The 72,089-nt window shown below is 46.9% G+C and overlaps 1 protein-coding gene across 4 annotated transcripts; it reads left to right on the top strand.

Moving 5' to 3' along the window:
* Window positions 1-26,698: 26,698 nt before the first annotated feature.
* On the top strand, window positions 26,699-53,235 carry hnrnpa3 (heterogeneous nuclear ribonucleoprotein A3). 4 transcript variants are annotated; one of them, XR_005459757.1, is made up of 12 exons: window positions 27,344-27,435; window positions 37,824-37,946; window positions 39,439-39,585; window positions 39,665-39,875; window positions 43,083-43,175; window positions 43,250-43,363; window positions 43,593-43,667; window positions 44,717-44,887; window positions 44,967-45,095; window positions 45,384-45,470; window positions 47,558-47,627; window positions 52,594-53,235. XR_005459757.1 is itself a non-coding variant. In XM_038789324.1 (11 exons), the coding sequence occupies exons 1-10, from the start codon at window positions 26,799-26,801 to the stop codon at window positions 45,452-45,454; spliced, it is 1,137 nt and encodes a 378-aa protein (XP_038645252.1). In that variant the 5' UTR covers window positions 26,699-26,798; the 3' UTR covers window positions 45,455-45,470; window positions 45,556-45,928. The 4 variants fall into 4 exon arrangements, 3 of the variants coding, with proteins under 3 accessions (XP_038645252.1, XP_038645250.1, XP_038645251.1); XM_038789324.1 differs by lacking the exons at window positions 27,344-27,435; window positions 47,558-47,627; window positions 52,594-53,235 and adding exons at window positions 26,699-26,801; window positions 45,556-45,928; XM_038789322.1 differs by lacking the exons at window positions 47,558-47,627; window positions 52,594-53,235 and adding an exon at window positions 45,556-45,928.
* Window positions 53,236-72,089: the final 18,854 nt, after the last annotated feature.

Here is a 72,089-nt window from a genome sequence, read left to right as displayed (position 1 = left end):
GGTCCACCCATATCAACGCTACCAGCAAGAAAGCACAACAGTGCCTATATTTCCTCAGGAAACTAAGGAAATTCGGCATGCCCACATTAACTCTGACCAACTTTTACAGATGCACCATAGAAAGCATCCTATCTGGCTGCATCACAGCCCAGTATGGCAACCGCTCGGCCCAAGACTGCAAGAAACTTCAGAGAGTCATGAACACAGTCCAGTCCATCACACAAACCTGCCTCCCACCCATTGACTCCATCTATACCTCCCGCTGCCTGGAGAAAGCGGGCACACCCACCTTACTCACTCTTCCAACTTCAATCATCGGGCAGGAGATACAAAAGTCTGAGAACACGCACGAACAGACTCAAAAACAGCTTCTTCCCCGCTGTCACCAGACTCCTAAATGACCCTCTTATGTAGTGTTTTTCAAACTTTTTCTCCGGGGACCCATTTTTACCAACCGGCCAACCTTCGGGACCCAACCCAGCAGACCTCGCTACCCATGCCGGCCAAACTTCGCGACCCGCGCCAGCCAGCCTTCGCCATGCACTCCAGCCGAACTTTGCGGCCTAAACCGGCTGACCTGCAAGACCAACCAGTTTCTCTTACTTTGTTTGCTGCTGACAAAAATGGAGGAAATGGTTTTGGGTCCTTTTGGCCCCCGTACACGCTCCTCCAACGGAACCTGTTGGATAGAACATAGAACATAGAACGATACAGCGCAGTACAGGCCCTTGGGCCCACGATGTTGCACCGACATGGGAAGTCAAAAACTAAAGGCCATCTAACCTACACTATGCCATTATCATCCATATGCTTATCCAATAAACTTTTAAATGCCCTCAATGTTGGCGAGTTCACTACTGTTGCAGGTAGGGCATTCCACGGCCTCACCACTCTTTGCGTAAAAAACCTACCTCTGACCTCTGTCCTATATCTATTACCCCTCAATTTAAGCCTATGTCTCCTCGTGCTAGCCACCTCCATCTGCGGGAGAAGGCTCTCACTGTCCACCCTATCTAACCCTCTGATCATTTTGTATGCCTCTATTAAGTCACCTCTTAACCTTCTTCTCTCTAACGAAAACAACCTCAAGTCCATCAGCCTTTCCTCATAAGATTTTCCCTCCATACCAGGCAACATCCTGGTAAATCTCCTCTGCACCCGTTCCAAAGCTTCCACGTCCTTCCTATAATGAGGCGACCAGAACTGTACGCAATACTCCAAATGCGGCCGTACCAGAGTTTTGTACAGCTGCAACATGACCTCATGGCTCCGGTACTCAATCCCTCTACCAATAAAGGTCAACACACCATAGGCCTTCTTCACAACCCTATCAACCTGGGTGGCAACTTTCAGGGATCTATGTACATGGACACCGAGATCCCTCTGCTCATCCACACTGCCAAGAATTTTACTATTAGCCAAATATTCCGCATTCCTGTTTTTCTTTCCAAAGTGAATCACCTCACACTTCTCTACATTAAACTCCATTTGCCACCTCTCAGCCCAGCTCTGCAGCTTATCTATGTCCCTCTGTAACCTGCAACATCCTTCCACACTGTCTACAACTCCACCGACTTTAGTGTTGTCTGCAAATTTACTCACCCAACCTTCTGTGCCCTCCTCTAGGTCATTTATAAAAATGACAAACAGCAACGGCCCCAGAACAGATTCTTGTGGTACGCCACTCGAAACTGAACTCCATTCTGAACATTTGCCATCAACCACCACCCTCTGTCTTCTTTCAACTAGCCAATTTCTGATCCACATCTCTAAATCACCCTCAATCCCCAGCCTCCGTATTTTCTGCAATAGCCGACCGTGGGGAACCTTATCAAACGCTTTACTGAAATCCATATACACCACATCAACTGCTCTACCCTCGTCTACCTGTTCAGTCACCTTCTCAAAGAACTCGATAAGGTTTGTGAGGCATGACTTACCCTTCACAAAACCATGCTGACTATCCCTAATCATATTATTCCGATCTAGATGATTATAAATCGTATCTCTTATAATCCTCTCCAAGACTTTTACCCACAACAGACGTGAGGCTCACCGGCCTATAGTTACCGGGGTTATCTCTACTCCCCTTCTTGAAAAAAGGGACCACATTTGCTACCCTCCAGTCCTCTGGCACTATTCCTGTAGCCAATGATGACATAAAAATCAAAGCCAAAGGCTCAGCAATCTCTTCCCTGGCTTCCCAGAGAATCCTAGGATAAATCCCATCAGGCCCCGGGGACTTATCTATTTTCACCTTGTCCAGAATTGCCAACACTTCTTCCCTACGCACCTCAATGCCATCTATTCTAATAGCCTGGGTCTCAGCATTCTCCTCCACAACATTATCTTTTTCCTGAGTGAATACTGACGAAAAGTATTCATTTATTATCTCGTTTATCTCCTCAGCCTCCACACACAACTTCCCACCACTGTTCTTGACTGGCCCTACTCTTACCCTAGTCATTCTTTTATTCCTGACATACCTATAGAAGGCTTTTGGGTTTTCCTTGATCCTACCTGCCAAAGACTTCTCATGTCCCCTCCTTGCTCGTCTTAGCTCTCTCTTTAGACCTTTCCTCGCTTCCTTGTAACTATCAAGCGCCCCAACTGAAACTTCACGCCTCATCTTCACATAGGCCTCCTTCTTCCTCTTAACAAGAGATTCCACTTCTTTGGTAAACCACGGTTCCCTCGCTCGACCCCTTCCTCCCTTCCTGACTGGTACGTACTTATCAAGAACACGCAATATCTGTTCCTTGAACAAGCTCCACATATCCAGTGTGCCCAACCCTTGCAGCCTACTTCTCCAACCTACACATCCTAAGTCATGTCTAATGGCATCATAATTGCCCTTCCCCCAGCTATAACTCTTGCCCTGCGGGGTATACTTATCCCTTTCCATCACTAACGTAAAGGTCACCGAATTGTGGTCACTGTTTCCAAAGTGCTCACCTACCTCCAGATCTAACACCTGGCCTGGTTCATTACCCAAAACCAAATCCAATGTGGCCTCGCCTCTTGTTGGCCTGTCAACATATTGTGTCAGGTAACCCTCCTGCACACATTGTACAAAGAACGACCCATCTAATGTACTTGAACTATATCTTTTCCAGTCAATATTTGGAAAGTTAAAGTCTCCCATAACAACTACCCTGTTACTTTCGCTCTTTTCCAGAATCATCTTCGCCATCCTTTCCTCTACATCCCTAGAACTATTAGGTGGCCTATAGAAAACTCCCAACAGGGTGACCTCTCCTTTCCTGTTTCTAACCTCAGCCCATACTACCTCGGAAGAAGAGTCTCCATCTAGCATCCTTTCCACCACCGTAATACTGTCCTTGACTAGCAGCGCCACACCTCCCCCTCTTTTGCCCCCTTCTCTGAGCTTACTAAAACACCTAAACCCCGGAACCTGCAACAACCATTCCTGTCCCTGCTCTATCCATGTCTCTGAAATGGCCACAACATCGAAGTCCCCAGGTACCAACCCATGCTGCCAGTTCCCCTACCTTATTTCGTATACTCCTGGCATTGAAGTAGACACAGTTCAAACCACCTACCTGAACACTGGCACCCTCCTGCGAAGTCAAATCTGTGCTCTTGACCTCTATACTCTCAATCTCCCATACCCCAAAACTACAATCCAGGTTCCCATGCCCCTGCTGAATTAGTTTAAACCCCCACAAAGAGCACTAACAAATCTCCCCCCCAGGATATTGGTGCCCCTCAGGTTCCGATGTAGACCATCTTGTCTATAGAGGTCCCACCTTCCCCAGAACGAGCCCCAGTTATCCAGAAATCTGAATCCCTCCCGCCTGCACCATCCCCGTAGCCACGATGAAGGTGAAGCCTTCCAGTGTCGGAAAGTATGGAGTCTCCAACTGTCCAAAGTTCTGCATTTTTTTCCTGTAAAATTTTATCAAATAAAACCCCACCCGAACTTGTATAAAAAATAAAGATAGAATGAAATAAATTAATAAAATGAAGAAACCCCCCCCCCCGAACTTGTAAAACAACAAAACTGCGACCGTTTTTTAAAAAAGTGGCCGCACTGCGCATGTCTGCCCAAGTTTGACAATGTCTGCTCTTATGGACTGACCTGATTAACACTACACTCCTGTATGCTTCACCCGATGCCGGTGTTTATGTAGTTACATTGTGTACGTTGTGTTGCCCTATTATGTATTTTTTTATATTTCCTTTTCTTTCATGTACTTAATGATCTCAAATGAAAACCGCTTATTGTCACAAGTAGGCTTCAAATGAAGTTACTGTGAAAAGCCCCTAGTCGCCACATTCAGGTGCCTGTTCGGGGGGGAGGGTGGCTGGTAATTGATCACATCTCAAGTACAGAAGCACACAGAGCAGCGTACTGCTCCGCTAACTTCTCAATCCCCAGTGTGAGTCCGTCCGTCAGCCCACTTCACTCTCCCTGCATCCATCTCATCTTCTCACCCACCCTGCCCTGACCTGCCACTCTCTCCAACCCTCTTCATTCAGTCTTCCTCTTCCACCCTCACACTCTCCCCCTGACTCCCACCCCTGTCCCCTCCACCCTGTTGATTTCTCTGCCACACCCTCTCCATTGCATTCTTCATTTCCCCAACCCTGCTTCCTACACCCATTCCGCCCAAATCCATCCCCTCCCCCAACACCACCTCCTACACCCCCTCCGCCCAACTCCATCCCCTCCCCCCAATACCGCCTCCTAAACCCCCTCCCCCAACTCCATCCCCTCCCCCCCAACACAGCCTCCTACACCCTCTCCCCCAACTCCATCCTCTCCCCCATCACCCCGCCTCCTACACCCCCTACCCCAACCCCATCCCCTACCCCAACCCCATCCCCATCCCCTCCCCTCCCCCCAACACCACCTCCTACACCCCCTCCGCCCAACTCCATCCCCTCCCCCAACACCACCTCCTACATCCCCTCTGCCCAACTCCATCCCCTCCCCCCAACACCGCCTCCTACACCCCCTCCCCAACTCCATCCCCTCCCCCCAACACCGCCTCCTACACCCCCTCCCCCAACTCCATCCCCTCCCCAACACCGCCTCCTACACCCCCTCCCCAACTACATCCCCTCCCGCCAACACCGCCTCTTACACCCCTCCCCCAACTCCATCCCCTCCCCATCACCGCCTCCTACACCCCCTACCCCAACTCCATCCCCTCCCCCAACACCGCCTCCTACACCCCCTCCCCAACTCCATCCCCTCCCCCATCACCGCCTCCTACACCCCCTACCCCAACCCCATCCCCTCCCCTCACTCCATCCCCTCCCCCAACACTGCCTCCTACAGCCCCTCCCCCAACTCCATCCCCTCCCCCAACACCACCACCTCCTACACCCCCTCCCCAACTCCATCCCCTCCCCCAACTCCATCCCCTCCCCCAACACCGCCTCCTACACCCCCTCCGCCAACTCCATCCCCTCCCCCATCACCGCCTCCTACACCCCCTACCCCAACCCCATCCCCTCCCCTCCCCCAACTCCATCCCCTCCCCCACCACCACCACCTCCTACACCCCCTCCCCAACTCCATCCCCTCCCCCAACTCCATCCCCTCCCCCAACACCGCCTCCTACACCCCCTCCGCCAACTCCATCCCCTCCCCCATCACCGCCTCCTACATCCCCTACCCCAACCCCATCCCCTCCCCTCCCCTCCCCTCCCCTCCCCTCCCCAACTCCATCCCCTCCCCCAACTCCATCCCCTCCCCCCAACACCACCACCACCACCTCCTATACCCCCTCCCCCCAACTCCATCCCCTCCCCCAACACCACCACCACCTCCACCCCCTACACCCCCTCCCCCAACACCACCACCACCTCCACCTCCTACACCCCTCCCCCAACTCCATCCCCTCCCACCAACACCGCCTCTTACACCCCCTCCCCAACTCCATCCCCTCCCCCATCACCTCCTCCTACACCCCCTACCCCAACCCCATCCCCTCCCCCAACACCACCACCTCCTGTACCCCCTCCCCCCCAACTCCATCCCCTCCCCCAACACCACCACCTCCTACACCCCCTCCCCCAACTCCATCCCCTCCCCCAACTCCATCCCCTCCCCCAACACCGCCTCCTACACCCCCTCTGCTAACTCCCTTGCTGGCAGAAAAATACTTTTAATTGTACCTCGGTACGTGTGACAATAAACAAAATCCAAAATCCAAGTGGACCACTTTGTCCTGGATAGTGTTGAATTTCTTGAGTGTTGTTGGAGCTGCACTCATCCAGGCAAGTGGAGAATATTCCATTACACTCCTGACCTAAGCCTTGTAAATGGTGGACAGGCTTTGGGGTGTCAGGAGGTGAGTTATCGGCACAGGATTCCTAGCCTTTGACCTGCCCTGATAGCCACAGTATGCATATTGCTAGTCTAGTTCAGGTTCTGATCAATGGTAACCCCCAGCATGTTGTGGGGGATTCAGCAATGGCTTTACCATTGAATGTCAAGGGGCAATGGTTAGATCCTCTCTTGTAGGAGATGTTCATTATCTGGCACTTGTGCAGAGTGAATGTAACTTGTTATCCCAAGCCTCGATATTGTCCAGGTCTTGCTGCATTTGGACATGGACTGCTTCATTATATGTGGAGTCGCGAATGGTGCTGATCATTATGCAATCATCTGCAAACATCCCCACTTCTGACCTTATAATGGAAGAAAGGTTATTGATGAGCAGCTGAAGATGGTTGAGCCCAGGACATTATCCTGAGGAATGTTCTGGAGCCGAGATGATTGACCTCCAACCACCACAACCATCTTCCTTTGTGCCATGTATGACTCCGACCAACGGAGAGTTTTCCCCGATTCCCATTGATTCCAGTTTAGCTCGGGCTCCTTAATAGGATCATATAATCATAGAATTTACAATGCAGAAGGAGGCCATTCAGCCCATTGGGTCTACACACAACCCTCCCGAAGAGCACACTTAAGCTCACGCATCCACTCAATCCCTGTAACCCAGTAACTCCACCTAACCTTTTGGACAATAAGGGGCAATTTATCATGGCCAATCTACCTAACCTGCACATCTTTGGACTGTGGGAGGAAACCAGACCCCCGGAGGAAACCTGCGCAGGCACGGGGAGAAAGTGCAAACTCTGCACAGACAGTCACCCGAGGCCGGAATTGAACCCGGGTCCCTGGAGCTGTGAGGCAGCAATGTAACTACTGTACCACTGTACCATACTCGGTCAAATGCTGCCCTGATGTCAAGGGCAGTCGCTCTCACCTCACCTCTGCCATTCCTTGCCAACATTTATCTCAAAATATAACCAAAATGTGTATTTTATTGTTTTTTGTGGGGCTTTGCAGTGCCTGAATGGCTTGCCATTTTGTCTAAATTTTAATAGTAAATACATTTGAACAAATTGTTGGCTGGTAAAACTTTGGGATAATGCTATGTAAGTTACCTCAAATTAACACCACAGAAACAGATCACTCAGCCTAATACTGTATATCTATGCTGGTATTTATGTTCCACATGAACCGCCGTCCACCTTATGTCACCCTCTCAACATCGCCCCCAGGTACTTAATTAGATTCTCCTTAAATGCATTTATATGGCACCTTTAACATGGGAAGACATCCCAACGTACTCCACAGCACCATTATGAAACAAGATGTACCACCAAATCATATAAGGAGGCATTCTAATATTTGACCAATAGCTTGATCAAAGAGGTAAATTCTAAGAATTGTCTTAAAGCAAGAGTGGTACAGAGATTTAGGGAGGGAATTCAGGAGCTATGTCGCTGTAGGCGCGAACCCAGATCAAACATAACTTGAGTTAGCTAGAATGCAGTTAAATGAAGCAGCTTCAAACGGAAAGAGAAATGGAAAAGCTCAAACTAGGAAGAGAGGGAGAATGAAGAACATTGCACTCGATAGAAAAAAAAGGGAAAGGGAACTTTTGTGAGGGCCACAAAGAATCCAGCACGAGTTGTAGAATAGAAAGAAATAACAAGTATTTACAATAACATATACACACGCACGCAGGCAGGCACGCACGTGCAGCAGCAGCAGCAGCAGCAACTCCCTTGCTGCTCACTCCTCTCTAGCTGGTTCCATACTGGTCAGCTATACTTATTCAGGGAATCTGCTAATACTTTCTCGGCCCCCCTCATTGGGGAAGCTCATGCTCCCTAAGGATTGTGGGATTGCCATTAGTCCCAAGCCAGTGGTAAGCAGGCAGGTTATAACATCCCTCCCCCAAAGTCCAAGGAATCCACCGAAGACCCTGGCGAAGGAGGGCATCGGATTCATTTTGTTGCAGGCCATTTGCACGACGCGCTGGATCGGGCGGCGTGTAACGAGGCGGAGAACGGAGCTTCCGTGATGAACGGCGTAACGGCCCATGGGCCTGAGGACGTCCCCTCCGATGCGTCCTGTGTCTCCATCTCAGAGTCGGAGTCCACTGCCTCCGTCATCTCGGCGTCCCTATCGCCACACGGTTCTACAACAACCTGCGCAGGCTTTTGAGTGAGGCACCAAAGGAAGATTGTGAGGAATACTTTCCATTGTGTCTCGTCTCTGTGGCTGTAGAAGTGACCTCCTGGGGCGGGGAATCTTTGGAAGAAATGGTCTTCTGGACTGAACGTGGTCTACATGCTTGCACTGGAGATGACCCTGGGCTTGCACCTTGTAAGAGATAGGGCCCGTTCAGCGAAAGATAATGCCAGGGACCCACTGGGCACCACCAGCAAAATTTCGAACGAACACTGGGTCACCGGGCGTAAACTGCCGAATTGGCCGATGCCGAGAAAGGCCACGTCCCTGCCATTCTTAAGTTCAGCGTACTTTTGCGCCAATGTCCGGGAAAACCATGCTAAGGCGGGTGTGAAGTCTCCGGCCCATTAGGAGTTCTGCAGGAGCTACCCCAGTCACTGCATGGGGGGTGGTCCGATATGAAAACAAAAAATGAGCCAGTCTCGTGTCCATAGACCAGGAAGACTACTTCTTTAGGCCCCGTTTGAATGTCTGCACTGCGCGCTCTGCCAACCCAATGGAAGCCGGGTAGTATGGAGCTGTGCGGACATGGAACATGCCGTTCATCTTCATGAACCTCGCAAATGCCTCACTTGTGAATGGAGTGCCGTTGTCTGTGACCAGCACCTCGGGGAGGCCATGCGTGCTGAAAGACAAACGCATCTTCTCGATTGTTGCGCAGGACGTTATGCCTACCATCTTATGCACCTCTAGTCATTTAGACTGGGTATTGATTAATAGAAGGAACACGGATCCTTGAAAAGGGCTGGCGAAATCCGCATGCAAGTGCGTCCAAGGCCGCACTGGCCATTCCCAATGATGTAGGGGCACGGCCAGTGGAGGCTTCTGATGTTCCTGGCAAATGGAGCAGTTTTGGGTCACCTTCTCAATGTCGGTGTCGAGGCATGGCCACCAGACATAACTCCCCGCCAACATTTTCATTTTGGTCACACCCGAATGCCCATTGTGCAAGTCCCAGCTCCTGTCAGCTCCTGTCCTTTTTCCGGGACAATCACACGCGTGCCCCACAAGAGGATACCGCCTTCAGCGCTGAATTCGGATAGCTTGGAGGAAAATGCCTGCAACTCGCCTGAGAGCTGTCTATGCTGCCCACCATACAGGACTACGTGTCGAACCTTTGACAGGACTGGCTCCGTCTGGGTCCACTCATGGATCTGTGATGCGATGACAGGCAAGGAGTCCATAAAATTTAGGGTTACAACCACCTCACCGGCCGTGGGGGTCCACATGGGGCCGGTCAACAAAGGCAATCGGCTCAGTGCATCAGCACTCGCTATCTGGGTCCCTGGTTTGTGCTCCAGAGAATACTCGTAGGCAGCGATCCGTGCGGTCAAAATGGGCGGTATTGGCTAATCCTCTCGGAAAATTCCTAGCAGAGGCTTATGATCAGTCACGATAGCAAAGTGGCGGCCATACACATACTGGTGGAAGCGTTTCACCACAAAGACCACCGCCAGGCCCTCCTTCTCGATCTGCGCGTACTTCTTTTCCGCTGCAGTCAATGTGCGGGAGGCGAAAGCAATTGGCCGCTCGGCCCCGTTCTCCATCTTCTGGGACAGGACGGCCCCAATACGGGCAGTCCGGTAGCATTGTGGATAGCACAATCGCTTCACAGCTCCAGGGTCCCAGGTTCGATTCCGGCTTGGGTCACTGTCTGTGCGGAGTCTGCACATCCTCCCAGTGTGTGCGTGGGTTTCTTCCGGGTGCTCCGGTTTCCTTCCACAGTTCAAAGATGTGCAGGTTAGGTGGATTGGCTATGCTAAATTGCCCTTAGTGTCCAAAATTGCCCTTAGTATTGGGTGGGGTTACGGGGATAGGGTGGAGGTGTTGACCTTGGGTAGGATGCTCTTTCCAAGAGCTGGTGTAGACTCGATGGGCCGAATGGCCTCCTTCTGCACTGTAAATTCTATGTTAAAAAAAAACCATACGGGGATGCATCATACGTGATGAGCAAAGGCATTCCAGGATCAGAGTGGGTTAGTGACCCAGATGATGACAATTGTTGTTTTACACGCCGGAAAGCGGTTTCTTGCGGCTGACCCCAAACCCAGGTGTGATTCTACTTTAGCAGAACGTGAAACGGGGCCAGTGTAGTTGCCAGATTAGGGAGTTACTTCCCGTAATAGTTTACGAGGCCGAGAAAAGAATGAAGATGCAAAGTGTCAGTCGGGGCGGGGGCCCGTTGAATCGCGCGCACCTTCTCTGCAACGGGGTGCAAATCTTCACAATCCACCCGATAACCCAGGTAGACTACTTCCTTCACCTGAAAGACATACTTTGTACAACGTTAACAGACTTCAGCCTCTGAAAAGCGTCTAAGGACAGCCTCCAAATTTTCCTGATCCAACGTCCCCGTAATCGACACGTTGTCGAAGTAGACAGTGACACGCGGTAAACCTCTCAAGATGCCCTCCATGACACGTTCAAAGATAGCGCAGGCAGAGGATACCCCGGGCAGAGGATACCCCAAAGGGCAACCGTGTATATTCATACAGGCCCCGGTGTGTATTAATAGTTACATATGGCCGGGAGGCAGGGTCCAGCTCCAACTGTAGGTAGGTGTGACTTATATCTAATTTTGTGAACGAGAGTCTGCCTCCAAGCTTCACGTAGAGATCTTCCTTGTGAGGCATTGGATATCGGTCGAGCCAGGAAGCCATATTCACTCTAAGTTTATAGTCGCCGCACAAGCGAACTGTGGCATCTGGCTTCAGTACAGGTACAATTGGTACTGCCCAGTCAGCTAAATGGACGGGCCTGATAATACCCAAGGACTCCAAAGAAGTGAGCTCCTCTTCTACCTTCGCGAGCAAGGCGTAAGGCACCGGGCGCGCCCAGAAATAGCGCGGCGTGGCTCCTGGTTTGACTTGGATACGGGCTACGGCCCCTTTTATTTTCCCCAACCCGGCTAGAATACATCTGTCCTGGCACCTCCATCAACCCTCCAGAACCTGTTTGGAGGATGTGCTGCCACTGCAGCCGCAAATGGCACAATCACTCCGGACCCAACAGGCTGGGCCCGTGGCCGTGCACCACGATAAGTAGGAAACGCCCCTCCTGGCGTCCAGAAACAACAGGGGTCATCATAGTTCCTGCAATGTCCTATGGTTCCCCCGTGTAGGTGCCAAACCTGGTCTGTGTGTCAGATAATGTAAGGGTCTATATACCCTGCTTGATGTCGAATGTCCTCTGGGCGATCACTGAGACTGCTGCACCAGTGTCCAACTCCATCTCAAGTGGGTGACCATTGACACGTACCATCACCTTAATGGGAGCCACACGGGGAGCTGCCACACAATGCAGCTGCATACAGTCGTCCTCAGTCTGCACGCCCTCGGGAGTAGTAGCCGCAGGTTCATCCAAATGGAAGGTACGGTCCCTGGGCTTCCCCCAGTTTCTGTTGGAACGACAGCGCCTCTGGCGCCCCCAGGACCAGCGTCTGCGACACGGCCCAAAACTCCAACACTGACATGGCTCCTCATCCATCGGTTCTGGAGAAGGGTCCCTTCGAGGAGGAACGTCCGGCAGCCACTGGCGTCAATCCGGACACCACCCTGCAGAAGGGGTTGCGCCCCAAGGCGTACACCTCCATTCCCTGTAGCTCCTGCATTCTCCGTTCTGCGCTCTCTCGGGACAATACTATTTAAATGGCCTGTTGAAAAGTCAATGTTGGCTCAGCTAACAACTTTCTCTGGGTGGCCGCATTGTTAATACCACAAACCAAACGGCAGCAGCAGCGGCAGTAATTCCCTTGCTGCTCACTCCTCTCTAGCTGGTTCCATACTGGCCAGCTTTATTTATGCAGGAAGAGAAAATGCTGGAAAATCTCAGCAGGTGTGGCAGCATCTGTAGGGAGAGAAAAGAGCTAACGTTTCGAGTATAATGACTATTTATGCAGGGAATCTGCTAATGATTTCTCCACCCCCTCATTGTGGAAGCTCATACTCCCTAAGGATTGTGGGATTGCCATTAGTCCCCAGCCAGTGGTAAGCAGGCAGGTTATAATAGGAACTAAATGGTAATTCAGCAGCTTGAATTTGAATTCCAAATAGCAACATTAGAAAGGAAGGTGAAGAAAAGAGATAAAGAGCTTCAAAGGGAGTAAGAAACAGGGGCCGGGATTCTCTAAAAATGCAGAGTGTTTCACACAGGCGTCAACAGGCCTCTTGGCCCAGCGATTCTGTAGCCCACAGGGAGCCAGCACAGCGCTGGAGTGCTCCGTGTTGCTGCAGTTGCTCAGCACGGGCCCGTGGTGCCTGGGTGCAGGTCCGCGCATGCGCGCAGCGGCAGACATGGCAGAGCCACACAGCGCGCCAGCGCGGAAGAAGGTACGCCCCCCCCCCCCCCCCCAGATCGCGCACGCCCGCCAATCGGTGGCTCCCGATCGCATGCCTGGCCGTCGTGGAGGCCGCCCCCCCCCCCCCGGAGACTGATCCCCTTCGCCTCCCACCAGGACGGCCACTGCAGCTGCACCCGCCGAGTGGAACCATACGTGAACCACAGCGGCAGGAACTCAGCCGGTTGACCGCGGAGAATCATCTCGGGGGCCTCTTTCAACGGGACTGACTGGCGCCGCATCGACCATGCACTTGCGACTGGCACCGATTCTCCGGTCGCCGGAGAATAACTGACAGATTGGACAATAATTTAAGTTCATCGCTGGGTTATGATTTAGCGAGGAACATTCATCTAGTACCTAAATTCAGTGAGGGAGGGATTGAAAGGTAATTTATCTTCTTTGAGAATATTTCTGCTCAAATAGCTTGGCCACAAGAGAAGTGGACTCTTCTTTTACAGGGTGTTTTAGAAGGAAAGATATTGTATGTCTATTCAAGCCTTTCAGACAAACCGTCGTCAGATTATGAAACCACGAGTATTTTGGTGCTGTGATGACCGGTTACTGTACCCTTACCATCATGTAAGACCGGCTTGGAACCCTGGGGGACTCCAGCTCCGCCCCCAGGGAGTCATATATAAGGGGCAGCCCTGTAGGCGGCACCCAGTAACCACTCGTCTTGGCAACAGGCTAGTTCTCTGCTTATTAAAGCCTTATTTTACCGTTCTACTCTTTTGTGTCGTTATTGAGGGTACTACAATTTAATAAGCAGAACTACGTTAGGATGGATGCAGGTCTCAAGCCAGAGAAGCTCAACCTGGAAGCACGGACACCGGAGGCAAAATAAATTTTTAAGTACTGGCTCCGCTGCTTCGAGGCCTACCTGGAATCCTCGGAAACTCCCATCCTAGGGCCTCGCAAGCTGCGCCTACTCCACGCCTGGGTGAGCCATAAAATCACCGCCATGATCGAGAAGACGACTACTTACGATGAGGCAGTCGAGATCCTACGCAAGCATTTCGTCAAACCCATAAACAAGGTACATAAGAACATAAGAACATAAGAACTAGGAGCAGGAGTAGGCCATCTGGCCCCTCGAGCCTGCTCCGCCATTCAATGAGATCATGGCTGATCTTTTGTGGACTCAGCTCCACTTTCCGGCCCGAACACCATAACCCTTAATCCCTTTATTCTTCAAAAAACTATCTATCTTTACCTTAAAAACATGTAATGAAGGAGCCTCAACTGCTTCACTGGGCAAGGAATTCCATAGATTCACAACCCTTTGGGTGAAGAAGTTCCTCCTAAACTCAGTTCTAAATCTACTTCCCCTTATTTTGAGGCTATGCCCCCTAGTTCTGCTGTCACCCGCCAGTGGAAACAACCTGCCCGCATCTATCCTATCTATTCCCTTCATAATTTTAAATGTTTCTATAAGATCCCCCCTCATCCTTCTAAATTCCAACGAGTACAGTCCCAGTCTACTCAACCTCTCCTCATAATCCAACCCCTTCAGCTCTGGGATTAACCTAGTGAATCTCCTCTGCACACCCTCCAGCGCCAGTACGTCCTTTCTCAAGTAAGGAGACCAAAACTGAACACAATACTCCAGGTGTGGCCGCACTAACACCTTATACAATTGCAACATAACCTCCCTAGTCTTAAACTCCATCCCTCTAGCACTGAAGGACAAAATTCCATTTGCCTTCTTAATCACATGTTGCACTTGTAAACCAACCTTCTGTGACTCATGCACTAGCACACCCAAGTCTCTCTGAACAGCGGCATGCTTTAATATTTTATCGTTTAAATAATAATCCCGTTTGCTGTTATTCCTACCAAAATGGATAACCTCACATTTGTCAACATTGTATTCCATCTGCCAGACCCGAGCCCATTCACTTAACCTATCCAAATCCCTCTGCAGACTTCCAGTATCCTCTGCACTTTTCGCTTTACCACTCATCTTAGTGTCATCTGCAAACTTGGACACATTGCCCTTGGTCCCCAACTCCAAATCATCAATGTAAATTGTGAACAATTGTGGGCCCAACACGGATCCCTGAGGGACACCACTAGCTACTGATTGCCAACCAGAGAAACACCCATTTATCCCAACTCTTTGCTTTCTATTAATTAACCAATCCTCTATCCATGCTACTACTTTACCCTTAATGCCATGCATCTTTATCTTATGCAGCAACCTTTTGTGTGGCACCTTGTCAAAGGCTTTCTGGAAATCCAGATATACCACATCCATCGGCTCCCCGTTATCTACTGCACTGGTAATGTCCTCAAAAAATTCCACTAAATTAGTTAGGCACGACCTGCCTTTTACGAACCCATGCTGCGTCTGCCCAATGGGACAATTTCTATCCAGATGCCTCGCAATTTCTTCCTTGATGATAGATTCTAGCATCTTCCCTATTACCGAAGTTAAACTCACTGGCCTATAATTTCCTGCTTTCTGCCTACCTCCTTTTTTAAACAGTGGCGTCACGTTTGCTAATTTCCAATCCACCGGGACCACCCCAGAGTCTAGTGAATTTCGGTAAATTATCACTAGTGCATCTGCAATTTCCCTAGCCATCTCTTTTAGCACTCTGGGATGCATTCCGTCAGGGCCAGGAGACTTGTCTACCTTTAGCCCCATTAGCTTGCCCATCACTCCCTCCTTAGTGATAACAATCGTCTCAAGGTCCTCACCTGTCATAGCCTCATTTCTATCAGTCACTGGCATGTTATTTGTGTCTTCCACTGTGAAGACCGACCCAAAAAACCTGTTCAGTTCCTCAGCCATTTCCTCATTTCCCATTATTAAAACTCCCTTCTCATCCTCTAAAGGACCAATATTTACCTTAGCCACTCTTTTTTGTCTTATATATTTGTAAAAACTTTTACTGTCTGTTTTTATATTCTGAGCAAGTTTACTCTCATACTCTATCTTACTCTTCTTTATAGCTTTTTTAGTAGCTTTCTGTTGCCCCCTAAAGATTTCCCAGTCCTCTAATCTCCCAGCAATCTTTGCCACTTTATATGCTTTTTCCTTCAATTTGATACTCTCCCTTATTTCCTTAGATATCCACGGTCGATTTTCCCTCTTTCTTCCGTCCTTCCTTTTTGTTGGTATAAACCTTTGCTGAGCACTGTGAAAAATCGCTTGGAAGATTCTCCACTGTTCCTCAACTGTTCCACCATAAAGTCTTAGCTCCCAGTCTACCTTAGCTAGTTCTTCTCTCATCCCCTTGTAATCTCCTTTGTTTAAACACAAAACACTAGTATTTGATTTTACTTTCTCACCCTCCATCTGTATTTTAAATTCCACCATATTGTGATCGCTCCTTCCGAGAGGATCCCTAACTATGAGATCATGAATCAATCCTGTCTCATTACACAGGACAAGATCTAGGACCGCTTGTTCCCTCGTAGGTTCCATTACATACTGTTCTAGGAAACTATCGCGGATACATTCTATAAACTCCTCCTCACGGTTGCCTTGACCGACCTGGTTAAACCAATCGACATGTAGATTAAAATCCCCCATGATAACTGCTGTACCATTTCTACATGCATCAGTTATTTCTTTGTTTATTGCCTGCCCCACCATCTCGTTACTATTTGGTGGCCGATAGACTACTCCTATCAGTGACTTTTTCGCCTTACTATTCCTGATTTCCACCCAAATGGATTCAACCTTATCCTCCATAGCACCGATGTCATCCCTTACTATTGCCCGGATGTCATCCTTAAATAACAGAGCAACACCACCTCCCTTACCATCCACTCTGTCCTTCCGAATAGTTTGATACCCTCAGATATTTAACTCCCAGTCGTGACCATCCTTTAACCATGTTTCAGTAATGGCCACTAAATCATAGTCCTTCACGATGATTTGTGCCACCAACTCATTTACTTTATTCCGAATACTACGAGCATTCAGGTAAAGTACACTTATGTTGGTTTTTTTTACCTCTGTTTTTGAATCTTAACATCTCCAGTTTTATTCCTTTGTTATTACTGGGCCTATTCACTGTGCTCCCCTCAGTCACTGTACCTTGTACTGTCGCCCTTATGGATTTCTGACTATGTCTTCTCTGCCTTGCACTTTTCCCCTTACTTCCTTTTGTTTCTGTCCCTGTTTTACTACCTTCCAACTTCCAGCATTGGTTCCCATCCCCCTGCCACATTAGTTTAAACCCTCCCCAACAGGGAGATGCCTGGCATCTGCTCTCTACCTGCCGGCAGCGCTCAGGGGAAACGCTAGACGAGTTCGTGGAAAAGCTCACCGTGCTCGCCAGGAACTGCAATCATCAGGATGTGACGGCGGAAGCCCACATGAACCAGCACATCCAAGACGCATTCGTGTCCAGCATCCGTTCCACTTATATCAGGCAGCAACTCCTCGAAAATGGAGCTAAAGACCTCCAGGACACAGTAACGCTCGCCACCTCGCTGGAAGTGGCCCACCACAACCTAGGCACATACCCCACGGACCCTGCGAGCCCCCCTCGAACTTCCCCAGACTCGGCCACGCTACGGGCCTGCGCTGCGCGGTGACCCGCCCAGACCGGGGGCAAACGGTGCTATTTCTGTCAGCAGGGCCAGCACCCACATCCACGCTGCCCAGCCCGCTCCACCATCTGCAGCGACTGCTGGAAGAAGGGGCATTTCGCGAGGGTCTGCCTGGCCAGGCCCAGGGCCCAGAAACAAAAAGATCACCAGGCCCGGAAATCAGGCTCACAGGCCTCGCAACGCGGCTGCGCACCAACCGGACACGCCCCTTTCTTACGCGTCATCGGCCTTGTGCGAGTCATGGGTTCGAACATCTTCTAGACCCGACATGTGCGACCGACGACGGCGGCCATTTTGTGAATCTGATTCGGCTGAGGACTCGGACTATCTGCAACGGGGAGCGATCACCCTCGACCAAACGCGGCTACAGCACCTGCAGAATTCCATGATGTAGGTCCAGATCAACGGGCGCGACACTCCCTGCCTCTCGGGAGCACGGAGAACTTCATCCACCCAGAAACGGTAAGGCGCTGCTCCTTGCGAACCTATCCCGCGTCCTAAACCATAGCCCTCGCCTCCAGGTCCCACTCGGTCCAAATCAAGGGGTATTGTATTGTGGATCTCTCGATCCAGGGCGCCGAATATGCTCGTTCCAAACTCGATATCGTCCCTCACCTCTGCGCCCCCCTGCTTCTCGGTCTGGATTTCCAATGCAGCCACCGAAGCCTAACACTGAAGTTCGGCGGATCCTTGCCCCCCCTCACGGTATGCAGCCTTGCGACACTGAAAGTCACACCCCCCTCTCTATTCGTGAACCTCACCCCCGACTGCAAGCCCATCGCCACCAGGAGCCGGCGGTACAGTGCCCAAGATATGACTTTTATCAAGTTAGAGGTCCAGCGTTTACTGGGAGAGGGGGTCATCGAGGCTAGCAACAGCCCCTGGAGAGCACAAATTGTGGTAGTACGGTCCGGGGAAAAGAAACGGATGGTCGTGGACTATAGCCAGACCATAAACCGCTTCACGCAGCTCGATGCGTACCCCCTTAGCTGCATAGCAGAGATGGTCAATTAAATCGCTCAATATCATGTATTCTCCACTGTTGACCTCAAATCCGCCTACCACCAGCTCCCTATCTGACTGAAAGACCGCCCCGATACTGCTTTCAAAGGAGCCGACCGGCTCTTCCACTTCCTCAGGGTCCCCTTCAGCATCACACATGGGGTCTCCATCTTCCAGAGGGCGATGGACCAAATGGTGGACCAGTACGGCTTGTGGGCTACATACATACCCGTACTTGGACAAAGTCACCATCTGCGGCCATGATCAGCAGGACCTTCACGCGAACCTCAAAGTTCCTCCAGACCGCCCGGGCCCTCAACCTGACCTACAACAAGGAAAATGCGTTTTCCACACAACCCAAATAGCCATCCTCGGCTACGTGATGGAAAACGAGGTCCTAGGTCCAGACCCCGACCGCATGCGCCCCCTTAAGGAGTTTCCCCTCCCCTGTAGCCTCAAAGCCCTCAAACGGTGCGTGAGGCTTTTCTCCTATTACGCCCAGTGGGTCCCCAAATATGCGGACAAAGCCCGACCACTCATAAAGACCACAACATTTCCCCTGACGGCTGAGGCCCAGTCAGCCTTCAGTCACATCAAGGCTGACATCATCAAGGCCACTATACACAGGGTGAACGAAACCATCCCTTTCCAGGTAGAGAGCGATGTATCAGACATCGCCCTGGCTGCTGCCCTCAACCAGGCAGGCAGGCCAGTAGCATTATTCTCCCGGACCCTCACCGCCTCCGAGATTCGGCACTCTGCAGACGAAAAGGAGGCCATAGTGGAGGCCATGTGGCACTGGAGGCACTACCTAGCCGGTAGGAGGTTCACCCTCGTTACCGACCAACGGTCAGTAGCCTTCATGTTTGATAATGCACAACGGGGCAAAATTAAAAATGATAAAATCTTGAGGTGGAGGATCGAACTCTCCACCTACACGTACGATATCAAATATCGTCCAGGGGAGCTCAACGAGCCCCCAGATACCCTGTCCCGCAGCACGTGCGCCAACGCGTAGGAGGATCGCCTGCGGGCTATCCACAATGACCTCTGTCACCCGGGGGTTACCAGGCTCGCCCACTTTATCAAGTCCCGCGACCTACCTTACTCCACCAAGGAGGTCAAGGCTATGACTAGGGCCTGCCAGATCTGTGCGGGGTGCAAACTGCACTTCTACCAGCCAGACAAGGCTCGCCTTGTAAAGGCCTCGGGGCCCTTTGAGCGACTAAGTGTGGACTTCAAAGGGCCCCTCCCATCCACCAACCGCAATATCTACTTCCTAACCGTCATCAACGAGTTCTCCCGCTTCCCATTCGCCGTCCCCTGTCCCGACATGACCTCAGCCACCGTGATAAAGACACTGCTCAGCAAGGGCATCGCCTCGAGCAGAACGACGAGCTATAACCCGCGGGGAAACGGGCAGGTGGAGAGGGAGAACACAACAGTTTGGAAGGCCGTCCTTCTGGCTCTACGGTCGAGAAGTCTCCCAACCACCTACTGGCAGGAGGTCCTACCCCATGCCCTCCACTCCATTAGGTCGCTCCTCTGCACGGCCACAAATGGGACCCCTCACAACCGCTTATTTGTCTTCCCCAGGAAGTCCACCTCCGAGGTCTCGCTTCCACCTTGGCTGACGACTCCGGGACGTGTTCTTCTCCGGAGGCACGCGAGGAGCCATAAAACGGACCCCCTGGTCGAGAGGGTCCGACTACTACATGCGAACCCCCAATACACCTACGTCGAGCACCCCGACGGCAGGCAAGACAAGGTTTCCCTCCGGGATCTGGCACCCGCTGGTTCCCCCACTACAGACGCCCCCCCCCCCCCTCACGGTTTCCCTGCGAGACCTGGCACCCACTGATGCCCCCCCGATCCCCCTCTCTGTCGGTAGACACCGACTGCGCCCCCTCACTAGCACCCCCCCTCCACACTCCACGCCAGCGCCGGCACCGCTACCCCCAGCCCCAGATATCCCCCCTGCGCCCCGACCCCCTACCCTGACCTGGACCAAAGCTCCGACCACCATGCTCCCGGATGTACCCTCACCAAAGACGTCTGTGTCCGCCGCACCACCGCCCGAGCTGAGGAGGTCGACGAGGACAATCAGGCCGCCGAAAAGACTAGACATGTGATTCCACTTCACCCCCGATGGACTTTGCGTTTTTTTAAACAGTGGGTTAATGTGATGACCGGTTACTGTACCCTTATCATCATGTAGGTGATGCCCCTTTAAGACCGGGCTTGGAACCCTGGGGGACTCCACCTCCTGCTCCGACCACCAGGGAGTGGTATATAAGGGGCAGCACAGTAGGCGGCACTCAGTAAGCATCTGTCTCGGCAACAGGCTAGTTCTCTGTATATTAAAGCCTTCTTTTACCGTTCTACTCTTTTGTGGCTGTATTGAGAGTACGACAGGTGCTTAATGTGTATGAGCTGACTCCAGAAACCCAGAAGACTATAAAAAAGTAACAGGAGCAGGCCATTCGGTCCTTTGAGCCTACTCCACTATTTAATAAGATTATGGCTGATCTGACAGTCACTAAGTCCACTTTCCTGCCTTGTCTTCATAGCCCTCAATTCCCCAACTGATCAAAAACCTATCGATCTGGGCAGCACGGTGGCGCAATGATTAGCACTGTTGCCTCACGGCACCGAGGATCCAGGTTCGATCCCGGCCCCGGGCCATCGACCGTGTGAAGTTTGCACTTTCTCCCCTTGTCTGCTTGGGTCTCACCCGCACAACCCAAAAAGATGTGCAGGGTAGTTGAATTGGCCATGCTAAATTGCCCCTTAATTGGAAAAAAAGAATTAGGTACTCAAAATTTGTAAAAGAAACCTAGCGATCTCAGCCTTGAAAAATATTCAACCACTCGGCCTCCGCAGTTCCCTGAGGTAAAGAATTTCAAAGATTCATCCATCTTTGAGTGAAGAAATTCTTCCTCAAATCCGGCTTTAAGTCAGGTTTGAGACTTTGCCAGAAAGGAGATTGTGATGAATGTATTCACCACCATGCATGCATGATACCATAACCTGTGACCTATGACCTGGAAGTGGTGATATGAACTGCTTCCAGGTACTGTACTGTGACCCCGGTATGGCTCCGCCTCTGGCTCCGCCCACACCAGAGCCATATATAGGCCGGCCTCTTGTGGGCGGCATTCATCTGTACTACAGCCTCTGGCTAGGCAGGTTCATGACTAATAAAGCCTGCTGTTCACTCGCTCTCTCTGCCTCACTGTGAATTGAAGGTATATCAATTTATTAGTCACAGACAGCACCATGGAAACCGTTCTAAAGCCCGACAGGCTCGAACTCGACGCCCGCCCGTCCGACCGAAGCCAAGGGAATATTCGAACATTGGCTCGGATGCTTCGTGACCTACCTCGACTCCTCCACAACGCCTCCCAAAGAGACTCTCAAGCTGCGATTCCTCCACGCCCAGGTGAGCCATTGAATCTCTGTAATGATCAAGAAAGCGGCCACGTATGAGGCGGCTCAAGGCATACTTCGTGAAGCCCGTAAATGAGGTGTTCGCCAGACACCTCCTCACTACTCGCCATCAACGCGCTGGAGAATCGCTGGACAAATATCTCAAAACCCAGAATCTACTCGCAAGAAACTGCAGCTATCGAGATGTGACGGCAGAGGAACATATGAACTCACAGATCCGGGACACCTATGTGGCGGGGGTCCGCTCGAACTACATCAGGCAGCACCTGCTGGAAAACGGGACCTCCGACCTGCAGGAAACGGTAAAGCTAGCGACCTCACTAGAGGTGGCCTTCCAGAACCTCAGCGCGTTCCCCACGGGCCTGCTGAACCCCTCGTGGACACCCTCGTCGCGGCCCCCGTCGGACCCAACTACGTCGCAGGCCTGTGCCGCACGTCTGCCAGCCCAGCCCGGGGAACCACAGTGCTACTTCTGTGGCCAGGGCCAACACCCCCAGCAGCACTGCCCAGCCCGCACAGCGATGTGTAGCGATTGTGGGGGAAAAACGGGCACTCGCTAGAGTCTGTCTGGGCCCCACAGACCCCGAAATGCAGCTGCGTGCCTGCCCGGAACGCCCCGTCAGATGTGTAATCGGCATTGTGCGACTCGTGGGGGCCGCCATCTTGGTTGCCGGCCCCAACACTGACCAACACGTGCGACTCATTGGGGCCGCCATCTTGGCCACTGGCCCCAGCACCGACCGACACGTGCGACCGATGGGGGCGGCCATCTTCGCCCCAGCCCGACACGTGCGACTCATGGGGACCACCATCCTGTGACTCCACCGACCACACAGACTACCCGCAGCTGGGCGCAGTCACCCTCGACCAGTCGCAGCCAAAACAGCTGAAGAACTCCATGATGGTCGTCAAGGTCAACGGGCACGATAGCCCCTGTCTTTTCGACTCTGGGAGCACAGAGAGCTTTGTCCACCCCGACTCGGTAAGGCGCTGCTCCCTCCACACCTACCCCGCCTCCCAAACAATCTCCCTTGCCTCCGGGTCCCATTCGGTTCAGATCCGGGGGTACTGTATCGCCAATCACGCGATGCAGGGTGCAGAGTACGCTCATTTTAAGCTCTACCTCTTCCCCACCTCTGTGCCCCCCTACTGCTCGGATTGGACTTTCAATGTAACTACCGAAGCCTGACCCTACAGTTCGGCAGACCCTTGCCCCCCTCACGGTGTACAGCCTCTTGACCCTCAACGTCTCCCCCCCCCCGCTTCACTCTTTGCGAACCTCACTCCTAACTGTAAGCCCATCGCCACCAGGAGCAGACGGCACAGTTCGCTGGACATGACGTTTATCGAGTCGGAGGTCCAGCAACTGTTAAGTGAAGGGATCATCGAGGCCAGCAACAGCCCCTGGAGAGCGCAAGTGGTGGTCTTCCAGACCGGGGAAAAGAATCGGATGGTTGTAGACTACAGCCAGACAATTAACCGATTCACGCAACTCGATGCGTACCCCCTCCCCCGCATAGCGGAGATAGTCAACCAGATCGCGCAGTATTGTGTGTTCCCCATGGTCGATCTGAAGTCGGCCTACCACCAGCTCCCAATCCGCCCAGAAGAGCGCCAGTACACTGCCTTTGAAGCAACCGGCCGACTCTTCCACTTCCTCAGAGTCCCCTTTGGCGTCACGAAGGGAGTCTCGGTCTTTCAGAGAATGATGGACCGAATGGTGGACCAGTACAGTTTGCGGGCTACATACCCGTACTTGGACAATGTGACCATCTGCGGCCATGATCAGCTGGACCATGACGCCAACCTCCAGATGTTCCTCCAGGCCGCCCAATCCCTCAATCTCACATACAACAAAGATAAAATGCATCTTCTGTACTACCCGACTAGCCATCCTCGGCTATGTCGTAGAGAACGGAGTCCTAGGGCCCGACCCCGACCGTTTGCGGCCCCTCACGGAATTCCCCCCTCCCCACAGCCTCAAGGCCCTGAAACAATGTCTGGGGCTGTTCTCCTACTATGCCCAGTGGGTCCCCAACTATGCGGACAAAGCCCGCCCACTTATTCAAACAACCACTTTCCCCCTGACGGATGAGGCCCGCGCGGCCTTCAGCCGCATCAAGGCCGATATCACCAAGGCCGCAATGCACGTGGTAGACTAGTCCATCCCCTTTCAGGTAGAGAGCGATGCGTCAGAAGTCGCACTGGCCGCCACACTCAACCAGGCGGGCAGGCCAGTAGCATTCTTTTCTAGGACCCTCCACGGTTCCGAAATTCGACACCCCTCGGTCGAGAAGGAAGCACAAGCCATAGTGCAAGCCGTGTGGCACTGGAGGCACTACGTGCCGGTAGGAGGTTCACCCTCGTCACCAACCAACGGTCAGTCGACTTCATGTTTGACAACGCACAACGGGGCAAAATAAAAAATAGGGCAGCACAGTGGCACAGTGGTTAGCATTGCTGCCTACGGCGCTGAGGACCTGGGTTCGAATCCCGGCCCTGGGTCACTGTCTGTGTGGAGTTTGCACATTCTCCCCGTGCCTGCGTGGGTTTCACGCCCACAACCCAAAAGATGTGCAGGTTAGGTGGATTGACCACGCTAAATTTGCCCCTTAATTGGAAAAAATAATTGGGTACCCTAAATTTATTTTTAAAAATAATAAAGTGAGGTGGAGGATCGAACTCTCCACCTACAACTACGATATCGAGTATCGTCCTAGGAAGCTCAACGAGCTCCCAGATGCCCTGTCCTAGGCACATGCGCCAGCGCGCAAGATGGAGAGGGAGAAGGCGACGGTATGGCAGGCCGTTCTTCTGGTCCTTAGGTCTAGAAGTCTCCCACTCCCCCACTGGCAGGAGGTCCTCCATGATGCCCTCCACTCCATCTGATCACTCCTCTGCACGGCCAAGAACGAGACCCCTCACGATCGTTTGTTTATCTTCCCCAGGAAGTCAATCTCCGGGGTCTCGCTCTTCCATCTTGGCTGGAAATTCCAGGACCAGTCCTTCCCCGGAGGCACATGAGGAGCCATAAGACCGACCCCCTGGCCGAAAGGGTCCAGCAGCTCCATGCTAACCCCCAGTACACTTACATCGCGCACCAGGACGGACTGCACTAGCGGCCAGGACCTGGCGCCAGCTGGTTCCCCCACCAACGCGCCCCCCCGCCACATACAACGTCTCCTGTATTGTCCTGCGCCAACACTGCCGCCACCCACCCCCCCCCCCAACTGTCTCCGACATCCCGGACTGAGGCTGAAACTCCAGACACAACGCCCCTGGAGTCACCACCTGCAACAACTGTGCCCGCCGCACCACCAGAGCTGCGGAGGTCGAAGAGAACGATCCGGCCTCCACATAGACTGAATATGTAATGACACCACGTCACCCCCGCTGGACTTGATTTTTTGAACAGGGGGTGGATATATTCACCATAATGCATGCATGATACCATAACCTGTGACCTATGACCTGGAAGTGGCGATATGAACTGCTTCCAGGTACTGTACTGTAACCCCGGTAGGGCTCTGCCTCTGCCCACACCGGGACCATATATAGGCCAGCCTCTTGTGGGCAGCATCCATCCATCTGCACTACTGACTCTGGCTAGGCAGGTTCATGACTAATAAAGCCTACTGTTCACTTGCTCTCTCTGCCAATTGAAGGTTTATCATAGAACAGTACAGCACAGCATAGCACAGCACAGGCCCTTCGGCCCTCGATGTTGTTGGTAACCAAGCAACGATCACCCTACTTAAACCCACGTAACCCGTATCCCAACAATCCCCCCATTAACCTTACACTACGGGCAATTTAGCATGGCCAATCCACCTAACCCGCACATCTTTGGACTGTGGGAGGAAACCGGAGCACCCGGAGGAAACCCACGCACACACAGGGAGGACGTGCAGACTCCACACAGACAGTGACCCAGCTGGGAATCGAACCTGGGACCCTGGAGCTGTGAAGCATTGATGCTAACCACCATGCTACCGTGAGTCCCCAGAGATACAGAGTTTCCCGGTAGAGCCTGTCATGAAACGCACTCATGCACATAATGAGATGCAAACAGGCAGTGACAGACACCCAGTGCAGCCAATCAAAACACAGGACAGAACACAACCAATCACCAGGCAGAACACAAGAAGGAGATCTCGCACTATAAAACACAACACTCTGCCTCTTTCCACTGGTGACAGTCAGGGTGTATATATCAGTTAGCACATTCTACACGTGGCTCAGAGCTAGTCTGGTCTAGTTAGTTATAGTAAGCACGCTTAGATTAGTAGAGTGTCAAACCCACAGCGAACCGTGTGCACTGCTTAACAAGTTCAATAAAGCTATTGAACTAACATCAAAGTTTGGAGTCTAGAGAATATGTTAATGGAAGATCAAAGGTAACCACTGTGTCAAAGCACCACTAAGAATAGGGAAAAGATGACCCAGTGGATTGGGGGAGGGCAAACTACTATAAAGAAAAACCAAGATGTCAAGTGAGATTAAAGGGGATAACATGGCGTGATTGACGTAGCAAGGGGTAGGGGCAATGTGATTGACACGGTAGGGGGCGGGTTCACTGATTGAAGCTGGAAGAGCGGGATGAGTGTGATTGACATGGTATGAAACCAGTTAGTGTGATTGACACGGTAAACGGTCAGGTCAGCGCGATTGACTCGCTAGGGGGCGGGGTCAGTGTGATTGACAGTAAGGGGCGGGGCTACTGTGATTGACACGAAATGGGGCGGAATGTGTAGTGACGAGAGTGGGAGGCGGAGCCAGATTGACGACATGTCTCGTGCAGTCAATGTGATTAACGGGCGCGTTGGGAGCAGGGCCAGTGTGACGCGTGTAGGGCGGGGTCTGTGATTGGAGCGTTGGGATCCAGTGAACGACGTAACGTAACGGGGGTAAATGGTGAGTGACGCGATGTACAGGCGGAGTATATGTAATTGACGTTTGGTGGTGTCGAGTCTGGGGCGGAGTTAATGAGATTGCCTAAAGGGGGCGGCGACAGTGTGATTAATGCAGAGGGGGGGAGGGAGCCAATGTGATTGACGTGGCCTTGTGCTCGGCGACAATGAGTGATACGAATGGTGGTGAATCCAGAGTGGTTGATATGGACGAATGGTGGTGCCAATGTGATATACGTAGTGTCGGGTGGGTGGGGCCGCAGTGATTGACGCAGCGTGGTGTGGCGCCTGGGGTGATTGACTCGGCGTCGGTTGGAGCCTGGGTGATTGAAGCAGCGTGGGGTGGAGCCTGGGTCATTGATTCGGCATGGGGTGGGGCCTGGGTGATTGACGTGTTTGGGGTGCAGCCTGGGTGATTGACTCGGCATGGGGTGGAGCCTGGGTGTTTGACGGAGCGTGGGGTGGAGCCTGGGTAATTAACTCATCGCGGTGGAGCCTGGGTGTTTGACGTAGCGTGGGGTGGAGGCCTGGGTGATTGACGGTGTGGGGTGGAGCCTAGGAGAATGACGCAACATGGGTGGAGCCTGCATGAGTGACGTATTTCGCGTGCAGCTTGGATAATGGACGCAGTGTGGGAGGTCAGTATGATTAATGCGAGTGAGGACAGTGTTTTTGGGGCCGAATCTATGTGATTGTGGCCTGGGGTGGAGGCCAATGTGATAGACACCTATGGACTCGAAATGTTAACTCTTTCTCCCGCACTAGATGCTGGCAGACCTACTAAATTCTTCCATTGTCCTCTGTCCCTGTACTAGACGACGTCTTGGGGCGGATGTGGTATAAATGAAGCTGTGTGAGGGCGGGGCCAGTGTGATTGACGAGTGTGTGGCGGGAATGTGGGCCAAGCCAGTGAATGACTAGTTGTCGGGCGGGTTTCGGTTGATGAAGGCGGGATCAGTGAGGGCGGGGTTTCTGAGTGACGCATTACTGAAGGCAGAGGGATGGATGAGTGACGCAGTGAGGGACAGTGTTTCTGAGGGACGCAGTGCTCTAGGCGGGGGGGTTACTGACGCATGAGGGGTGGCGTTCTGAGTGAGGGGTGGGGTGTTTCAGTGGTGCATGATGGGAGGCGGGGTCTGAGGGACGGGGTTTCGACTGATGCAGTGTTGGAGGCGGAGTTCTGAGGTTCCTGTCTCAGAGGCGGGGATTTGAGTGAGGCAGTATGAAAGGCGGGACCAGTGGGGGCTGGGGTTCGAGGGACGCAGGACAGGCGGGGTCGGTGAGGGACGGGGTTTCTGAGTGACGCCTATGGGAGGCGGGGGTCAGAGGGGCGGGCTTTTTGAGTGACGTCTATGGGAGGCGGGGGTCAGAGGGGCGGGCTTTTTGAGTGACGTCTATGGGAGGCGGGGGTCAGAGGGGCGGGCTTTTTGAGTGACGCCTATGGGAGGCGGGGTCAGTCGGGCGAGGTGCCTGAGTGACGCAGTACGGGAGGCGGGGTCTGAGGGGGGCGGCGTTTCGCTGCCGCAGTGTCTGCCGGGTTGTGATAAAAGATTTCGGTCGCGCTCTCGTTCCACCCGCTTCCCATTAAATTATGGAGGTAAGATCGAGCCTTCTCTCTAGCCTCGCTGTCATTCCACCCTTTTCCTTCCCGCTCGGGTCTTCTCGTTTTCTTTATTGATGTATTTATTTGTTTGGCGGGCCTGAGTTTCATCCTGCCGATGGTACTGAGGTGAGGCGGCTGCTTGTTAATGGCGGCCCTGGGCCCTATATCCTGGGTTGTGCCTCTGGTTTCGACCTTTTTGTAGCAGCTCGAGAACATGGATTCTGCACCAATTTTAAAATGGCGGTGCCGCTGCTGGTTAATTATTAATAGACGGGTTGTGTTTGTCAATGAGTCTCAAGCTGACGTTCGGGATCCGGTTGTGACTCCGGACTGAAAACAAGGTGAGTTGCCGTTGGCGGGAGGCTGGCTGCTGGGTGGCTGGTGTAGTGCCCTTGCTGGGTGACACCAGTTCAATTCCTTCTGGAAGTAGTCTGGCTGCTGCAGGATGGCCGGCCTCCTTTCACTTGTTCGGAAATGCGAGGCCGCTTTCGCTGTTATTTTCTCCAGAACTTGGGGGGCGGAGGGCACTGTCGTCTGAAAGTCAGGAGTTTGTAGCGTGAACCAAACAGAATCTGCTGATTTTGTTTGAGCTTTTGCCGTTCTCCAGGCTTCCGTAAATCCTAACTCTGGTGATCCTGGACTTCTTCCATGAGAGTTCCGTCAGTTGTTGATCATCTTGCTCTTCCGCCCACTTTTGTGTACACTATATTTGTTTCAGCTTGATTCTACTGTCAGCTGTTTCAGCCACAATTGAAATTGCTGCAATTCTACACGTGCTGAAAAAAAGTCAGATCTGATATCTGTGAAGAGAAAAACGATTAACGTTTCGATTCAAGTATGGGCCTGTACTTCTTTGGAATGCAATAGTGCATCTCTTGCATTTGCCCAAGTGGTTATTGGGGCAGCACCTCCGACAGCGCAGCATTCCCTCCACTGCACTGTCAGCATTGATTATTTTTGTGCTCAAATCTTGTAATGCGACTTGAGCCTTGAACCTTATGACTTGGGTGAGAGGACTACCAACTGTGCCACAGCTGACACTAGAACTTAGAATTATAGATGCAGACAGAATGCTACTTAGCCCTCTATTGATGATTAGTCTTAAGTCACTTAGACTTGCATAGGAAAAATTGAACATGTTAGATCATATTGCAACAAGAGAAAGACACAGTGCTTCTTTCTGGGTTCTGGGTCTTGACTTGAGATTAAATTTCAAAAGTCTATTCTTGAAGTCACTTCAATACATGATCCTTCTGGGTGCGAAACAATTCAAATTTTGCAGCCGAGTTGTGTTGTGTGGTTTAAAACTATGCCTGTATTAAGAGCTTGTTGCTGAAGTTTTACGGTTCTATAAATTACTTTTTTTGAGTTTTTGACCAGGGACAAATGTTGGCTGACGGTAGGTTTGGTGTAACAGATCAAGAGGTTTATTGCATATTAGTGGAATATTGGAACAACCTGGTGATGGCTTGCAAGTCTCAAAACCTTTTGCTTAATAATATAATCTTTATTAGTGTCACCAATAGTCATTAACACTAATGAAGTTAGTGAGAAAATCCCCTACCCGTCACACCTCTGGCGCCTATTTGGGTACACTGAGGGAGAGTTCAGAATGTCCAATTCACCGAACAAGAACGTCTTTAAGGACCTGTGGGAGGAAACCGGAGCACCTGGAGGAGCCCACATAGACACGGGGATAAAGTATGCGGTCCGCACAGACAGTGACCCAAGCCGGGAATTGAACCTGGGAGCCTGGCGCTGTAAGCTTTCTAGACTGGTAATTTCTAGAGCAGCTCAGGCACTGGTTGAAGCTAGTTTTGGCCTGGTGTGTCTTTTTGCTGTTTGGTTTCCTCCTGTGAACCTACCCACTTGAGTGCTGCTATCCAGGGTTGCCAATCACAACTTCCACCTATCCTCCCTTTTTTCACCATTTCTTATGAACCATTCCCTCTGCAACACTCTAGACTACTCCTCAGTCAACCCAACACCTGCTCCCTTCCTTACAGCAACTTTCCATGCAAGCTTAGGAAATGAAATACCTGTCCTTTCACCTCCTTCTCACCATCCAAAATCTCAATCACTCCTTCCAAATTAAACAGCGATTTACATGTATTTTCAATTTCGTATACTATTTGTGGTCATCTTTATATTGGGGAGACTACATGCAAACAAGATGACTGTTTTGGGATCACCTCCATTCAGTCCACAGGCATGGCCCGGAGCTTCCATTGCTTGTAATTTTCTCTACTTTGCTCCTATGCCTTTGTAAAGATAGTTTTGAGAAATGTTTCAATATTAGGGGGCAGCACGGTAGCAGGGTAGCATGGTGGTTAGCATAAATGCTTCACAGCTCCAGGGTCCCAGGTTCGGTTCCCGGCTGGGTCACTGTCTGTGTGGAGTCTGCACGTCCTCCCCGTGTGTGCGTGGGTTTCCTCCGGGTGCTCCGGTTTCCTCCCACAGTCCAAAGATGTGCGGGTTAGGTGGATTGGCCATGCTAAATTGCCCGTAGTGTTCTAAAAAGTAAGGTTAAGGGGGAGTTGTTGGGTTACGGGTATAGGGTGGATACGTGAGTTTGAGTAGGGTGATCATTGCTCGGCACAACATCGAGGGCCGAAGGGCCTGTTCTGTGCTGTACTGTTCTAAATCTAAATAACACGGTAAAATCACACTTAAAAAAAACAACCAAAACCAGACACCCACCCCCGCCTTCACCTAATGTCTGACTGCAACCAACACCCTGAAATAGGTTCTACTCAGCCTATCTTATGAACCCCTCACAATAGATACACTTGACCTTTTCTAAGTGCAAAAACTCCATGAGGTTGTGGAGTTTATTGTCACCCAGGTGCAGTGAAAAGTATTTTTCTGCGAGCAGATCACTAAGTACATGAAAAGAAAAGGAAATAAAAGAAAACAAAAGTGCACGATGTGACTACATAACACCAGCATCGGGTGAAGCATACAGGGTGTAGTGTTAATGAGGTCAGTCCATAAGAGGGTCGTTTAAGGAGTCTGGTAACGTCGGGGGAGAAGCTGTTTTTGAATCTGTGCGTGTTCTTGGATTTTTGTATCTTTTGCCTGATGGAAGAAGTTGGGACAGTGAGTAAGCCGGGTGGGAGGGGTCTTGGATTATGCTGCCCGTTTTCCCCAGACAGCAGGAGGTGTAGATGGATTCAATGAATGGGAGGCAGGTTCGTGTGATGTACTGGGCTGTGTTCATGACTCTGAAGTTTCTTGCGGTCTTATGCTGAGCAGTTGCCATACCAGGCTGTGATGTAGCCAGATAGGATGCTTTCTATGGTGTATCTGTAAAAGGAAGAATGTTCTTGCTGTGAGGGAGTGCAGCGAAGGTTTACTAGGCTGATTCCTGGAATGGCTGGACTGTCATATGAGGAAAAACTAAATAGGTTATGATTATATTAATTGGAGTTTAGAAGAGTGAGATGGGATCTCATAGAAACGTACATAATTCTAACATGATTAGACAGGGGAGGGATGGCACAGTGGTTAGCGCTGCTACCTCATGGCAGAGCGAACCTGGGTTTGATCCTGACCCCAGGTCATTATCCGTGAAGTTTGCGCATTCTCCTGTGTCTGGGTCTCACCCCCACAACACAAAAAGATGTGCAGGCAGGTGGATTGGCCACACCAAATCATCCCTTAATTGGGTGCTCAAAATTTTTTATTTTTTTTAAAAAATGGATTAGACAGGGTAGATTAGGATGTTGGGGGAGTCCAGGACTAGAGGTTCATAATTTGAGGATAAGTGGTAAACCTTTTAGGACTGAGGTGAGGAGAAACTTTTTTTGCCCAGACAGTGGTGAATCAGTGGAATTCACTACCACAGAAAGTAGTTGAGACCAAAATGTTGTGTAATTTCAAGAAGAAGAAATAATAATAATATTTATTGTCGCAGGAAGGTTTACACACCCCCATCCCCGTAACCCCACCTAACCTTTTCTTGGACACAAAGGGAAATTTAGCATGGCCAATCCACCTAACCTGCACATCTTTGGACTTTGGGAAGAAACTGGAGCACCCTGAGGAAACCCGCACAGGGTGGAGGTGTGGGCTTTGGTGGGGTGCTCTTTCTAAGGACCGGTGTAGACCCGATGGGCCGAATGGCCTCCTTCTGCACTGTAAATTCTATGATCTATTAACACTGCAATGAAGATCCCCCTGTGAAAAGCCCCCTTGTCACCACATTCCTGGGTCTGGCCTGTTTGGGTACACAGGGAGAATTCAGAATGTCCAATTCACCTAACAGCACGTCTTTCGGGACTTGTGGGAGGAAACCGGAGCACCCGGAGGAAACCCACACAGACATAGGGAAAACGTGCAGACTCCACCCAGAAAGTGACCCAAGCCGGGAATCGAACCTGAAGCAACGGGGCTAACCACTGTGCTACCGTGCCACCCTAGATATAGCTCTTGGGTCTAAAGGGATATGGGGGTACGGTGGGATCAGGTATTGAACTTGATGATCAGTCATGATCAGAATGAATGACGGAGAAGGCTCGAACAGCCTCCTAATGCTTCTAATTTTCTATGTAACAGCCCAAAGGAGAGTTCTGTTTGGATGAAAGATTCCGGTTCTACCCAGTATGACAATAAATAAAAATTCAATCCTCTGATAAGGACACTAAAACTGCACATAGTACGCCAGGTGTGGCCTATACAATTGCAGTAAAACATCTCTCTTCCTATACTCAAATCCTCTCACTATGAAGGCAAACATACCATTTGCCTGCTTTACTGCTTGCTTTCACCAATTAATGCACAAGGACACCAAGGTCTCACTGAGTATCCACCTCTCTCAATTACACCCATTCAAATAATCTGCCTTCCTATTTTTGCTACTGAAGCGGGTGGCCTCATTTATCCACATTATACTGCGTCTTCTATGCATATGCCTACTCAGCCTGCCCAAATCATGCTGAAGCATCTCTGCATCCTCCTCACAGCTGGGAGATCATGCATTTAATTCCCTCGTCTAAATCATTAATATATAATGAGAAAAGTTTGGGGTCCTAGCACAGGTTCCTGCGGTACCCCACTAGTCACTGCCTCCCAATCAGAAAAAGGCCAGTTCATTCCAACTTTTTGCTTCCTGTTGCTAACCAGCTTTTTATCCATCTCAAGACACTGCCTGTAATCCTGCTTTAACTTTACATATCAGGGGCTGGTTTAGCACAGGGCTAAAGAGCTGGCTTTTAAAGCAGACCAAGGGAGGCCAGCAGCATGGTTCAATTCCCGTACCAGCCTCCCCGAACAGGTGCTGGAATGTGGCGACTAGGGGCTTTTCGCAGTGACTTCATTTGAAGTCTACTTGTGACAAAAGAGATTTTTCATTTCATATTAATCTGCTATGCGAGACCCTCAAAGTCTAAATAAACCACATCCATCAGTTCTCCCTGGTCAACTGCTAGTTACATTTTCAAAGTAGATTTGTCGCATGCTGACTTTGTCTGATTACACCACTGCTTTCCAAATGCTATGCAATGAAATCCTTGATAATGGATTTACATTAACACTGCAATGAAGTTACTGTGAAAAGCTCCTAGTCGCCACATTCTGGCACCTGTTTGGGTACACGGGGAGAATTCAGAATATCCAATTCGCCTAACAGTGCGTCTTTCGGGACTTGTGGGATGAAACCCGAGTACCTGGAGGAAACCCATGCAGACTCCAAATAGACAATGACCCATGCTGGGAATTAAACCTAGAACCCTGGAGCTGTGAAGCAACAGTGCTACCCACTGTGCCACCCACCTTCAGTCTCATTACTCCACAAAACCATTTCTTTACTAAGACTAATTTCCTTCAGCTCCTCACTAAAACTTGTGCTTTTCAGATCTTCTGGTACATTATTCAGATTGCCACCTAATCCTTTCTCATTGCACAACGCCCAGTCTAAAATGGCCTGTTCCCTTGTTGGTTACTCAACATACTGGTCCAGAAATTCCTCCTCTATTGCAGTGTGATTACTTTGAGTCACCCAATCTATATGCAGATTAAAGTCATCCATAATCACGATGTTCCTTTATCACCTGCATCTCTGATTTTCTGTCTCTTGCTATTCCCAACATTACCACTGCAGTTTGGTGGGGTGTATACCACCCTTACTGTTTCTTAACTACCCAGACAGATTCCACATCTGTACTAATATCTTTCCTCAATATTGTATCAATATCTTCTTTAATCAACAATGCAACTCCACCACCTTTTCCTTTCTCTCTGTCCTCCTTAAAGATTGAATAGGTCTCAAGTTTAGTTCCCATCATTGGTCACCTTGGAGCCATGTCTACGTAATCTCAACTATATCATATCCCTTTACATCTCTCTGCAACTAATTCATCCATTTTATTTTGAATGCGCTGCGCGTTCAGCTGCAAAACCTTAAGGCTAATCTTTTCCTATTATTTTTACAAAAAGGGTACATTAAAATGACTAGCCTTAAGGATTTATCTGATGCGCGCCCTTGATTCATCTGTCTATCACTTTTCTTATTCTCCTTTCTGTCCTTTTCTTTTGTTCTTGATTCTCCCAGCTCTGAATCCTTACATTGATTCCCATCCCACTGCCATACTTTTTTAATCCCTCCTCAACCACTCCAGTAAGTCCCGGTCCTGCTCAAATGTACCCATCCAATTTGTACTTGTCCCAGCTCCCCCAGAACCGGTCCCAATGCCCCAGGAATCTGAAGCCCTCCCACTGACAACATCCCTTCAACCACGTATTCATCCGATATATCCTACTATTTCTACTCTGCCTCGCACGTGGCACTGGTAGTAATCCTGAGATCACTACCTTTTGATGTCCGACTCCCTAACTTTCTTCCTAGCTCTCGTGCTCTTTCAGGATCTCGTCCCTTTTTTTTGGCCTATGTCGGTACCGATGTGCACTATGACCATTGGCTGTTCACCCTCCCCCTCCAGAATGTCCAAGACATCCTTGACCCTCACACCAGGGCGGCAACATACCATCCTGGAGTCTCATTTGTGGCCACAGAACACCTATCTATTCCCTTTGCAATTGAATTCTCTATAACTGTTGCATTCCCATGCTTTATACTCCTCCCCACTGCAGCCGAACCAAATGTGGTGCAACAAATTTTTAACAGGTATGGTTCCTGCTCTGCCCAAGACCGCAGGAAACTACAAACGGTCGTGAATGTAGCCCGGTGAACATTACAGCACAGTACAGGCCCTTCGGCCCTCGATGTTGCGCCATCCTGTGAAACCCCTCTAAAGTCCCTCTACACTGTTCCCTTATCGAATGTAGCCCAGTCCATCACGCAAACCAGCCTCCCTTCCATTGACTCTTGTCTATAATTCCCTCTGCCTCAGAAAGGGAACCAGCATAATTAAGGACCCCATGCTCCCCGGACATACTCTCTCAACCTTCTTCCGTCAGGAAAAAGATACAAACAATTGATGTCACTCAAGAACAGCTTCTTTCCTGCTGCCATCAGACTTTTGAATGGACCTACCTCGTATTAAGTTGATCTTTTCTCTACACCCTAGCTGTGACTAACATTATATTCTGCAGTCTCTCCTTCCTCCCCTATGTACGTTATGCGTTGTGTGTATAGCATGCAAGAAACAATACTTTTCACTGTATACTAATGCATGTGACTAAGAAATCAAATCAAATTTGGTTGTTGCTGCTTTCCCCCAAGAGGTCATTTCCCTCAACAGTATCCAAAACGGTATATCTGTTTTGCCAGAGAATGGCCAGAGGAGATCCTTGCAGTGCCTGCCTTGCTCTCTTGCACTGCCTGATGGTCAACCATTCCCTTCCTGCCTGTGGCATCTGAACCTGCAGTGTGACCACCGTTAGCAAGGTGAAGACAAGAGCGTACGCCTTTGCTTTGTCTCAAAGACAGTCCCCAACAGATAAGGATCCAACTTAATCCCAAGAATTCCTGACGTGCTGAAGAAAACCCAAAAGCTCCATTTTAGGACAGGACCAGGGCATATGAGTATGATTTGCCAGACCCTGTGCACAACAGCACTTATCCTCTACTTCTGGAAAAAACGCACTCATCCATGCTCTGGTCAGATGTGCCCTATGCACCACCTTGAACTGAGTCAAGCTGAGCCTCGCACATGAGGAGCTGGAGTTGACCCTGTGTAGAGCCTCACTCTACACGTCTCCATCAAAAACCTGACCCAGCTCCCTTTCCTACTATCCTTTTTAACCTCATCCAATGAGCTTGCTCCACTTTGATCAACACAAGCAGATGATAAATATCCAATATCTTCCCCTCCCCTAGCTCAACCGCTGAAAGAACCCTGCCCATCAAAGAGGGTGCCAAGGAGAAAGGAGGAATCTCCTTGCGTAAAAGGTTATGCACCTGAACAGATTAGTTCTTAGAAGCTGGAATTTACCCAACAACCATCCCCCTGGTCCCCATACTCCAAACGATGAGTCGAAAACAAGAGGCACTCCTCTCCGTTCATACCCTATAGACTCTTGCGCTGCAGGAGCATCAAAGCTCCCGGGTCCGACAATTCCTTATTTTTCTGCTACCTAGTTTTTTATTTATTGGGCATTCCTTTGAATTGGGATTCTTAACCCATCAAACTGACCAAATTCCACTCCAAATCTCCGAAAACAGGGTGAAAAGGGCTTAAATCGGACGGTCTCTGGCGGGCACCACCTCATGTGCAACTGCTCTCTCTTTCTCCCCATGTCTGCAGGGTTTGCTCGGGTGCTCCGGTTTCCTCCCACATTCCAAAGATGTGCAGATTAGGTTGATTGACCATGCTAAATTGTTCCTTTGTGTGCAACCGTTAGGTGGGGTTATGGGATTGCAGGGAGGTGTGCCTGTTTCAGAGGGTTGTTGCAGACTTGATAGGCCGCATGGTCTCCTGCACTGTAGGGGTTCTGGATTCTATGATTCTACCATATTTTGTAGAAGGAATTGACTTTCATTATTCATAATACAAAGATCATGCTGACTTTGCACCCTGGATCTTTAGTAATGCAGACAGACACAACCATCCTGCCTGTTACTTTTTAGACTATTCATTCTGCAGACAGGCCCAATATGTTCAAGTAAGCCTAAATCATCATGGAATTCCTGCTGTCAGAAGAAGCCATTTGGCCCATCAAGTCTGCACCGGCCCTCCAAAAGAGAACTCTACCTAGGCCATTCTGTGCATGTTGCATCTCAATATTATTATGCTTTAGTCATGTGATGCAATTTTAGATTCTAATCCCTATTATTTTTCACTTGCACTAGCCCCATCTTGACAAAACAGGAATTTATTTTGTATGTCTTTTGAAAATCTTATCCAGCTGAAAATTGATTTGCATACATGGGAATCGGGCAATTTTGAGATCCTTCTACTTCATTCACAAGTTGTTATTACTAGCTGTTTGCATTTTAAAAGCCATATGTTTGTTGTTTTACAGGGTCAAGAACCTAAAGAACCAGAGCAGTTACGCAAGCTGTTCATTGGTGGATTGAGTTTTGAAACTAATGAAGAGAGTTTAAAGGAGCACTTTGAACAATGGGGACTGTTAACAGATTGTGTGGTGAGATTGATTATTTTTGCTGTTTTAAGGTTTATTAAAATTCCCAAGTGTGTCAAGACATGGTATCCATCCTTCATCAATTAAACAAATTATCATATTTTGCTGCTCTTGTGAAGCCATGAGTCAATTTATTTAATTCTTACAATGTAGGTTACCCAGGCAAAGATATATTTGTGGCATGTCCTTGGCTGTTTTGAGAAGTTGTCACTTTGCCTTCTTAAAACTTTGAGTTCCTGCCAATTCTGCTCCCAGAGTAGTATGGAATTGAGGTCCTGATTCCATTAAGCGGTGATTCTTGATGTCTCAAGTCATGACTTTTTTTGGACATGTTGCATTTGGTGATCTTCTCGTATCTTATTATGACTGTCAAAGTAATATTGGAAGTTTGCGCTTCCACCTTGGTGAACAGACAAAAATAGAGCAAGCGCATGTTTAGCTCGATGGTTGGAGTACTGGTCAGCAAACTAGTCTACCATGAATGATACCTGGTAGCTTGAGTTATGGCTGGGCTGCATGGCAAGGAGAAAGTATGCTATCATACTCCTGGCTTTAGCCTTCCAGATTGTGGAGGAGCTTTGAGTATCAGCAGCCGAGGCACTGTCCTGCTCTTGTAGCCATGGTGTTGATATGATTGGTTTGCTCAACTTCTGTTAGTGGTGATTACACTACCTTGCCTATCAACACACCACAAGATGTTAATGATGGGTGAAGAACAGTGACCATGTTGTTAGTGATTGGAGGTGGCAGCCATTTCTCTCATTTGAGATGGTTATTGACTGGTTTTGTTGAGTATGACTCAAGCTATTGGGAGGGTTTTTCCATCCACCCAACCAGTTTTGACATGGCTCATTCATGCAATACCTTGCCAGTTGCTGCCTTGTTTTTGAGAATATCTGCTGTTGCATCTCCCTGGTATTTTAGTTGTATAGAACATGCATGAGTGTTTTTCCATATTTGCATTGAGTCAAACTAAAATGGTTGGCCATTAATTTTCACATGTTTTTTCTCACCACTTTTAGGCTTTTTTTCTGTATTCGTTGGACTGTGGGCACTCATTTGAGTGACTTGCTGGACCATTTCAGAGGACAGTTAAGAGTAACTCGCATTGCCTTGGGTTTGGAGTTGCATGTAGGTCAGACTGGATGGCAGATTTTCTTCCCTAAGGGCATTAGTGAACCTGATGCATTTTTTTTACATGAATGGGTAGTTTTCACGGTCACCTTTACTGAACTAGCTTTATACTCCAGATTTGATTTAATCGAACTTGTATTCCATCAGCTGCCGTAATAAAATTTTATCCATGTTCCCAGAGCTTTAGCCTGAACCTCTGGATTATTAGTCTAGTTACAGCACCACCTTTCCCCAAGTTGTATTCACTATATCTCCATCTTGAAAGGAAAGAAAACGAGTAATGAAAGATCATATAAAACACCTGATTTCTAAAGAAATATGTAGGCACATTGTTCTAAGTTGTTTAACCTTTTGCTTTTAGGTGATGAGGGAACCACAAACAAAACGTTCAAGAGGATTTGGATTTGTGACTTATTCTTGTGTATTGGAGGTGGATGCAGCTATGTCTGCACGGCCACACAAAGTTGATGGTCGTGTTGTAGAACCGAAAAGAGCAGTGTCAAGAGAGGTATGTTGTCATTTATGCAAGTATATATGGTGTTTAAAAATAGCAAGCGGCCCTTGACTTGACTTGTTCTTTTATACAGGAATCTACAAAACCTGGTGCCCATTTAACAGTGAAAAAAATATTTGTTGGCGGTATCAAAGAAGATACTGAGGAGTATCACCTGAGAGATTATTTTGAAAAGTATGGCAAGATTGAAAATATTGAAGTCATGACTGATCGTGGAAGTGGGAAAAAACGAGGATTTGCCTTTGTCACATTTGATGATCATGACTCCGTTGACAAAATTGTTGGTGTGTGGCTTTTATATAAATGGGTTTTGTCTGAATTAGTTTTTAGAGGTGGGTTGTTGCTAAAGTGTGGAATAGTAAATAGATGTGTATAAACGTAAATTATAACCTAGTTCCATTTTACTGGATACTGGCAAACTTAAGCAAGAGTGAAACAACGTAAAACTGAGGAGTGATTTGATGTCCGAAACTTGAACCCTTGAACTGCCGTGTCAACTTCTTTTGTCCAAAGACTTTTAGTGCTCTGCTTTGTAATGCAATTATGCATAGCCAATGGCCGTAAAAATGCTTTGGTTGTGATCCTAGATATGCGTGTTTAGTAATGAACCTGCTCAGGGTTCAGAGATCTGTGGAAGGGAAACATGCATTCATGGTTTCCCACTTCACTGAATGGTAACTTCAAGCGACCATCACTAGGCACTTCTCTCATTTTTGGAGAGATTCCCAAATTCATTATCAGTAGTAAAGCTGGCTGCACACACACGCCCCCCCCCCCCCCCCCAAAAAGGTAGCTGTCAAAGAATCTGCAGCAAGGGCAGCACAGTGGCTAGCATTGCTGCCTACGGCGCTGAGGACCCGGGTTCAAATCCCGGCCCTGGGTCACTGTCCGTGAGGAGTTTGCACATTCTCCCCATGTCTGCGTGGGTTTCACCCCCACAACCCAAAGATGTGTAGGATAGGTGGATTGGCCACGCTAAATTGCCCCTTAATTGGAAAGAATAATTGGGTATTCTAAATTTAAAAAAAAAAAAAAAAAATCTGCAGCCACTGTACACATCCATTGGTGTTTTTTTTCCCCCTTTTTCCTTCTGCCTCAAAAGCTTGGAGTCAGCAAATAGGGTGGTAGAGTTGGGAACATTTTAAGAAGCATTTAGATGAGCACTTGAAATGCCATAGCATACAAGATTACGGACCAAGTGCTGGAAAATGGATTTAGAATAGATAGTTGATTTATGGCCAGTGCAGACATGATGGGCTGAAGAGTAAAGCTCTATGATTCTAAGTCTATTTCCTATTCATACTACTATTTACTGCCTTTCTTGTTCCTAAGTATTCACACCTTGCTCAGCCAGTTCTTTGACGTAGCAGATTTGTTGTTGGACAGAATTTGAAAAGTCGCATTTTAACCAAAGCCTAGAAATTCAGTCCTGTCCAAAGATTAATCTTATCAATCTCATTTGTATTTCTTAAAAAAATATATTTGATTTCAAACAATACAAATAATTCTATAATCATATAAAACACACAGACAAAACAGTTTGCCATTTGTTATCTTTGTAAACTCACTAAGTATAACCCCCAAACCCCCCCCCCCCCCCCCCCCCATAATTCTTGAGCAGCCTCCACCTCGATGAACCCATCCTCCAACCCCCTAAGGGCATACTTAATTTTTTTTTCAAGTTGCAGGAACTCTACCGCATCCCCCAACCACGCCGAAGCCCTGGTTGCCACCGTTGGCCTCCATCCAAGTAGGACAGGCAATGAAGGCCAAGACATCAGCACCTTCCCCTCTAGCAGCTCTGGCAACTTATGCCAAAAATTGCCACTATTGGACACTGCTCCTGCCTCACCCCCATGATCACTGACATAGTCTCAAGCACCAATGCTTGTCTGAAACCCCAATGCCCAGAACCCACTCGTACGCGCTCTAGTCATATGAGCCTTGTGAACCTGGCACAAGAGGAAGTAGAAGTTCGCCAGATACAAGTCCCTTCCCCCCAGTGCCGTTCCCAGCTTCTCCCACTTCCCCTTTATCGCTGCTAATGGTGCCTTCCCTGCCTCTTGCAACCACACACATATTGGAGATATTCCCTTCCCAGCTCATAGCATGATAAACTATCCATCAATGTATGAGTCAGCAACTGATAAACAAATGAAATTCTTTGCAAACCAAGTCACAGGCCCTCTCTCATCCCTGCCGGTGCTTCTTAAGTTCACCAGCAATAAACTTCATTAACTGCTCTGTTGGCAGTGGGGTGGGGCCATTGTCTCTTGTATGTTAACCACCAGGACTTGGCTGCAGCTTCAGTTCATAATTTGCAGATAATACCAAATTTAGCAGGAGGCAGTTACGAGGGTAGTACAGTAGTCCCCCGTTATACCGCGCTCCGCAATACCGCGGTTCGCGATATACTGCGGGGGGGCTTATGGACCCCAACTGTCAGTTGTGTCAATTTCAGCGGCCAGCTCACTTTTTGATCCGGAGAGGGAAGCTGGTCTCTCACTGAAACAATCAGCCGGCCGCTGAAATTGACACTGCCGGCTGCTCTCTCCCTCCAATCCAACTTTTAAGTTTTAATGTTTCTGATTGGAGGGAGTGAGCAGCCGGCAGTGTTAATTTCAGCGGCCGGCTGATAGTTTCAGTGAGAGACCAGCTTCCCACTCCGGATCAAAGTGAGCCGGCCGCTGAAATTGACACTGTTTTAATTAGATCCATGATGGGGGTTTTAAATTTATTTTAAAATCTATCCTAGCGCTTCCCATTGTGAGTCTACGGGGGTCTGACCTCTCCCCCCGCCCCCCGTAGACTCTCAATGGGAAGCGCTAGCATAGATTTTTAAATAAATTTAAAACCCCCATCGTGGATATCCGCGGCTCGGATGCAACGCAGGTGGCTGTCTTGGACCCCAACACCCGCGTTATAAAGGGGGACTACTGTAGCAAAGTTCAGGAGTTCATAGACATGGGCATGTATAATTTGATGCAGAAGTGAACGATGATTCCATTTTGGTGGGAGGAACAATGTGGGTCGTTAGTATAATCACTCATCTCTTTTTTTTTTAAACCTGCCACCTCTTATCCTAAAACTATTGTCCCAACGAAGGATGTCCAGTCCTTGGAAAGTGGTTTACTAGGGATGTGGGTCTTCAGTTACGTGAAAGTATTGAAAAAGCTGAAGTTTCTGAATGAGAGGTTTTTATTATGGAGCAAGTAGGCAGAAACTATTTCCTCTAACAAAGTGATTGGCAACCAGGGGTCACAGCTTTAAAACAATGGTTAAAAGGAAACAATTTTTATTAAATCTGAAATGCATTGGGATTTAGTGGAAGCAGATTCCAAAGAAGCTTTTGAAAGGCAACTATTTGAATTCTAAGCAGAGGGCACGTTGGATCTGCTGTGCTGTATGTAATTTGCACCAGGTAGTGTCACTTTTTGCTTTTGACTATTGTGACATTTTGGAAAATAACTTTTTTTTACTATTTTTTGTAGTTCAAAAATACCACACTGTAAATGGACACAACTGTGAAGTGAGAAAAGCACTTTCACGACAGGAGATGCAGGGGCTTGGATCTGGCCAAAGAGGTAATTGGAGTGGATAAAAGGGAGGGAGGGAGGGAAGATATAATTGACTATTTACATTCTGTCTCGTTTCCAAGGACGTAATGGCTCTGGAGGTGGAAATAGCCCTAGCCATTACATGAGCCGTGGTGGTGGAAATTTTGGAAATGGAGGAGGAAATTTTAACCGAGGAGGAAATTTCAGTGGCAGAGGTATGCCAATTTAATTCCATTTTCAAAGTCTTCAATTAGTGATGACACTTTAAACACTAAATGTCAGGCTTATCAGAAAAGCTCAATCCAGTGGTGTTGTATATCTTTCTTTCTTTTGTGTTCCATTATGATAGCTCCAATTTTGAGAGAGCCTGGATGGAGATGAAAATTCAACTTGTGAATGCAATGTGTTTAGCTTGGTTCTTTTTTTTCCCTACCAACCCCACAGGAATGGGCAACTTTGGAGGCGGACGTGATGATTATGGAGGGAGCGGTGCTGGTGGATATAATGGATTCGGTGATGGTAAGTCACTTACCATCAGTACTTTTGATACACCAAGGTTAATGCAGTAAGCAAATTTCTAAAGCTTATTTGTCAACTCTCCCTGTTTATATGGTTCGTTAAAAATTTTAACTTTCCTGTGATCTAGATATTTTGACTTTTCAACTTTGTTTACATGTCCTGTAGGAACTAAATGCTTGTCTTTGTCTATTAGTTTTTTACAATTCGACTATTATAGTTGTCAACTTGAATTTATGTTTGCTTTGAATTGCTTTTTAAACCTTGATGAGTTCAGAATATTAAGGTGCCTCCTGTAAAAGGAATTAATATTGACCGTCTTCTATGATATCTTTTACTCCCAGGCCTTGCCAATGGTTTACGAGCTAATTTAGTGTGGAAATAGTATTCGGGCATGGTATGAAAGAAATACAATAAGCTGCTGCTGAACTGTATTATCAGAAATTCTCATTAAGTTGTGAAACCCGGACCAGATAAAACTTGAAACCTTATAGAAAATGAAGATCATTTGAATTTTATTTAATTTTGATAAATCATGAAGATTGTTCTGATCATATCTGTGGTTGCAAGCAATATTTGCATTTTGAATATTTGTATTTTGTGACTATTTTCCAGTTCTACTAATCTGGTTAAATAGAAAGTGTAATCTTTCTTAATGCAGAATGAAAAAGTATATGATGAGCTTTATATTGACACAACATTTTTCGACGCCTCAAATTAGCTTCTACCACCCCACCAAAATTTCCTGGAAGTCAAACATTATAGGTTCATAGCCAACAGTTCAAAGTATTGGTGTATTAAATCCTATTATGATACAGAGCAACTAAGATCATTTTAGTTTGGATGGGCTGAGCACCGAATGGGTGAAGGGAAAATTGGAAGACATGTAATGACAGTCACATGTATGATTAATTTGGAGCAGGTTAGCCTTGTCCTAGGAAGGATTCAACAGACCAACCCTTGGGTGAAAGGATTGTGCAGAAGGGTTTGGGTAAAACAAAATGTCAATTCTTGGGTTTTTAATATAAATACCTACTAATGTTCTTCTTCAGGTGGCAATTTTGGAGGTGGCCACAGTTACAGTGGTAGAGGAGGAGGAGGAGGAGGAGGATATGGCGGTAGTGGCCCAGGTTTTGGCAACCAAAGTGGTGGTGGTGGAGGAGGATATGGTAGTGGTGGTGGTGGCGGCTACGACAGCTACAATGAAGGTGGAAACTTTGGAGGTAAGATTTTGTCTGCTGCAGATTGAAGGAAAAGATGTTCACAAACAAAGTGAATTAACCTATCACATTTTGCTTTTAGGAAATTTTGGTGGTGGTGGTGGTGGCAGCAGTGGGAACTACAATGACTTTGGAAACTATCCTAACCAGTCATCAAATTATGGACCCATGAAGAATAACAATTATGGGCGGAACTCTGGTCCCTATGATGGTGAGTACACTGCTTATTATAGAAAAGCACCTTTCTGGAAACATTTGTATTCATTGCATGTGAGGCTGTAAGTTACATTACTTCCCAGTGTATAGTCGGCCATCTGGAATACTAAATCGGGAACCTGGTTCACATTGGATATATTATTCCCCAGATCCATTTCGGACTTTACCTGCTGTTTCTGTATTTAAAAAAAATAAATTGCTGGGTGGATATGTGTTGGAAAGCAGTTTTTTAAAAAATATATATTTTTCCCTAACGTTGTGCATGTAAATTCAAATTTTCCAGGTGGTTATGGATCTGGTGGTGGTGGTGGTGGAAGTGGCGGAGGAAGTGGTGGCTATGGTAGAAGATATTGAACACATTTACTGAAAGGTAAGCTTCAACACCATTCCATGCAAATATAGTTATCGATTATTCGCAGTACAATAAATAACTCTTATCCTGTATCGTTCAACAGGCAACAGTTCTTAGCAGGAGAGGATGAGCCAGGAGTTGTCAGGAAAGCTGCAGGTTACTTTGAGACAGAATATCGACCAAGTTCATTGTAAAGGCTGCCCACAGGAAGAGCGATGGTCCAGTAGTCAGAAAAGTCACTGCAGCATTAACATGAGATCATTTCTTGTTCAGGACTGTTTCCTATAGAGAGAATACAAAAAGTGCAGTTGTTTGTTGCAATGTAGTTGCTGTTAGATGTACATTCCTGAGGTTTTTTTTTAAAAAGAACCTCATGTTCTAGTAATGTCTTTATTTTCCTCATTGCCATAGCTTTTGAGCCATGTAATTGTGGTGGTAGAATCGGGAATAAAAAGGATGAGATCTTTTTAACTAAATGATCTGTGTAGTCAGTTTTTGTCCGTTAATCCAGAAAGATATTCAATTTACTTTTCTTTTTAGGCTTCTCAACACGCTGCAGATTACCAGAAGCCAAAAGTTAGTCACAAACTCAAGTTCTGAGGAAGAAATAACTTGTGAAGTTGATAGACATAACAGAATAGATCTTCAAATTTTAACTTTTGAGGCATTCCTGATCAATTATTAAATGTCTTGAGTTCAGTGTGGTGTGATTTTAATTGAGGCGAGTAAATGCTCTTACGAAATAATTTTCAATTGAGTAGAACATAAAAATTGCTGCGCTGCAGAATGTATGTCAATGTTTCTGAATTGAGACAGCTGTCTGTTCCTATTTGAGGTTTTTCCATCCCTATTTCCAAGCGATCAACCTAAGGTTGGAGTGAAGGAGCATGTATGTATGTTTTGATCGCCAGAAACTGTATGTATATAATTGGTTTTCAGAAATGCAGAGTTACCTCTCGGAAATCTATGTAGGTAGATGTCCTTTTTTGAAAAAAATCACCATAAATGTAAAATTTGCATGGTTTTGGTTAGTGCAGGAAATGGCTGTATTGGCCTGGAAAATGCTGTCACCAGAATTACATGTAACAGACCTGTATTACATGACAATCTTTTTATTCACAGTAAGTCACAGTGCAAGTAACAAATGAGTGTTCCGTACAAATATATAAATAGTTAAATTATTTCCACATTTGGTTACAGGAAGTACCTCAAACCAGACCATTTGGTTCCATTGGTAATTAGGATTGTGTACATTGTTAAGCAATCATCATTTGGTCTGGAATAAAATTGACCAAACAAGTTTAAGGAGCAAGATTTATTGTTTTTCTTGTATTAATTCTGGTGACACTGAGCTGCAATTTCCACTGTACAATTAATTTGCTTTGATGTTCATCTTAGTGGGAACTGTCACTGATTTGAAATTGCTGATGCAAAACCAGGCAGTATTTTGAGAGAGCACCTTGTGATTTCCATTATTTTACAGCTAGGTCTTCAGGTAGTGGATATCACCAGCTGACATTTTCAAACTTCTTATGTCCAGTTACACAGCTACATTAACAGTTCATAGAATTTTAAAGGTATGTAAGATTAAATCTATAAATTTCTAGAACTAGATTTGCATAGTATGTAGATTGCTTTCCTGAGTTACAGATGTCAAGTTATTGTAAAAGGACTATCAAACGGCTGTGAATGCCTGCAGTGGCCTACATTAGAACAGTGAATCATGAAGATCCACTAAGACAGGACTACTGCAGCATTTGGACAAGTCGGCATAATTAAAGAATGGCAATATCTTCAAGAGAAAAGAAAAGCAGGAAATGCTGTGCTGTTAGGAAACTTCGTTGTCTAAGACCTTGAATGACCACTGAAGTAATGAAGAGAGTCTAGCAAGAGTCTACAACCTATGGATCCAAACTCAGCCATAGCTACTAAAAGGGACATCAGGGCAGCATAAACACGTTTTTTTAATAAGACTAGCAGTCAAACCTGAAAGGAAAGTGCTGAGTGTAGGTAAGGTTTGATTTTTATCATCATTGCTTTAGTAAAAGGAGAAATTCATTCTCTTGGAGCAAGTCAAGAGAATAACTGATCTGCTTAATTTTCAGATTGGATAAGAAGTCTTCCATTTTTACTGTGGCAAGTTGCATACCACCTTAATGCTCAATTTCTGGAATGGTAAGATTGGAGAGACAAATTGCATAACGTTTGTATGGTAATTTTCTTTCCCATAAAAGTGTAACTTCAGTATTTGTTTCATTGTACAACAGAACAATGTTAGTGAATAACTTTTATAACAAAATGGGGATGGGGCAGCATGGTGCAGTGGTTAGCACTGTTGTCTCGGTGCCGAGGACCCAGCTTCAATCCTGGCCCCGGGTCAGTGTCTGTGTGGAGTTTGCACATTCTCCCAATGTCTGTGTGGCTCTCTCTTTCTCTCTCTTTTCCTCTGTCTATCTCTGTCTCTCTCTCTCTACACACACAGACAACCCAAAGATGTGCAGAGTAGGTTGATTACCCCTTAATTGGAAAAAAAATTGGGTACTCTAAATTTAGTTTTCAAAAAACAAAATAGTGATTGTGCATTTGGCTGTAACACCCATTTCAGGCAGGTCTTATCCTAAGAGTGCCATGAACCTTGTAAATCCAGTTCTGCTTTCCCCTCGATCTGTGAAACCACAGCATCGGAGATATAATCGTCACACCATAATCAAACAGGGAGTGGTTAATTTAAACTAAATAAAACTGGAACAAAGGTGATCATCTTTGCTGGCAGTAACTGCATGCTGTTAAGTGTTTCATTGTTTCTTTTCCCTAAATTTAACTTGACCCAATGATTTTGTTTTTAAGGTTTTTATGTAACATGTCTTTGTGTTTACCATTGTAAAAATCCACAAAGTAGTATTGAATTTAAATTCGAAGTGAACAAATTCTGTTAGAAATTGACATGTGCATAAACTTGTGCTATGCTATTGAAATATAGTATAGAAAATTATGTAATTTTATTGAACTAACTCTGTTTGCATACTTTTTCAGCCTCTGCCATATTGAAAGATTACAGCCATTCTTTCATTCACTCTGGCTTGATGTAACATTTATAAAAACACTTTCCATTTTGCTGTGGCAGAACAACTAAAGATCCCAGTGAAAGTGAATATGGCAGATCATTTTACAGCCCATCGCTCTTTTTCTCTACAATACTCTTCCAATGAATGGTTTACTTGTAGGGGGCAATGCCATAGTGGTAAAGCTATTGGACAAATAATCCTGAGGTTAATGTCCAGAGTGATGAGTTCAATTCCCACCATGGCAGCGGAGGAATTTAATTAATAAATCTGGAATGAAATGGCTAGTGAAACTATTGGATTGTGGTTAAAACCCGATCTGGTTTACTATTGTCCTTCAGAGCAGGAAATTGCTGTATCTACTTGGTCTGGCCTACATGTGACTCCAGACCCACGCCAATGTAGTTCACTTCACTTTCCTCACATAGTTGTAAGTGGCTTACTACTGCCTGCTCATGGGCAATAAGAAAATGGTAATAGAACATACATACAGTGCAGAAGGAGGCCATTTGGCCCATTGAGTCTGCACTGACCCACTTAAGCCCTCACTTCCACCCTATCCCAATAACCCCTCCTAACTTCTTTTGGGGCACGATGGCTGGTTTAGCATGGCCAATCCACCTAACCGGCACATCTTTGGACTGTGGGAGGAAACCCACGCAGACAGGGGGAGAACATGCAGACTCCACACAGACAGTGACCCAGCAAGGAATCGAACCTGGGACCCTGGTGCTGTGAAGCCACAGTGCTAGCCAAATGTGCTACCATGCTGCCCCAAATGCTGCTGTAATAAATGCTGCTTTTGCCAGTGACTGAAGCCAAAAGGATTTTTTTTTAAACTTGGAAGTTATTATGAGCTGGTTTTGTTGCATCATGATTGCATCATGATTGCACTATCACTAAGCATATGCACCATTCCATTTATGGTGGAAGAGGAGCACAGGCGTTTTTTTTATAAAATTGACCTTGTTGAAATTCTCAATTAAAATTTGCACTTGCACTATCAATATTTGTAGAAAAATGTGAGAACTCCAGGATTCCTGTTAGAACTGTGGACTACTTTTGTTTAATTGATGAAAAGAACTTGCATTCACAAAGTCCTATCCACCTACTTTGCTGTTCCAAAGTATTCTGTAGGTAATAACTTATTTTAAATAACATTGATAAAGTGAGACTCCGTAATGAGGTAGAGGTGAGTGATGGCCAGGATCTCTGAAGTTTCATGTTATTAACAGTGAAGTGATTTCAACCTACATTTCCCCAAGGAGGCAGAGTACGTTAGTCTCTGAAAAACTGTAGCTTTTAATGCACTGCAGTGTTTGCTAAGCTTATGTGCTAATGTGTCCAGAGTGAGGCGTACCATCTGACTGTGAGCTGATAAATTTGCAACATGCCTTGGGCTGGTGAAGTTAGATAAAAGGCGCACAACTTGTATGGGGAAATGCTCATATCTCCTTGCTGTTAATGTTGTAGTATAGAATTGTGGCTTTCCCTACCTCTGTTTGTATCCTGCTTGTGTTAGAATGACAAATTAGTGCAAAATTGGAGAAAGGGAGCTGTGTTTCCGTAAGTTTGTTTTTATGGAACTGTGACCCATGAAGATGGGTTTTCATTTTGAAAGGGTGCACTTTTTTTGTATTCGCTCTATTACTTGCACACAAGTCTGATGTCTGCTGAAATTGAACTGAATATCGAAAAAAAATTGTCAGATTATCAGTACCTTTGTTTTAAATTTAAAGCATTTGCTCCATTGAACTGTTTTTATTTTGTTATACTGATCAGAGTTCAAAGTTTAGGATGGGAGGGTAGGGGGCATTACAGAATGTAATTCAGCTGTGGCTGGTCATTAGCCTATCCAAGACAACTGCCTGATGTGTGGACTTGGATGCAGGTGGCATAACAACATAAATTGCTAATGCCGCAGGAGGAATGTGGTCAACTGCCAAGGACATGTCAGATAAAAATTGCACAACATTTTTTTTTTTTGAAGGTTAAGTACAATGTGCGGTTAGCCGGGATTTCAAATGTTGCTAACTGGCATTTTTCAGTTAATGATCTCAGACTATTGGTATGTGGTCTAAGTTCAGTGAATTATGGGTGTGTACTTTTAACCTAATTGTGCATTGTATTGGTTTAAATTACTAGATGAAAAGAAGTGAGGTTATTTGTAATTTGTTTACTTGGTGAAAATACTGCGTTTCATCACCATGAAATATTCAGCAGCACTACTACTAAAACAAAATACTGCAGATGCTGGAAATATGAAATAAAAACTGTTGGCACTATTCAGTTCCGGCAGCATCTGTGGAGAGACACTTCAGGTCAACATACTCTGCGTATGGTGTTTCTGAAAATGATCTTGTGACTCAAATAATACTGAGAGACCGAGATAGTGGACGTGGAGAGGATATTTCCACTATCCTTTAAAACACAAATGAGGAGGAATTTATTTAGCCAGAAGGTGTTGAATCTGTGGATCTCTGCCGCAGAAGGCCAAATCACTGTTTTTTAAGGCAAAGATAGATAAGTTCTTAATTAATAGGGGATGAGGGGCTTATGGGGAGAAGGCAAGAGAATGAGGATGAAAAACACAGCCATGATTGAATGGCGGAGCAGATTCTATGAACTAAAATAGCAATCATAGCATGGGAGAACAAAGTGACTGCACTACAAAATTAAACTCAAGCATTTTGGGATGACAAAAGACCCGTTTTAATTGGGGGTTCTTAAAGCCCAGCAGTTAAGTAGATCAGGTTTGAACATCAAAAATCCCTGTCGGGTGATAATTGATTTGCTTATGATAGCTGACCATTGCTAAAAAAACATGTTAATATAATTTTTCATTTTGCACTCATCCAGATAAAAATAATGCCTTATTTCAAATTGCCCAACAGTTTATTCTGCTGGAGTGGAGGGTACTGAATGGCAGGTGGACTCTGGCCAAGGCATCGCCATAGATAAAGCAACCGGGAACTATAGGTTCCCCAAACTCCTGGGTCATAGCAATAAGACACAAAGTGAACATATTCCTTTTTTAAAGAAAACAGATTCCAGTGTATGAATGAATGCCTCTTTTTAGCAAGCGTAAATGAACCACTTTTACTAACTCAACTGACCTTCAGGTTGTTCAAGTGCTGCAGTGGACATTTGTTTTTGCTTTTATAGGCAGTAGCTGGTTGAGTACCGTCTGTACTTTTAAATCAAGCATGTTTTTCAATAACAATCGGACTACTGCCTATGTACCAGGCATTGCACCAGCACTGGAATTCATACAGTATGTTGTTCAATTGTGTGGTAGCAGAATATCCTTGGACTGGTGACCGTATCCTATTGGAGCAATGTTTACTCATCTTGCAAGCTTGATGCAGTCAATCAAAGTTATCCAGCAGGACCATTGCTATCCTGATTCGATTATTTGTTCATTGTAATGCAAGCATGCATGTGGGCCAAATGCCACCATTGTTCAGACCTGAAAAGTGTCTAGTCTACCTCTTGGAACAGGTTACGCAAGCTGTTTCCAGTTCTATAAAGTCGGCAAATTACCCTGGAGGAATTTGAACAGGTTAAACGAGCTGTTTCCAGTTCTACTATAAAGTGTTGATGTGTGGTATTTCCCATAACAGGGTGCTGCTATCAATCAAATGTTCTGCCTGCCACATAATTGAACAACATTTGTGCATGGATTTCCAAATGTGTAGATTATAATGTCCCAGTGAATTGCTGATCAAATCAAACGCATGTTCATAAAATAGACAAAGTACAGGCCCTGCTCAAGTCTGCTTGCAAAACCTAAAACATCTACTGCTTTACGTGAGTCCATGATTGGGTAGCACCTGCTGAACAATCCTGAGTGCTAATACCCGCACTAACAACCAATTATGCAGGAGCTTGAGAAGCTAACTATTCCCCATTTCTTTCTCTCCATTGTTAGACCTCAGCTATTTGTAGTCACCTTGCGAGTCAAGCCACACCCTTTTTCTCCTGTGGTATAAATTGTGATTGTTTGAAACTTGGCATTTGTGTACTTGTGCTGATCACCGACGAGATGAAATGCTTTGGCAATGTGTTTCTCTTTTCAGCAATAATCAAGCTCTGCACTACCAAGTGATGTTGTAACATATCTGTCCATCAGAAACCATTTCAGTGACTGAAGCTATGTATCCTGGATGACTTTCATATCAAACAAATGAACTTTCAAGGGCAACCTTTTGTATAAACTAGGCATTTTCCAGAAAGTTTAGTCTGGGCTACTCCATTTGCAAATATTTCTCGTGCTTTTTAATTTGCATTACTTTAGTTATATTTTCTGTAGAACTTGTGATCCATGACCAAACGCCTTTGCTCATTTGGTGATGCAATTAGTGGATATAGTATCTATTATTAATTGATTTTACAACCTGCTTAGAACTTGGCCTTTTAAAGATCAGCCGTGGTCTTATTGAATAGCAGAGTAGCTGTAAGAGCTGAATGGCCTACTCCTGTTCTTTTCCTGTGTTCCACCATGACTGGATCAACTCACTTTTTACATTTCGGCCATCAGTGTTTTCAAGTCTCCAAGACATTTATGTTTGTTAACGGGTAGGCAACTTGGCAAAATGTGCCTGATGTCAGCTGCAGTTGCATTAAGGTTTTATGGTTATTTTTTAAATGAGCCTTTAGCCACTGGTTTACATGCTTTCGGTGGTTAATAAATCAATTTGGAGGAAGCGATCTTCAGACCTGATCTCTGTTTGTTTTCTTTAATTGAAATCTGTTACTGAACAATTACATCCATAATCTCATTCTAGAAATATGTGGATGGAGTAATGAACTGTTTAAATCACATCCTTAAAGTGGTTGATATTGAAATGGTAATCTTCATGAATGCTAGAAGCTGGTGTGATGATAGGGTGCCTGGTAGGAATAACAGCAATGATTATTCAAACAATGCTACGGACTTTGAAGACACAATAGGCAAGAAAGGTGATTTATATCAAGAGAATTAAGATAAAATCAATCCTGATTTGACACACGAAGAATATGACATGTTACAGAGGAAAGGCAACTTGACATCTGAGATCAGGAAGGTAAGTAACTCAATATTTGTTAATATTAGAATTAGTAAATACAATGCATTGTTTCAGCATGACTCATTGTCACGCACAAGCTATATCATGGCACTGTCAAGTTATCCCAGAAGACAAGTCAGGGCAGCAAAAACAAAATGTGTAAGAATTAAATTGATACCTTGATTAATGACCTATGGAATACCTAAAGCTGCATAAACGTGTACCTATATTTGTTTTCATATTGAACAATTCAGTTGAAACAAAGCTCCAACTTAGATTTTATTTAAACCTGTTTTTAGAAGGCTGTCAACAAATTGGAGAGTGTTCATGTGCATTGCCATTTTAGCACTCTGCCATTTTTTCACTATCAGATGAATGAATCATTAAATATACTTGATTATTTAAATATCTCCTCCCCCACCCCACTGTTTTCGATTTTAATGTTTCCATCAAGATAGACATTTTGAGTAAGAAGTCCTGGGATAGTGTTTAGCCCAGATTATATTTATATCACTGGGATTTGGTATGTTGATTGTCATCATGAGTGTCTGAATTCTGTTGCTGTTCAAATCTGAATAAAATTGATTAACCATCAACTGTTAATTAGGACAAACTGGGTTAATTACACTTGTGTTATCAATCAAGTTGACCATGACTCTGAAGCAGCAAAATGGACTGGGAAAGCCTTGTGAAACGAGTCTAGGTTTTTAAATAATCACTGGTAAACTTCCACACAGGATTGCAAGATTATCTAAGTCAAGGTAAAACAATTTGTATTTATAGAATGTTGTTAATGTCATTTTCCAAAATAGCTTCACAAAAATGAAGTTAGAGAAGAACTTTTGGTAGATGACTAAACAAGTGGAGAATTTTGAAGAATATTAAATTGAAGCTGATTTTAAGACTGAGTGAGCTACGGCAGTGCTTCCCAAACTGATCCCATTTTAATGCCTCTCGTGTGATCCCAGGGTAAATATTTATGGGGAGGGAGAGAATCCATTCTCCTCCTTTCACCCCCATCCATCTGAATGGTGTGAAAACCATTATTGTGGTAGAACGATTTGAGCATGGTTGTGCTAATCAATTCCTCCATGTAGACTTCCCTAATATAGGTTACAGTTGGACCATTTGACCAAAGGGTATCAACTCCTAGGAAAACAAAAACATTTTAAAAAGCCTAATCAAGCTACAACATTTAATAATGCACTTGATACCTCAACTTCTGCAGAATTGCTAAATGCCCAAAGCAAGAATACGGAGTGCAAGTCAACTGCCTACACTAAGTGTATTGGAAATTTAGATTCTTCTCCCCCGCCCCCATGTTGCTCCCCAGAGAGTTTGCCCGACATGGCCAGGGCATGCTTCGTTTCTCTCCTTTCCCCCACCCTCGTCTAAAGTTAACTTTGCACCTCCCTGTTTTTTAAAAACCCGTTGTGCCGTCACATCGCCGAGGTTTGAATATTTAGTATGGGGAGATTATTACATAATTTCAACCATTAAAATGTGATTCTCCTTTAGTAGGCGTGACCTTCAACATCACCAGCAAGAGAGTATTGGAAAGTCAAAACCGTCATTCTCTCACAATCTTCCGCCCACGGTGGCGATCCTGCACACTTCACATGCTGGCTTTAAATTGTCCCCATGAGTGCAAGGGTACCCTAATTGGTATTCTCCTGTCCTAGTCTGTTTATACTGTGTGAGTAAAATAAGTTGATCAGCCTTTAAGCAGGTACAGAACTGTGGGAAAGTTGTGATAAGAGTGGAGGGTAGGTTAATTAAATAATGGTCAAGAGCAAGGTGGCTAATGAGATGGATCTATAAGTTGTGAATTGCGGAATAGCCAAAAGGCATGAGCAATGGTTAATATATATGTCTACCGCCTCACTCACAACCATGATTTCATCCACTTACCAAATATATGTCTCTGAACAACTCTTAATTCCTTACTACCCACCGCCATCTTGTATCCCATCATGGGAAGAAAATCTCTAAATAACTTGGAACTGCCTAGTCTTTGAATCTGCTACTACAATCTGTAGTCTTCAATTTGTATGACTAATCCCTCACCTAAATGATTCCCTTGCCCCAACAAAGTCTTTAGTCCTATCTTGGTCATTTCCCTTTCTGTAGTCTGCCTATTTGCTCTCAACTCTAGGGTATATTTGAGTTTGTTCTACTGTGCAACTGAATTTAGTCATCCATCACCTATTTTGGGTGGACTATGTCAAATGCTTCTGCACCTCTCAACTGCTCCACCACCCCAAAGGGCAAAGATAATTCTCGGCCTTTTCTGTCCACAACTGCCGACCCTTCCATTCCTGCCTACAACATGGGACTACTTTATCACTAGGATGGAGATGATTCATTCAGCTGCTCTGCTGCTGTCCTTGAACCCAAACCTCTGTTTTTATCCTATTGCACTCCTCATGTGATCCGTCACTTCTCCAATATCCCATTCTCTATTTTTTTAAATGTTTTATTACAAACTTATCAAAACAGGTTACAGTGAATAAACACCCACGGAAACATACTTCCCAACAATCAACTATACAGTCTGCAAAATCTGTCTTCCCCCCCCAATCGCCACTCCAAAATTCACCGCTGTGCAATCCGAGGCGAAGGCCAAGACATCGGCCTTCCTCCTTTCCATGAGCTCCGGCTTCTCTGAAACCCCAAATATCGCCACCAAAGGGTCCAGGTCCTCCGCTATCCTGGCTAAGACTGTGAACACTCCCGCCTAGAATCTTACCAATTTTTCGCAATCCCAAAACGTGTGCACAATCCTCTGGCCCTCACCCACTGCTCCCACACTCATCTATTCCCTGAAAGAACCCACTCATTCTTGCCCGAGTCATGTGCACCAACAACTGTATCAGGCTCATCCTTGCACAAGAGGAGGTCCCGTTTACCCTAGGCAGTACCTCACCTCGTACTCTCCAATTCATCTCCCCTCCCAAGTCTGCTTCCCATTTCTCCTTTATGTTCACCACCCGCTCGCCTCCCTGCTCCCTCAGCCACTTCTATATATCCTCAATTCTTCCCTCCCCTTCCACATCGGGAAACGGCAGTTGCTCCAGCAGGGTGTATCCTGGCAACCTAAGGTCTGGAGGGTGTTCCCTTCGCGCAAAGTCCCTAACCTGCAGATACCTGAACTTGCTCCCCCTGCGGCAGCTCTACCCTCTCCCTTAGCTCCTCCAGACTGGCTAAATACAGATCCCTCACCTTGACCAGTCCCACCTCCTGTATACACTATCCATTCCCCCCCCCCCCCCCCCGGGCGCAAAACCATGATTCCCCTCAGCGGTGTTAGCACTGTACCTTCCACACTAAAATGCCTCCTTAACTGATTCATGTCTTCACTGTGGGCTGCATTACCAGGCTCCTGAATACCTACTCAGAGCCATTGGCAACACTGCCGTCACCATAAACTAGACCCCTTACAAAATTCCTCCTCCATCCTAACCCAGTGTTCTTCAAGCTTTTTTTCCAGGGACCCATTTTTACCAACCGGCCGAACTGAGCGACCCACCATTTTCTCTTACCTTCTTTGCTGCTGATAAAAATGGAGGAAATGGTTTACGGTCACTTTGGCCCTCTTACACACTCCTCCAACGGAACCTGTTGGATGAAGGTGAAGCCTTCCGGCGTGGGAAAGTATGGAGTCTCCATCTGTCCAAAGTTGTGCATTCCATAAAATTTTATTAAATAAACCCCCCCCCCCGAACTTGTTAACAAAAATATATAAATTAAATGAATAAAAAAACTGTTAGAGGAACAGTACACATGAGCATGGAAATACCATTGGCGAAAAAGGTAATGCAAGAATGAGTATGACTAATCATGATTTGCATTCCTTTTATTCTCATAGATGCAGACAGGAACATTACACACACAAACTACTTCATTGCACCTTTTAAAATTACTCCAGGTAATCAAGGAACAATGAAGTGAAATGATAAATTGGGCATGCACAAGTGAGCGATTAAGCTGAGACTTTTTTTTAAAATAGCGGCCATTTTAAAGGCTGCTTGCAGCCGGTGTTATGAAGAGCCGGCTGCTGGGCGGGGATTTGTGTGCTCTGGGGCGCCACAGACAACGGCTCTGCGACCCACCCGCGGGTCATGCCCCCGACTTTGAAGAACAATGTCCTAACCCACTCTACCCCTTCTTCCCACCACCACCGCACCTTGTTTACATTCGCCGCCCAATAATAATGAAGCAAGTTTGGCAATGCTAAACCCCCTCCCCTCTGCCTCTTTGCCGATGTCCTCTGCATCCGGCACCTTCCCCGCCCATACAATGTCAGAAATGATCATGTCCACTTTCTGAAAAAAGGCCTTTGGAATAAAGATCAGAGTGCTTGAAAGAATATTTATTTTCACCACTTGGACAATCCCCGCCAGCATTGAATGCAGTGTCTCCCACCTCTTAAGATCCACCCCAGCCACCTCCACCAGCCTTGTTAAGCTCTACTTATGGAGTTCTGTCCATTCCCTTGCTACCTGAGTCCCCAAATACTTGAACCTATCCCTCGCTACCGTAAATGGCATCTCCCCCTTCCCCCCCCCCCCCCCAAATTAGTGTGCTGTACCTGCTCCATTCGAATACCTCGCTTTTCCCATAATCTTTCCCATACTCTCCAACGGATCCGAAACATACAGCAAGTGGTCATCGGCACAGAGCGACACCAAATGCTCCATCCACTCTCTGACATCACTACAGTAATAAACACATTTTTTAAAGGTACACTCACTACAGATATTTATATAAACACCCATTTCTTAAAGGTATTCTCACATGACACAACCCCGAGTCAAATCTTCGCCCCGGCCTCTGCTCTCATCCCGATCTAAACCGAATCTCCAGCCAGTGGGGCGCAGGGTCCGAGATAACTATCCCGGCATACTCTACACCAGGGGTGGGCAAACTTTTCCGTGCAAGAGCCACATTCAGAAATTCACAATTTTTAAGGGCTGCATAGTAAATTAATAGTCCCGGTTGTAACCAATTAGCATGCGGCATATACCTCAGCGCTTCCCCCGGCGGCATCCTGCCGTTAGCCCTCTTTTTCTCTACTTTTCAAAAATGGCGCTTCACCTGGTTATGATTCTGGGCGCCTCATATAGAACAGTACAGCACAGAACAGGCCCTTCGGCCCTCGATGTTGTGCCGAGCAATGATCACCCTACTCAAGTCAACGTATCCACCCTATACCAGTAACCCAACAGCCCCCCCCCCCCCCCCCCCCATTAACCTTATTTAAAAAAAAAAATTTTTTTTTTTTAATGACTTGATCTTGGTGGGCCGCATAAAGACCTTTGGCGGGCCGTAGTTTGCCCACCCCTGCTCTACACCCTCCACCCCAACCAAACTCCTGACTCACTACAAAGTAAACAATTCTCAAATACACCTTATAGACGTGTGAAAAGAAGGAATACTCCCCTCCCCCCTGGGTTCTGAAAGCACCATGGATCCACCATACCATCCTCTCCATAACCCCCTCCCCCCAGCTCCTTTGCCATTCGAAACCTATTCATCAACCTGGGGCTCGACCTATCCACCCTCTGCTCTACGACACAGTTAAAATCTCCTATGATCAACTGGTGTGTGGCCAAATCCGGGATCGTTGCCAGCAACCTCCTCCTAAAACCCACATCTCAATTTGGGGCAAACGCATTTACCAACACCATCGGTGCCCCTTCCAATACCCCACTCACAATCACATATCTCCCACCTGGATCCCTCCCCTCCTTCGCACACTCAAACCCCATTTTTTTGCTAATTAAAATCACCATTCCCCTCGATTTCGAATCAAACCCTGAGTGAAAATCCTGCCCGACCCACCACTTAACCGAACCTGGTTCGGTTTTCCTGCAGAAAAACCACCCCCGTTTTCAAGCTCCTGAGGTGCGCGAACACCCGCAACCTTTTAACCGGAATGCTCCGTCCCCGGACGTTCCACGTTACCAGCCTCCAATCCCCTCTACCGTCCGTCATCTTCCCCACTTAACTCCCACCCCTTTAAATCCAATATCCCATTCTCATTGAAGTGTTGACCAGCCAGTGTCTCTTGGTCCCCATTATATCTGACACTAACATGTCATCAGGTACTGCACCTTTTAAAAATCACCACATTAAAAAACATCCTCTCTTTGCAATCTGTTTTTCCTCTCCCAAGATCTATAAATGTTTTCACATCCCAAACCTGTGCTCATTTGTCCATGCATTCTCCAGCCCGTCGTACGGGGACATTGTAATATCTGCCCGAGTCCCTGCTGGCGCTGGATTTCCAGTTGATCAACCAAGGAGTTTTAAGTAAAGTACTCGCCCTTCACCATTTGAAGAGTTGGATTCTTTCATCAAAGCTCTGTGGCTGGCGGTGGCCATTCCTCACATTCACAAATCCAATGGCCAATGACTGAACTGTTGGGTTGTGAATGGTGAGTTTGCAATTGTTCTGTATTTGTGTCAAGCAATGGTGATCCATTGTATTTATTTAAGATGAGGTTTTTCATGTATGGGTTTGATGCTGGGCAAATAAAACATTACAGCACTGTAAATATTTGACCTGTGTGCTTTAATTCTGTGTTACACGTTGAAACAGCTCTAAACAAAGGCACAAGTGATCTCGTCTTGTTAGTCTGGTGCATATAGTTTTCCTGTTCCTTTGCGCCTGCAGCTATTAGATTGATTGGCCGTACCACCCTCCAATGCTTTTCACCGTCTATAATTACACTTCTCATCAACACCCTATACAAATATTAAAGTCAACTTCCTCTTCACAACCTCCAGATCCTGCCACGGCGTGTGTTGTCAACTCTGAAATTTTTTTTTTTTTAAAAGACTTTTTAAACATTGGAAAAACTGAAATCATCTCCATACATTGCCAATAATTCTACCCTCCCACTCCATGCATGGTCTTGGGTTGAAGTTAAGAGCCATCCCATAGACCTCCTGATTTTCATCTCTAACTTCCTCCATCTTTGCTCCTACCTCCTGTCCATTTGCTGCTGAAACCTTTATGATTCTCAGTTCACTTTTTTAATACTTTTCGAACCAATTCTCTCCGTAAGCTTTACCTCATCCAATACTGTACTTGCCATGCCCAATCCTGCACCAAATTCTGCCCCTAGCACTGATCTGCATTAGCATCCAACCATCAGGGAACCAAGGGACTAGTGAAAATGAGCTGAAAGAAATTAGTAAGAAGGTAATACTCCAATAATTGGAACTACAGGTTGATAAGTCCCCTGGATCAGGGCATCGTGTGGCACAGTGGTTAGCACTGCTGCCTCACATTGCCAGGCCCCCCCCCCCCCCCCCCCCCCCCCCCCCGGAGTTAAAATCGGCCTTGGGTAACTATCCAGTTTACGCTTTCTCCCTGTATCTGCATGTTTCCTCCGGGCGCTCCAGTTTCCTCCCACTGTACAAAGATGCGCAGGTTAGGTGGGATTATGGGGATAGAGGAGGGGAGTGAGCCTAGTAGGATGTTCTTCAGAGGGTCAATGCAGACTTGATGGGCTGAATGGCCTGCATAGGTATTCTATGTCCTCTCTGGACGGACAAATGTTAGCCAATTGGATACTTAAATAATATTACATCGTCAACACGGATTCATAAGGAAAATCATCCTCGACAAACTTGGAATTTTTTTGAGGATATTGGTTGTAAAGGTGAAACAGTGGATGTGATGTATTTGGATTTTCAAAAGGCTTTTGATAAGCTCCCACACAGCAGGATAATAAATGCATGGAGGAACTACAGCAACTGTTCATTCCTGTCTGGCACAAAGGCAAAGGGGGTAAGAGGGCCAATCCATGGCTTACAAAGGAAATTAGAAATAGTATCCGATCCAAGGAAGAAGCATTCAGATTGGGCAAGTAAAAATAATAGATCTGAGGATTGGGAGCAGTTTAGAATTCAGCAAAGAAGGACGATTGATTAAGAAGGTGAAAGTATAGTACAAAAGGAAGCTTGCAGGGAACATAAAGACTGACACTAAGAGTTCCTACAGATATGTGAAGAGAAAGAGGTCAAGAGAAATGTAGGCCCACTACAGACAGAAGCAGGGGAATGCATAATAAGGGACAAAGAAATGGCTGAGCAATTAAATACATACTTTGGTTCTGTCTTCACAAATGAGGACAAATAACAGATCGCAGAAATGTTGGAGAATGAAAGGTTTAGTGAGAGGGAGATCAACATTAGTAGAGAAATGGTGCTGGGAAAACTGATGGGATTGAAGACGGATAAATCCCCAGAGCCTGAGAATCTGCATCAGTGCTTAAGGAGGTGGCTCTGGAAATAGTGGATGCATTGCTGGTCATCTTCCGGAATTCTATAGACTCCGGAACTGTCCCTGCAGATTGGAGGGTAGCTCACGTCACTCCGATATTCAAAATGGGAGGTAGAGAGAAAGCAGGGAATTATAGACCAGTAAGCCTAACATAGGTAGTGGGGAAAATGCTTGAATCCATTATAAAGGAATTTGTAGCAGAACATTTAGAAAGCAGTGGCAGGATCAGTCCGAGTCAGCATTGATTTATGAAGGGAAAATCATGTTTGACAAATCTGTGTTGGAAGAGTTAACCAGTACAGTCGACAAGGGGGAGCCAGCCGATGTGGTATATTTGGACTTTCAGTCCCACATAAGAGATTATTGTGCAAAATTAAAGCACGTGAGGTTGGGGGAAATGTATTGAGGTAGATAGAAAACTGGTTGGCCGAGAGGAAACAAAGTAGGGATTAATGGGTCCTTTTCAAATTGGCAAGCAGTAACCAGTGGGGTACCACAGGGATCGGTGCTGGGACCCCAACTATTCACAATATATATTAATGATTTGGATGAGGGAACAAAATGTAACATCTCAAAGTTTGCAGATGATACCAAATTAGGTGGGAGGGTGAATTGTGACGAGGATGCAGAGATCCTACGCAAGACCTGGACAGGTTGGGTGAGTGGGCAAACCAATGGAAGATGCAGTATAATTTGGATAAGTGAGGTTATTCATTTTGGAAGCAAAAACAGGAAGGCAGATTACTACCTGAATGGTTGTAAATTGGGAGAGGGGAATGTACAGCGGGACCTGGGTGTCCTTGTGCACCATTCGCTGAAGGTAAGCATGCAGGTGCAGCAGGCGGTAAAGAAGGCTAATGGTATGTTGGCCTTCATTGCAAGAGGTCTCGAGTATAGAAGCAGGGATGTGTTGCAATTGTACAGTGCCTTGGTGAGGCCACAATTGGAATATTGTGTGCAGTTTTGGTCTCCTTCTCTGAGGAAGGACGTTCTTGCTCTCGAGGGAGTGCAGTGAAGGTTTACCCTGATTCCAGGGATGGCTAGATTGTCCTATGAGGAGAGATTGACTAGGTTAGGACTGTTCTCACGAGTTCAGAAGAATGATGGGGATCTCATAGAGACTTATAAAATTCTAACAGGATTAGACAAGGTAGATGCAGGGAAGATGTTACCAGTGATAGGTGTGTCCAGAACCAAGGGTCACAGCCTGAGAATTCAGGGTAAACCATTTCGGACAGAGATGAAGAGACATTTCTTCACAGAGTGGTGAGCGTGTGGAATTCATTACCACAGGAAGTAGTTGATGCTGAAACTTTGAATATATTCAAGAGGCGGCTGTATATAGCACTTGAGGAGAATGGGATCAATGGCTATGGGGAGAAAGCAGGATTAGGATATTGAGTTGGATATCAGCCATGATCGTGATGAATGCTGGAGCAGGCTCGAAGGGCCAAAAAAGCCTCCTCCTGCTCCTATCTTCTATGTATCTATGTAAACAAAATAATAGCACATGAGATTAGGGGTGCACTGGTGTGTATTGAGAACTGGTTAGCAGATAGAAAACAGACCAGGAATAAATGGGTCATTCTCAGGATGGCAGGCTGCCCCTAGTGATGTTCATCAAACTAATCCCTAGGGTGGCGGGATTGTTTTATGAAAAGAGATTAAGGAAACTGGTCCTTAGAGTTTCAAAGGATTAGAGATGATCTCATTGAAGCTTCCAAAATTCTTCCAGGGTGGATGTGGATCGAATGTTTCCCCAGTTTGGTGAGCCTCGAATGAAGGGACACAGTCTCAATAGGGGGCAGACCATTTAAGACTGAGCTGAGGAGGAATATCTTCACTGGGAGTGGTGAATGTGTTTTTTTTCTGTTCATTCATGGAATTTTGGGCCTCACTGCCTAGGCCTTCATTTATTGCCCATTCCTAGTTTCCCTTGGGAAAGTGAAGGTGAGACGTGTTCTTGAACTGCTGCAGTCCCTGTGGTGTAGGCACACTGACCGAGCTGTTCGGGATGGAGTTCCAGGATTTTGACCCAGCAACAATGAAGGAATTTTGGGAGAATTATGACATCAAGGGATATGGGGATAGTTGGGAACTGGTTGAAGAGGTAGATGATCAGCCACTATCTATTTGAATTGCAGAACAGGCTAGATGGCCTATTACTCCTATTTCCTATGTTCTTGACAGAATACAAGTCACTAGAGACCAAATGACGTACGAGCAGAAGCAGGCTTTTCGGCCCAGCGAATATGCCGCACCATTCAATGAGATCATGACCGATCTTTTTTGTAAATATTTTCATGGAACACTTTTAAATTTATATACAAATACAAAGACATAACAAGAACAAGCCCTCTACCCTGTGCCCCCACCCCCCAACAGCTGACCGTGACCAGCTCTTTAAAATGCATAACAAACGGTAGCCACCTTAGTTAGAACCTCCCAGTCGATTTCTCCCCCTGCAGCATATATTTAACTTTCTCCAAATGCAAAAATTCCAGGAGGTCCCCCAGCTACACCGAGGCACTGGGTGGAGAAACTGACCTCCACTCCAGCAGAACCTACCTACGAGGCAGCAGATAGGCGAAAACGAAAACATCTGCCTTCCGGTCTGACACGCAAAATATGGTGACCCGGCATCAGCTCCCTACCTAAGATCGGCGACATGGTGCTGAAGAAAGAGCCCCAAATGTTCGCGAGCTTAGGACATGCCAGAACGTATGTATGCAATTTGCTGGGTCCCTCAAATACCAAACCGATTCTTGCCCCAGTTAAATATGCCACCTTCAGTTGTATGAGCCCTAAATTTGCACACGACGTGGCATTCACTTTCTAAGACCTCTCGCCACAGCCCCTCTTCCACTTCACCCCCTAGCTCCTCCTATTTAGCCTTGATCTCCTCCAGTGAGGCCCCGTCCTCCGCCAGCAGCCTCCCATAGATACCTGATGTTTTACCCTTGTCTAATCTGTCCAGTTCAGGACCCGCCCCACCAATGACGTGGGCAATGCAACCGGAAAACTCAAATCTTCCTCAAAATTCCTGACTTGCAAGTACCTGAACACCTTCGACTGCGCGAGCCCATACTTCTCCATGTACTCCCCCAAACTCGCAAACCACCCCTCCAGAAATAATCCCCCATTACGACCAACCCCTCAGCCTCCCATCCCCTAAACCTGGCGTCCACCCTAGCCGGCTCAAACATATGGTTGTCCCCGATGGGTATCATCTATGACCCTCTTCCTGCTTTAAAGTGTTGCCGTAGTTGCCTCCATATTTGTAGCGTAGCCACCACCACCGGGTTCCCCAAAAACTTCCTCCAGGAGAGCAGAGCAGGGCCATCACCAATCCTGTCCCCACACAAAATGTGGCCTCCATCTTTACCCAATCTGACTCCTGGTCCCCTCACCAACCCAACATCTCCATATTTGCTGCTCAATAGTAGTAAAGCAACCCCAGCCATCCTGACTGCCAGTCCCTCTGTAGGACTACCCTTCGGATCCTCGCCACCTTCCCTGCACATAGAACTGACAAATCATGCTTTCCACCCTTACAAAGAACACCTTTGGTAGAAACACCAGCAGGCATTGAAACAGGAACCAGAACCGTGGCAAGAAATTCACCCAGCTAATGACAGCGGGAGACTATCCCATCTCTGTAGGTCTCCCTTCACACTGCTCAACAAGCGTATGAAATTTAGCTTTCAAAGCTGCACCCAATCCCTTGCAACCTGTGCCCCAAGTACCTGAAATGTGAGTTCATCAGCCTGAACAGCAACACTCCCAAATTAGTTCCCCTCCCAAGCCAGGTGACCGGAAAACATTCATTTTTGTCCCAATTCAGTTTATACCCGGAAAAAGCTCCGAACGCCTTTACTATTCCCATTATGCCCCCATCGTCGGGACCGGATCCGTGATGTACAGTGACAAATAGTCAGCATACGGACATCCTATGCTCCTCCCCGCTCCCCTCATTTTCCCCCTCCACTCATCCAAACCTGATTTATCACCCCTTTATAGAGCCTTACCTGGTGATCTACTCACAAGTGGGTCTCCTGCCACAGCACTACATTGGCTTTCAAACTCTTCAAGTGCTCGGTCCCGTCCTCTTCTGGGGGATGATCCCACCCACCAGCTTCCAGGTCCTGGAGCCCATACAAAATGACACCTTACCCCACCCAATGGGTGGTCCAGCCACACCCCCACCCCTCCCCAGTGACTGTCAGCAAACAAACCCATCATCCCTTCCTAGGAACTCCCCGACCACTTCCTCTCAAAACCACCTCATTCCCTGCTCTAACCATCCCCTTACTATTCACACCTCCTAGGCTCACCAAAACCTGCCTAAACAGTTTCAGCAGACCGCAGCCCATCCCCCATTCTGCTTCCCCCATATTTGCTCGCCAATGAAAGCTTGCTACCTTGGGCGCCCCTCCAGCAGAGTCCCCCCTCCCACTCAAACAAAGAAATTGAAGCCTCTCCACCCCACCCTTCAACCTGCCATCCTAAAAATATAACACCCAGCAAAGGACTGACCACTGAGCCCTTACCCATTCCACAGCTACCCTCCAATAAAATAAGGGCATTCAAAAAGCTTTGAAGGGAACCAGCTATTTCTGATTGGTAAAAGGATCATTGCTTTAGCTATTTTGATGTAAATACTAAAGCCCAGTTTGAAATCCGCTTTAAAATGTATTTCATCTTAAGACATCAAGCATAACCTTAGATTACAAAAACACACAGCTTGCAGTAACAAAAGCACAGAATTTGAAACATCTACAGGCTAGCTAGAAACAGATGCAACATTTCTGCTGAACAGTGTTAAATTGACATTCTAAACTGTCCATTGTTCTAATGAACAGAATTGCAGAAGTTCAAATTAGTTTCATTAAAAGTATTAAACAGTACCACAATCTGATCAAGATTGAAATAAGCATCATGCCAACATGAATCCACCATTGTTCAAAATATGAATAGTATAACAGTCAGCAAAAACTAGGGAGAAACCAGATCTAATTAAAAGTGTAAATCACATTCCAATACACAGCAAACACCCAAATATAAAACATTTATACAGTTATGTTGCACATTGAGAATTGACAACTAACCATCCAATCAAATGTATTTGAAACTCACCCAAACCAATCACTATGACACAGAATTGATAACATTTCAGATTGATAACATTTTCCTTAAACATAGAGGTCCGGGCAGCCATTTTCCATTCCGGGATCACTCTATACTATTTACCTAACTATTTTCTATCTTTATCTCGTATTTTCATATTTGTACTCTAACTCTAAAAGTCTGCGCAAGCTGTTTTGCTTTGAGCAAGAAACCATTACTGTATGTTGAAAGTTAAGTCGATTATATATCTTAAAGTCTTCTGCTGGCAGAGGCTTCATTGAGAATGTTTGATTTATAACCACAAGAAGATCTCAAACTCAATTGTAATCAATAGACACAATAAAAGATTTAATTTTGCATCCGAGACGTGTAGCTTAAATTTCTACTGAGTTCAAAGTGTATACGAAACTACACTTAAACCGCACGGTAGATTTCAACAAGCTTGGCAAACAAAAACATACTAATTTATCTAAATATTAGTCCTCCACCAGTCCCAACCCACAAGCAACACCAACGTCTCTTGTCCACCATGATCTGCCAAGTCCCAGGCCTTCTGCTTGAACGAACGCCTTCCCTGCCATCTCGAAATACTGGTCTCTCCCATTGCGCATGACCCTCAACTTTGCTGGGTAGACTACCCCGAAGCGCACTCTATTCTTATACAGTGCCACCTTTGATTTATTGAAGGCAGCTCTGCTTTTCTCCAAATCCACCTTGAGATCCTGTTTGGATTGGATTGGATTTGTTTATTGTCCCGTGCACCGAGGTACAGTGAAAAGTATTGTTCTGCGAGCAGTGCAATAGATCATTAAGTACATGGGAAGAAAAGGAAATAAAAGAAAATACATAATAGGGTAACACAAGGTATACAATGTAACTACATAAGCATCAGCATCGGATGTAGCATACAGGGTGCAGTGTTAATGAGATCAGTCCATAAGAGGGTCATTTAGGAGTCTGGTAACAGTGGGAAAGAAGCTGTTTTTGAGTCTGTTTGTGCGTGTTCTCAGACTTTTGTATCTCTTGTCCGATGGAAGAAGTTGGGAGAGTGAGTAAGCCGGGTGGAAGGGGTCTTTGATTATGCTGCCCGCTTTCCCCAGGCAGCGGGAGGTGTAGATGGAGTCAATGGATGGGAGGCAGGTTCGTGTGATGGACTGGGCTGTGTTCACAACTCTCTGAAGTTTCTTGCGGTCCTGGGCCGAGCAGTTGCCAAACCAGGCTGTGATGCAGCCCAATAGGATGTTTTCTATGGTGCATCTGTAAAAGTTGGTAAGAGTTAATGTGTACATGCCGAATTCCCTTAGTTTCCTGAGGACGTACAGACGCTGTTGTGATTTCTTGGTGGTAGCGTCGATGTGGGTGGACCAGGACAGATTTTTGGAGATGTGCACCCTAGGAATTTGAAACTTCTTATTATCTCCACCTTGGCACCATTGATGCTGACGGGTGTGTACAGTACTTTGCTTCCTGAAGTCAATGGCCAGCTCTTTAGTTTTGCTGGCATTGAGGGATAGATTGTTGTCGCTGCATCACTCCACTAGGCTCTCTATCTCCCTCCTGTATTCTGACTCGTCGTTATTCGAGAGCTGGCCCACTATAGCCGTATCGTCAGCAAACTTAGAGATGGAGTTGGAACCAAATTTTGCCACGCAGTCGTGTGTGTTCAGGGAGTAGAGTAGGGGGCTAAATTTGCAGCCCGGTATTGAGGACTATTGTGGAGGAGGTGTTGTTGTTCATTCTTACTGATTGTGGTTTGTTGGTCAGAAAATCGAGGATCCAGTTGCAGAGTGGAGAGCCAAGTCCAAGGTTTTGGAGTTTTGATATGAGCTTGGCTGGGATTATGGCGTTGAAGGTGGAGCTGTAGTGAATACATAGGAGTCTGATGTAGGAGTCCTTGTTGTCAAGGTGCTCTAGGGATGAGTGAAGGGTCAGGGAGATGGTGTCTGCTGTGGACCAGTTGCGGCGGTATGAGAATTGTAGTGGATCAAGGTGTTCTGGGAGTATGGAGGTGATGCGCTTCATGACCAACCTCTCAAAGCACTTCATTACGACTGAAGTCAGGGCCACCGGATGGTAATCATTGAGGCACGTTGCCTGGTTCCTCTTTGGCACCGGTATGATGGTGATCTTCTTGAAGCAGGTGGGGACCTCGGAGTGGAGTAGGGGCAGGTTAAAGATGTCCGTGAACACCTCTGTCAGCTGGTCCGCGCAGGCTCTGAGTGCATGACCAGGGATCTCATCTGGGCCCGTCGCCTTCCGAGGATTCACTTTCAGGAAGGCCGATCTGAATTTGGAAGCTGTGATGGTGGGTGTGGGTGAGTTATGGGCTGCTGGGGCACTCGACAGCGGATTGTTGGTTACCTGCTCGAACAGAGCATAGAATGCATCGAGTTCATCGGGGAGGGCTGCGCTGCTGCTGAAGATACTGTTTGGCTTCGCTGTGTAGCCCGTTATGTTGTTTAGTCCTTGCCGCAACCGCCGAGAGTCTGGTAAATTTGAATCACAGTGCCTTCCCATGTCATCTCCCATGTCTGCTTGGCATCAGACCTCAACACCTTCTCCTTCACCTGGTAGCCATGAAAGCACACGATCACCGCCCTCTGAGGCTGATTCATCCACAGCTTCGGCCAGACCGATCATTGGGCCCTATCCAACCTCATAAGGGAGACATTTTCCTCCTCCCCCATCAGCTTTCTCAGCATCTCTGCTATAAACTTTGTTGTCCTTGAACCCTCTACCTCCCACCGCTCCATAATCCACAGGTTCCCGAGTCCAGCTCCCAAAATCCTCCACTTTTGCTCTCGGGGCCCCTTTTCCAATCTTCCATCTTGGCCATTTCAACTTCAAGCAAGGCGAGCTGGTCACTGTACCTCAGCAGTGCCTCCTCCACCCCTTTCAAGACTTCACCCTGACGTTCTTCTGAGTATTTCCCTTATTGGGGCCGGCAAGTCCACCCCCGCATCTCCCTCCAGCATCTCCATCCCTTGCCTCCCAAAGAGTTCACTGAACTGCCGATCAAACTCCACCACACCATCAACTCTGTCGAAGTATCGACCGTTATATAGGCAGCCCCTCCCAGCCCACTTGCCTCCGCCATTCTCTCAGCCCACGCACCCTTCAGCGTGCTCGAAACTGCTGGTGGACTAGCACTCAAATCCTTCCTCTCTTGATTTTTCCGCAGGTTCTTGGCCATCCTCCACCAACTACTTTAGGTGGGGATAGTTTTTCATCCAATTTGCCTCACAGAAAATGGGTGAAAAGGGCCTAAGACTCAGGACTCTGGCAGGAGGGACCCAACATGCAACTTTCTCTTAGCTGCTGCCACCAGATGTCCTTGATCATGACTAAGCTGATATAATCCTCAACTCCTCTTTCCCGCCTTATCCCCACAAACCTTGATTCCCTTTCTGATTAAAAAATCTGTTTAACTCAGCCTCGGACATACTTTAATGATCAATCTCTAAAGCCCCCTGTGGTAAATAATTCCACAGATTCACTATCCTGGAGATGCTGATCAGTTGGATAGGGCTGTGGTCTTGATGTGACCATCAATTCACTCGAGACACGATTGGAAGTAAACAGTGGTTTAATAGACATACAACTGAGCCTGCCTGCGACCAGAAGAACTGAGGGCAGGCTCACAAGCCTGCAGCACTTTATAATTCTGGTTGTGGGAGGGGCCATGGGCAGAGCCATTGGCGGAGCCGAGGGTGGAGCCCTGTACAAGCTCCTCATCTCCCCCTGTGGGCAGAGCCGCGCAACAGCTCACAGACACAGCCCACAAGGACACAATACTATACAGTGTGAATTACATGAAGTACATTCATCACAGGTCTACAATGATGATTTCCATTATCTCATGCCTTAAAGCTCCAACTTTAAGAGAAACATTAGAACAAGTGATAAACGTTTAACTCCTTTGTGTAAATGGTCTTGTTGTAACCCTGCATGGGACTCATTCAGTTGGGGACAATTGTTCCCTCGTGCTGATTGGGTTGTGTGTTAATCAACATGAGTACAACAGGTCAGCTGCTGCAGCAACATTGATGTTTTACATTCTGTGAGGATCTGCCTCAGAAATTATCTGGGAGGTATGTAGGATAGTTAAAGGCATAGAAAGGTTAAATTCAGGCTATTACTTTAAGTTAAATTGCAAGAATGAGACGAGACGACAGAGTCAAACCAGTAAAACTTAAATTTAGTATTGCAGTCAGAAAGTTTATCTTAACGCAGAGTGATCAACACATTTATAGATATTGGAGGTGACACCCACCCCCAGAATCATTTAGGAAACAATTAGGTGCTGCGGAGTAGATAGTCTCTCTGTCGGTATAAACTACAAGTAATGAGAAACAATTTCAGGGACCCCATTGATACCTGAAAGATGTCCAACCAAATATTGGGTCTGTCCATTATTAGCTGTGTAGGGCAAGCTAATTCTGGATTGAAACCCCACTACTAATTCAGCTGCCCTGAGTGGAGATAGCTTGGCACATATCCTGGATGCAGCTAAGCAAGTGGCTGCCACCAAAAATACAAGTGCCTTTATGAAAATGTTGATGTAGAACCAAGAGGAACAAATGTGCCACTGCCATCCTGGGATGGGCCCCTCCTGTTTTCCCACCCCACATCAATGTTTAGAACATGGAACATTACAGCGCAGTACGGGCCCTTCGGCCCTCGATGTTGCGCCGACCTGTGAGCCTATCTGACCTACACTATTCCATTTTCATCCATATGTCTATCCAGTGACCACTTAAATGCCCTTAAATTTGGCAAGTCTACTACTGTTGCAGGCAGGGCGTTCCACACCCCTACTACTCTCTGAGTAAAGAAATTGCCTCTGACATCTGTCCTATATCTACCACCCCTCAATTTAAAGCTATGTCCCCTCGTGTTGGTCATCACCATCCGAGGAAAAAGACTCTCACTGTCCACGCTATCTAACCCTCTGACTATCTTATATGTCTCTATTAAGTCACCTCTCAGCCTTCTCCTCTCTAACGAAAACAACCTCAAGTCCCTGAGCCTTTCCTCGTAAGACCTTCCCTCCATACTTGAGTATTTACTTGAGTATTGCTGTTGGCGAAGCAAAAGGAAGAAA

The sequence above is a fragment of the Scyliorhinus canicula genome, chromosome 2 (genome assembly GCF_902713615.1).
Source record: "Scyliorhinus canicula chromosome 2, sScyCan1.1, whole genome shotgun sequence".
Taxonomy (NCBI): Eukaryota; Metazoa; Chordata; class Chondrichthyes; order Carcharhiniformes; family Scyliorhinidae; genus Scyliorhinus; species Scyliorhinus canicula.
Note: the sequence above shows the minus strand (reverse complement) of the source record. Positions and strands in the feature narration are given on the sequence as shown.

Coding starts and splice junctions, on each gene's coding strand:
- hnrnpa3 (XM_038789322.1), top strand. Junction 44,888..44,966: donor TGAAGGTGGAAACTTTGGAG/GTAAGATTTTGT, acceptor TTTTGCTTTTAG/GAAATTTTGGTGGTGGTGGT. Junction 45,096..45,383: donor GAACTCTGGTCCCTATGATG/GTGAGTACACTG, acceptor CAAATTTTCCAG/GTGGTTATGGATCTGGTGGT.